We start from the raw sequence: 72,089 nt of genomic DNA on the forward strand, positions 1-72,089 counted from the left end.
TCCCTCCCTTCCTCCCACCTTCCCTTCCTCCCTTTTCCTTCCTCCCTCCCTTCTTTCTTTTTCCTCCCTCTTCCCCTCCCTTCCTTTCCCTCCTTCCCTCCCTCCCTCCCTTTTCCTCCCTTACTCCCTCCCTTTCCCTTCCTCCCTTTCCCTCCCACCTTTCCCTCCCTCCTTTTCCTTCCCTCCTTTTCCCTTCCTTTCCCTACCTCCCTTCCTCCCTCCCTCCCTCCCTTCCTTCCTTTATTTTTTATCATCACATTTTTTGACTCTGGTCCTCATGATTTCTTCTTTCATTTTTTTTTCCTGTTTGTGCTCATGGGTTTCTCCTGGCTCTACGACACAGGAATTACTCCAGGCAGTGCTCAAAGGACCATATGAGATTCTAGGTATTGAACCCTGGTTAGCTGTGTGCAAAGAAAATTATTGTTTATTATTAAACAGTATTATTAAAGCTTATTATTGTTCTGGTTCTTTTTTCATTTTTCTGGATCTGTGATAACCTTGGCTGTACTGAAATCATCTAGGAAAACCTGCCCAGTTCAAAGTTCTCTTTTTTTCCTAATAATTTTTATTGTGACCAATGTGAATTACAAGTATTTCACAGTTATATTAAAGATACATAGTGACAGTGGAATAGGGCATTCCTACCACCAGTGTTGTCTTCCCTCCACCCCTATTCCCAACATGCATCATATACCACCCCCCTTGCCTCCTGGACTGCTAGTGTAATAGGCCCCCTCTGTTTATAGTTTGATGTAGATTGGATTATCTTAATTCTGTTGTCATTGACTTTGGGTTTGGTGTTTAGGTATGATAATTTTTTATTTTTACTCAATGTTCATGTGAATGTTTGCTCCTGGTACCATCCAGTTCCCTCTCCCTTTTGAGGCAGAACGAGATGATTCAAGTTCTGTGGTTCTGTTGGAAAAAGAAAGAATAAAAAGCTGAGAGGAGCCCATCTAGAAATATAGATTTAAAAGAAGAAAGAAAAAGAAAAAAAAAACTAACCAAAACAAGCAATGACAAAAAACACAACAACTGAAAATAAAAGAAATAAAAAAAGGAGAGGGCTGGTGGCAAGTGTGTGTGTGTGTGTGTGTGTGTGTGTGTGTGTGTGTGTGTTTGCATAGGCACAATGATTGTTGGGGGGAAATTAGAAAGGGAATTCCCTCAGCTCAAAGTTCTTTTTTTTGTTTTTGTTTTTGTTTTTGTTTTTGGGCCACACCCAGCGGTGCTCAGGGGTTACTCCTGGCTATCTGCTCAGAAATAGCTCCTGGCAGGCACAGGGGACCACATGGGACACCGGGATTCGAACCAACCACCTTTGGTCCTGGATTGGCTGCTTGCAAGGCAAACACCGCTGTGCTATCTCTCCGGGCCCAGCTCAAAGTTCTTAATCAAGTCTTCAAAATTTCTATTTCCATGTGATTCACATATTCACTGGCTGTAAAGATAAATCAATAGGCATCTTTTGGGAATGGGTGAGTCATTATTCTCTTTACAGCAAATGGTTTCAGAAATATGCTGTCTTTAGTGTCATGGTATAAGAGTTTACACTGTGTATTATTTGTTGGATCAAAGGCAGGATGAACAAGACTAATTATTATAATTTCTATTGTTGCTAAAAATTACAATACACCTCATTGTTATTGCCTTTGAATTCCCAAGCAGAATTGTTACTTCAAGTTAAATGGAAAATTTTTGCCTTACTATAGAAGGACTCATCCTGAATTCAAAAGATAATCATCAAGTAAATCATTAATTGATAAATCAACTGGATTAGACTCTGGAAATACCTATGAATTATAATGAAACACAAAATGTGAAATAACACAAATCTAATCCAGCCACTGTAAAGTTTGCATAAAGTCAAGACCTTCCTCATTGATTTTGTGAGATTTATTTTCTATTTGTATCTTAATAAATTTACTACCATCTTTTAGGTGGAACAAAATCGTAGATGATGGGCAGAGGGATAGGATAGTACAGTGGGTAGGATTCTTGCCTAACCTTGGCTAACATGGTTTCAAACACTGTCACTCCAGATGATTTCCAGGTACCATTGATTTGCCCCATCCACTCCCATCAGAGAGTCAGGAATAAACCCAGGACTAAGTCTGAATACCACTGGGTGTTGCCCTGCTTTCTCCATCCTCCTTTCAATCTGTGACCAGTCCTTATTTTGCTAGTGAGGAAGTAAGGGCCAAATAATCAAGAAACTTCATTGGCCCCTTATTTATAGGATATGATCTAATTGGTCAATCCCACAAACTCTCATTTATACAGGGTATAACTATTCAGAGAAAATAAACAGGCTGATAGAATTACTATAATAAATATAAGTCCAAGTCACTGTATACAGTGGTGTTTGGGTTACTGTCTTCATTATAGAGGCACTGTTGTTGGATTCCTGCTGGACCTATTTCTCCTGCTGGTTCTGATTCCTTTAAGAGTCAACCAGTCTCACTCTTTGCTCAAAAGAGATGTAAACCAAGCCATGAAAAATCATGGGTATATTGGCCACTCAGCCAAAGTTGGCAATCTCAATAGGGGAGGGCAGGCCAAATCCCCACCCTGCTGAAATCACACCTGTTGTATTAATCACCATTGCGTTGTCTATGCCCCTGCCTAACCACTCCACTATAATTTTCTTCAGAGATACCATTCTGCCTAAAGTTAGGTCTGTTGGTATTTGGGCTGATATCACCAGGGCTTTTATTGGAGCAAGTGTGGACATCCTACCTTTGCTGGTCTTTTATATTTCCTTGAAGCTGTTTCATAATTTCCTCTATTTTTTCCTAACATAATTTTCATAATTTCCTGCCACAATGTCCCCAGTCTCTCCTCTGTCCCCTGCTTGCCTCTATCCTTCCTCCCTCCCTCCCTCCCTCCCTCCCTCCCTCCCTCCCTCCCTCCCTCTTTTTCTCCCTCCTTCCTTCCCTCCCTCCCTCTTTTTCTCCCTCCTTCCTTCCCTCCCTCCCTCTTTTTCTCCCTCCTTCCTTCCCTCCCTCCCTCTCTCCTTCCCTCCCTCCTTCTCTCCCTCCCTCTCTCCTTCCCTCCCTCCTTCCCTCTCTCCGTCTCTCCCTCACTTCCTCCCTCCCTCCCTCCCTCCCTTGTTTGTTTGTTTTTGGGCCACACCTGGCAGCACTCAAGGGTTATTCCTGGCTCTGTGCTCAGAAATAACTCCTGGCAAGCTCAGGGGATCATATGAGATGCCAGGTCCATCCTGGGTTGGCTGTGTGCAAGGCAAATGCCCTACCACTTTTCTATCTCTCTGACCTCTATGCTAGGTATTTTTTCTCTCCCCCCTCTCTCTCTCACACTCTCTCGCTCTCTCTCCCTCCCTCATTCCCTCTCTTTTCTCCTTCATTTAGTCACCATGGTTTGCAATATTGTTTCTGAAGGGTTATCAAATAAATAACTCTACCTTCTTATGGCATGAATTGGTTGCTTGTAGGTCAAGTGATTCTCAGTATTTTTCTTCTAATATTAATTTTTATTCACTAAGCTACTTATTACTAAGAGACAGCAAGCACACAGCTTCTATATGCTAGCTGTCTATCTCTTCATTCTTTGCATTGGTACTTTTATTTTGGACAGATCATCCTTTAGCCAGTCTGCTACCATAGTGGCCATTTCTTGATAAAAATTGAGGCTAAAAGCATGAGATACTTTTTTCTTACAGAGATGAATGTCTCCTTCTGGAAAATCTTTATATCTTCATAATAACTTACTGAACACCAATTATCTATAGTTCTATAGTAAAATGTTAGCTTAGATAAATGTTCTTTTATGATTTTGTTGTCCCTTTCTACCACATCCATCATCTCTTGGACCCCGAAATAGGCTACATTGGCAAGGCAAAATGGTTCAAGTAAATATGGACTGGTCTGTTTATTCTCCATATTCATGAACCAAAAGTACATTTTAATTATTAAGGTCTTGATGAATGCAGGACAGGGTTTCAGTATTATGTAGCCAGTAGCATAGAGAGCATAATGAAGCAAACAAAGAAGCAGAGTGTCTATCCTTCCATGGGTGGATTCAGACATGCGCTCAATTGTTGGAAAGTGCAGAAAGGCGTGAATTATTTGGAGCTCAGGAACAACCTTCAAAATCCGAAGGGCCATATAACAGCCTATTGAATGGCCAAATGACCATAAGTTTCATATGTTTTAGCATGTGAACTCCCAGGAAAGTCAGCTTATGTTCTATTTGACCACTGAGTCCATAGATGTCCTTGACTTCTTGAGCATTTGACTCATCTGAGGCTGTAAGAATCTTGTCTTTGGGGGCCATGACATGCTCAGAATGACTGATAATCCAAACTGGAAAACGTTGATAAACAGTGTATAAAAGGAAGTAAAACCTGGATTACCAGTAATAATGAAAATAAGAAGCTTAGGCTGGTTGCCACTTTGATAATTTATGAGGTCAGTACAGGGTCCACATTTTATAACATGGGTTTCAACTCCACAACATAAAATGAATTCCTCTTGCAGAAGAATTTCTTCCTTGTTTTCTGAGACCAATTCTGTTGGCTTAGCAACCTGCGAGCTCTCAGATACAGTCCAGGAAAGGCCTCTTTCTATTATTTTTAAATAACTTTGCTCTCACTTATCTGGAAACAAATGTATTATGCTCAGCTCTGTCCACTATATAATACATTTTCTTTTAGTGAAGTAAAAAAATGACATATTCTCCCAAGAATCACTAACAGTCACTCTTGGTGAGCAAAGAGCCAGCATGGCCTTGAACACTGCTAGGTTTGGTCCAATTTCTCCAAATAAATAAATAAAATATTTAAGTGAAAAAAATGAGCCCAAAGAATGTACTACAATGAGTTATAAATGAAGAGCAGCAATACTGAAGACATCTTGTAGTAGGTTTTGCTATTACTTTTCATTCACAAAAACCTTGTTAGTCAGATTTGCAACAATCTCACCTGCTTTGATGAACATTATAGATAATTGTGGTATCCTAGCTGGAGAAAAAAAATTCCTCTCTGCCCCCTTTAACTTTTTTCTTGATGATTTCAGCATCTTTATCTTTGTTTTTCATCTTATTGGATTCTGGCTAAAAGATGACCTCCTTTCCCCCCATGAATCCTACACCTACCTCTATCTAAATCTATCAAGTATTTTGGGCTTGGTGAATCCTAGCACTCTCAAAATATACTGTATGGCTTGTGTGGTTTTAAACATGCTCTTTCACTTGTGGCAAGGTGAAATTTTGAAACATTTACTAATGAATTTGCTTTTTCCCTCTCCTCCTGGTGACTTTTTGTCCCTTGACTCTTACCCTCTTCTTTAGGCAGCTTCCAGGCCTTTAGGGTTTTTATTAATTTGTTCAGAGGGTTATGTAGTGATATCAACGTGTGTGTATGTGTGTGTGTGTGTGTGTGTGTGTGTGTGTGTGTGTGTGTGTGTTTAATCTCAAAAATTTGGCCTTTGAATTTTGAAGGCAAAAGGACTAGGTCCAGAAGAATTGGAGGCCAATGTTTTTGTTCTGAAGTCAGTGAGCTGTAGACATTTGTACTCTGCTCCTATGCAAAGTTTCTTCTTGTTTTTATTTTTCACACTTTCTCCTTTCCTATTTCTCTTGTTATTCACCCATATTCTTATTAGGATGAAAAAAACTTTTGTGTACCCAGCCAATAAAGGAAGCCACATCTGAGAGAGCTAACTGCTCTGGAAACCTGTAAACATCTTGTTCAACTCACAATATGTCTTCAGCTTTTCTTTCATATGATCCCCATCCATCTCCCAGCCTGCCTCTCTGGCAGACACTTTTCAATTCTCTCTTTATTTCCATTCCCTTTTTATTTTTGATCCAGTGGTTTGCAATACTGTTACATCATTTGAATGCCTATTTTAGTACAGAATGACCATTTCACACATGTTGTCATCATGATCTCTTCTCTGCATTCCCCTGCTGCTTGTGGCAAACTTTCTATCATGAACTGGTCCTCCTCTATCTATCTATCTATCTATCTATCTATCTATCTATCTATCTATCTATCTATCTATCTATCTATCTATCTATCTATCTATCTATCTATCTATCTATCTATCTATCTATCTATCTATCTATCTATCTATCTATCTATCTATCTATCTATCATCTATCTATCATCTATCTATCATCATCATCTATCTTTCATCTATCTATCTATCTATCTGTCTGTCTTTCATCTATCTATTTATTTATCAATCAATCAATCTATCTATCATCTATCACTATCTAATTTAGAAATTAATATATCTATTACACAAATGAATGTGATTATTCTATGTGCTTCCTTCACCTTCAGGGATAAGTTTTTATTATAATTTGAAAATTTACATTTACTTATCTAATATCACCTAATATATTTTTATTTCATAAACCTTATTTACAATATTATTAATGATAGGTTTTCTTGTGTACAACTTCTAACATTATACTCTCCATCATTGTATCAAACCTACCTCAAATACCTTGTCTTTTTTTTTCACTCCCCCCTGAAAAAGTTATATCAGTTTTCTGTAGACCAGTTCTTGGGTTCTGGTGTCTTCAGAAAATTGATATTCTCTTTCTATGCTGCTATATATTTGATATGAGTCATAAAAGAGAGATCTCTCTGTATTTATCTCTCTCCTTTTGACTACATTCAGCATGATAACATCAATTCTATCTTTGTTTTGGCAAGTTGCACAATGTTTTCTTTTATATAGCAGAGTAGTATTCTACTTTATATATACATATGTAATGTTTGGACTATGTATATGTACTTGTCTTATTTCAAGCTTATGACTATTGTGAATAATGTTACAATGAACATAGGATCATAAAAGTCTTTCTCAACCAGAGTTTTTGGGCCCTTAAGTTAGAAATAAGACTCATACCATAAATTAATTTCTTCAAAACAGTAAATTTAATTTTAATTTATTTCTTGTGCATTTAGCTGGTACATGCTAGCTTAATTTTTTTTAATAACTAACAACTCCTTATGATGAGACCTGATATCTATTATCTAAATGGAGTGATGAGAAGTATAAGTCTACTTTCTACTAAGTATATGTAAAGAGATTTGAAAAAAATAAATTTGAATAAAATAATTTTTTTGATGGGGGTGGGGCTTGGGCCAAATTCAGCTGTGCTAAGGTATTTTCTGGTAGAGCTTGGGGGAACCATATATTTAGTGAGATGAAACTGAGGTCAGCCACCTGCAAGACAGACATCTTAACCTCGGCTCTGAACCTCTCAGCTCTGAACTAATTAATCTTAAAAAAAAAAAAGAATGATAAACGTTAGGGAGAAGTAGGTAAGAATCCAGAAAGCAAATATAAAATTAATAAAAATTCAAGTAGCATATCAGGTAAATTATATGTTGGGGTCCTAAGGGTAATCTTGGCACAGATGGTCCCTCAGAGATACCACATGGTCCTGGGTCCCTTGCTATCAAAGGGACACTGAACACTTCAGGGAACCCCAACCCAAAGCAGGGAGTAGCTCCTGAGCACTGCAGGTGTGGCCCATCCTCTCAATTTGCATAGTGAGTGCATTTCTTTAAAATAGCTATAACTTTTCATCAAATATTTTTTTCCCTCTCAGAAAATTTGCTGCAATTCCCTCCTGGCAACCAAGAGCCATAAAAAAACTTTAAGTGTCTGTTTTGAAAACAACAATTAAGCATTATTTGAGAGGGTAAATAAGAATTATGTTCTGTTCTGGAGTTAATAGAATATAATTAAGATTAATGTTTCCCCCCTCCAGTTTTCATGAGGGCTCATGCAAATGCTGGTAATGCAATTATGTAAATACCTAACTGAGGTTTGAAGCTCTTCTCCATTATTTAACTGTAAAGTTTTCAAATGTGTCATTTGCATAACACACTTCTCCTTTTTTGCTGTGGTCTAAAACTTACAAAGAAGCTCTATTTTCCAGAGACAAGCAGTGAGATTATAGTTATTCTAAAGTTTTGGCATTGAGTTTTGAGCAGGGAGGTATGGCTTAAGTGCAATCAGAGAAAACCAAATTTAAAGAGAGATAGTTGTGTTAATAACTTTTATATGTTGGATTTTATGGGTTGGAACAGGGGGATGGAATGTCAAATCTCCCCATGGTTTCTCTAAAGAAGTGACTTGAGAAAAACTGTCCCCATTTTTCATTTCAAAAGATGAAAGTCACTAACTTGGCACCACCATTTTTGGTATCACCATTCAGGGATTACTGTATTCTGACTCCATGTTCCGGAATCATTCTTAGTAGACTCAGAGGTGTCAGAGATGGAACACAAGTCAACTGTGTGCAAAACAAGCACCTTTTCTGCTGTACTATATCACTCCAGCTCCTAACTTGGGACATTTGGAAGCCTCTTCAGGACCCTGGTATTAGCTGGCTTGTTTTCTGTTGCTCAAAATGACCTAACAAGCTTTTCTTCTGTGACATATAGCTCTTTAAAAAGCAGTGGATGTGAATTGGAAGAAAAAGACACACAAAAAAAGCAAGTCAGTGCTTATCTCCATATAAGAAGTTTAGTTATCCTAAACTTCTGTTTAGGACTGCTAAAATATCATTTTGGGACTTTTACTATGTACTGGACACTGCTACAGCCTTTACAAAAATGGCCTTGTTTTATTTATTCTTTTTTGTTTTGGATTGCCCCTGGCAGTACTTGGGGGATACTAGTGGTTCAGTGTTTGGAGCAATAGAAGGAATCACACTGGTAATATTTGGGGGGTCCATGCAGTAAGTACCAGGGCTGTAACTAAAGGCCTCCTGCATGCAGAGCATGTCTTCAGCCCATTGAGCTATCATGCATTTAAATATTATTTAAAGAAAATGCATCATATAGTTGACATAATTTATCATTATATATTTGTGTCCAATAATGAAAGCAGTTATTGAAAAAGTAGAAAGAAAAAATAAAATGAAAGATAGAAAAAGAAATAAAAAGTACAGTATTAAATACATTTGTGAAAATTATTATGTCTTCAGTGAAGACATTAATACAGTGTCAGAAAGTTTAGTAAGCTCTAGTTGTTAGCTGTCCATTTTGTTAAATTGGGGTGTTCCTATAGGGATGACTGCATCAAACAAAGTTGTTCAGAAATTCAAAGCACTATTACAGATACTGTGCCTTTTAGGGGCATGTACTCAGCTGCCAGGCCTCCTGGAAGAGGGAGATGGGAGGAGAGTACCCACACTTGATCCAAATAGCCCTGGTGATTTCAGCCCCCAAATTGGTGTACCTGAAGTTTGGTCAGATTGGTGTCCTCCCCAAAGGGAATCTCAGAGGGGTGAAGAGGTAGGATCATTGGGAATACAGTGAGTGTGGGTGATGAGGGAGTAGTCATGACTTGGCTGGGTGGAATTGCCCTACCCTCACCTGAGATGGCCAGATTTCTAATGTGTGGGCCAGTGTATGTATCATCTTGAACTGATAGGTTTATATCTCATTTGAGAAAAGTTTGAGTCTATGGAGCTGGCCAGCTTTTAACATCATGATGCCATTATTATATCAGTTCTATGAGATGAGTACAATGAGTAAATGAGTACAATGAGTAAATGAGTACATCTTTCAGATGAAGAATAGTCATTCAAATGGCTAAGGACTTCAGCTAGAAGTTGAAGGTTAACAACTTATAACTTAATTTTTAGATGATTTTGTTAATTGATCTAGAGTTATATTGTACATTGCAATATTATTGTGATGAAAACACTTAACATAATATCTGGCTTCTTTCTTTTTAGGGGTACCCAGAGGGTTTTGGAGTCACTCTTGGTGATTTTTCACCAATTGAGCCAGTGTTCAGTGCAAGGCCTGAGATGCAGTGTTGCATGGACCTTGAATTCCAGGGATAATTAGAGCTACTTTAAAGGTGCTCAGAGGCCACAGTGACCACATATTTTCATGCTATAATTTTAGCATAAGAGTGGGTCTCTTACATGCAGGGCATGTGCTATAACTGCTACATTGTCTTCTCGCCCCAAGAGATCTAGCTAATTAAAATGTCATTTGGACAGTGCCTCATTATTACTGATAGGAGATGCTTTATCACAGCTTTCTAGAGATTATTCATTTTGCTTATCTGAACTTTACATCCATAGATTAATATAGTGTTTCATTTTCTTCTTTCTGCAAACAGCCATTCTTGCTTATTTAATTCGAATATGGCTATTTTAGATAGTCTCATCTACTCCCCCCATGATTCTTGGCCAATCAGGCTGATGTTTCTTTTTTTTTAATATAATTTTTATTTTGAACATAGTGGCTTACATATTGTTGACAATAATATTTTAGGTACACATTTACATAAAGTCAGGGGGATTCCCATCACTGATTTGTCCTCCTGACACCTACATATATGTCCTACCTCACATATCCTCCTCCCTCATGCCTGGGGCTGCTAGAAAATGTGGTCCCCTCTGTACCTAGTTTACTACTTAGTAGTCTTGCACCTGTTCGGTCTTGGTGCCTCCCTTATTTCCCCCTCTAACAGGCAGGACTAGATAGTTCAAGTTATGTGGTTTTGTTTGAAGAAGAGAAAAGTAATAAATGGGGGTAAAAGTCTAATACGCCGAAAATGGGTGGAATCCTTCTAGACTCTAGAGACTCTCATCATCGGTTTGAGAGACGAAGGAGAAAAAGAAGGTGAAACACCCCAACAGTATAAAAAGAAGTGTCAAATATCCAGTGAGCACTCCAACAATAACAACGATAAGCACCACAAAAATAGCCATGGTCTTGAGATAAAAAAACATGGCAGGGCACATAAAGAAAGAAAAGAAAAGAAAAAAACATAAATATAAATGGGGACAACAACATCAATAACCAAATTAAAAGAAGGAAATCGACAAGAAGTAGATAGGTAAATAAGAATAAAAAATGAGTATTTAAAAATAATATATATAAAAAAATAAAAAAATGTTTTGTGCTTTTTACCTTTTTTTACTCTCCTGCAATGGCACAGTAAATATTGGGGTCATTCAAAAAGGAATTCACTTGGCCTAAGAGATATGGGATTTCTCCACCCTTGGAGTATATTGTCATGGGATTAACTATAGACTTCGTTCAGGTTTATTTACTCTCCCCTTGGTGCTTTCATGTTGTTTGGAAGGCTTCTGCTCCTTCCTGGGTGATAAAATCAGACCTCTGTATCTAGAGATCTCAGTATCTGCACAGGTCCAGGAGTGGGATTTATGAAGAAGTATTTCTTTGTGGTTCTAGAAGTTCTGTTTCCTTAGTGTCATTTTAATCCATCTTCTGTGGTTGGTGGTCTTGGTCTTTGCACTGATCCTAGGATGGAACCTAGGATAGGTCTTTCGTTGTGTTTCCAGAAGCCCCATTCCATTGCAATTGTCTCAGCCAACTGGGGATTATGGTTGTTGTGCAGGTCGTAATTCAAACCCTAGACTAGGGCTTTTTTATTGGTCCCAAGATATATACATTCCAGTCATAGTTCTAGTAGCCAGTCATCTGTAAATTGCAATCTTGGCTTTTGGACCGACCAAAGGATGACAAGTCTTCTGATTTTGTCTCATCGTTAGCTGGTGAGGTAGGATAACATGCTCTTAGGTCAAGTTGTTCCCATTTTTCTCATTGTCAGCATATCATATTAGAGCTGGCACTTGTTGGTGGCCCAGCAGTATTAAGGATGTCCCGGTTGGAATTTGTTTCCCATAGCTGTTGTAAAGAACTTTGTCGTTTCTATGTCTGAGATCCAGGGTTCAAGGCTGGACGGATGGTGTCTAATCACCTGGAGTCTAAGTTGGGTTTGCATGACATATTTTCAAGGTAGGAGATATCCCTGTATTGTAAACAAGTATGAGTTCTTATCCCTAGTAGACAAGAGCTCGTTTTTATATGTAGGATTTCCCCTTTTATTAGTATGCCTTTGCAAGGAGAAATGGTGCTACATTATATTGTCGGTGCATTCGGGGGTGGACAGAGAAAAAAACAGAAACAGGTCACACACCCAAAAAAGATAAAAATAGGAATAAAATATATGTGCTCACCTATGTATATGTAGAATGAACACTTTAAAAAATAAATTAAGAAAGTAATTAAAGGAACAAAGTGATGCAAGAGACTACTTTACTTTTGGGGAAATGCAAGTAAGGAGGTGGTGTAATACAGGTCTTATACTTATATTGAAAGTTTAGGTTTCCCCATTGTCTTTTGGGATTTTTTGTAGTGTGTGGGTTCCCAGGCACCTTTCCATTACTCCCCCTGACCTTCTTGAGATTGGTAAAGATTTGCAGCAGGGAGGTCTTGGATGAGTTCTTGCATTGGGAATACTTTTAGAGCTAAGTCCGGTTTCAAGTAACAGTCCACGTTAGGGAGAGTTGGTAGGGAGGGCCGTGCAGCATGAGTTCGCAGGGGAGTTGGTTGCCTTTTCTTGCAGGGAACGAGGTGTGGGTTTGACTGGGTGTCCGTTTGCTTGGGTGCTGGGTACTGGTTCATTGGGGTAGGTGGTCAATCTTGATGCCTAATGGATTAAGAACTGAGGGTGAAGAGTTTTAATATGGTGGGAGGTCTGGATGTGATTGAGGGGTGAAGGGATAGTTGGATTTCCAAAGGGGTGAAAGGGGAAAGTATATGGAAGGGGTAGGAAGGAAGAAAAGAGAAAATACATTAGAAAGAAAGGGAGAAGAGGAAAGAAAAAAGGAAAAGAGAAGAAAAGTAAAGAAAAGAAAAAATAAAAAAGAAAGTAGTGAGAGGAGAGGAGAAAATAGCAAGGGAATTCTAGTTTGCTAGAATGTGTTCGATGAGTAGGGCCTGTAGTATAAGTCTGTATGTCGCAGTTGCTGCTTTGATGGTCTGACTGGTCACGTGCTTCAAATCCTAAAACAAGGTATAACCTAGAGATAAAGTGTATGTTAAAGAGTTTTCTCAGGACATTCTCGTAGTGCAAGCTGGGTATGGTATCTCGTGTGACTGAGCCCCGAGATGCCATCTTAGTTTGTCCACCCTTAGTATCCAAGAACGCCTGTGGATAGAAAAGCTGAGAGGTTATTTAAAATATAGTAAGATTAAGGCATTAAAACATAGTGTTATGAGATGTTTCCATTGGAGTCAGTGATTTCCTGTGGTGTTCTTTACCTGTGATTCTGTATAAGATCCCTAAGGGATTATTATGGGCCTTTGTATTAGAAGGCTGATTACATAGCTGTTCTCTGAATGCTGCTGTTTCTGCTGTTGCTGGCTTCTTTGTGGTATAATGTGTTGTCAAGAGTTTGTGTTGCTTCTTTTTCTTGTATTTTGGATCCTACTCCCGAGTATATGTTGACTATTACAGTGTTTGAAGTTTCTACCCTGTTAAACCCTGTTATTTGGTTGTTTGTAACTCCACCCTGGATTTAGGTGTACCTATCTGAGACCCGCCCATTTCTGGGAGGGGTCTTGGGAACCGAATATTAGGTGTAACCTTACCTGCAAGACCCCTCCCATTCCGGGGAGTGGTCTTGGAAGGTTATATAAAGCCTTTGAGCGAGGGGATTGGGGGTCTGCCCTGCGCACTCTGGCTTTTGGGTAGTTGCCTCTTTTGGTCTTTGACCAGGATGGAGGTCAAAGGAAGATGGCTGAAAGGAGTTAAGATGCAGGGCTTGAAATGTTATGAGTAGGCCACACACATGTGGTGAATAGGGCATGAATAAAGTTGATGCTTCCTGATGCCTGCCTGTGAGTGAGTCCTGATTCTGCCATTCACCTGGGCCTGGGACCCGCCGGCTGGATGGGGGTTGCAGAGCCACGTGGCCTGGGATGGCATCCACTTCCATCCAGCCCCATCTTTAATTATTTAATTCAACAACTGGCGCTCCGAACTCTGACCTGAAACCTGGACCCAAGAAAACAGCGATGATGGTGAGATTTCTGCTTTTCAGTTTCATTTTGGCTCTTTTCGGGTCACTGAGCCCAAAACCCTGGGCCACGTGCAACAATTTTCAAAGATGGCCTACACCCCATCTGGGGGCTCAAAGGCCATTGAAACTAAGGTGATGAAAGCTTGCATCACCTCCATCACAGGCCCAGGCCCAGGATTGAAACTTTGTTACAATAAACAAAAACCTCAGCCTCCTCAAAAACTGATTAAAAGTCTAAATTGGAAACGGAGGAGAAAAAAGACTGTATTTAAAGCGGACTGATTTTCTGAGAATAACCTTTGGATTGAATTTGGATTTTGACTTTGGAAATTTCGGACTGGACTTTTAGTTTAAATCACTTTGAACTCTGAACATCCAAAAGCGTCCTGTGAAGCTGTGGCCGAGAAGCTGCAGTGACTGTGGTGCTTCTAAAGTGCCGCCCGGAGGGGAGAAAAGGTAGTGGTGAAGCCCTATCCTGCATCAAAGAAGCGGCGGAAAAACTCCTAAGTGGCAACGCCTGCGGGTTGGCTTGGCTCAGCTCGGCTCAGCTCTGCTCCGGAAAAGCCGCAAACCTGGAATCCACCCTCCAAATCACAAAGGTGAAATGGCGCGAGCAAACTGGCCTGCAGAAAGTTTACAGAAGCCACGTGGTGAGATCAGTGTGGGACAAATTAATCATCTGAACTATAATTTTAGGTGTAAGGACTAAGTGGGTAGTCATATATTTTACTCATAGTTGGTGATGGGATAAGTTTTAGTTAGTGGTTTAAAAAAAAAGGGAGGTAATACAGCTTAGCCCAACTAAAAGATCTAATTTCTAACCGCCTGCATCTTTGTCTTACGTCATTTTCTTTATAATTTAAAAGTGTTTTGTTGTCTTTCATAGTTAATATTTTCAATTGCAAAATGTTTTACTGTGTGTATTTTAATGTACTTAGCCTGTTTTTAAAATGTATGTTATGCATTTATGCTGTAGTACTTGTGTGTAGGGAAGGATAATAGGAACAAAAAGTTCCCCCAATAGAGTTTAAAAGTATAGGAACATGAAAGTTCCGGAATAGTGCTTGGTAAAAAAGCATTAAGACAATATTAAGTTATAGGTGTATAGTATATTTTGCAAAAATGTTATGTTTTTAAAAAGGGCTGGTATGTTAATTTTCACTCTATTACATTGGTGCATGAAAATATTAACCCACCTTTGGCTAAAGTTGGAGTCAGAATTACAAAACGGTCTTTATATTTCAGAAAAGGGGGAAATGCAGGTGTATCTATCTGAGAACCTGGATTTAGGTGTAGCTACCTGAGACCCACCCATTTCTGGGAGGGGTCTTGGGAACCAGATATTATGTGTGATCTTACCTGCAAGACCTTGCCCATTCCTGAGAGGGGTCTTGGAAAAGTTAGATAAGCCTTGGACTGAGGGGATTCGGGCCCCTTTCTGCGCTGCTGGGTGTTCTGGCTTTTGGGTCTCTGCATTCTGGTCTTTGACCAGCATGGAGCCCAAAGGGAAGATGGCTGAAAGGAGTTAAGATGCAGGGCCAAGAATAACTAGTGCTTGAAAGGTTATGAGTAGGCCACACACTTTGAGTGAATAGGGCATGAATAAAGTTGATGCTTCCTGATGCCAGCCTGTGAATGAGTTCAATACCCGTCACTTTCCTGGACCCCAGTCCCTCCGATTGATGGGGGATGAAGCCACGTGGCCAGGGCCTAAGGACCAATGCCTCCTTCACCATCCATCGCCATCCACCATCATTTATTAATTATTTAATTCAACAGTTGTTGAGTATTAGTTGTCTATAAGGTGTATATTCTAGGTGCTTCAGAATAGTGCTATCATTCTGTGTTTATCTTTCATCTTCTGACTTACTTTGTTTAGCATAATATGTTCTAGATCTGTCCTCGTTTCTGCAAAGTCTGTGATTGTATCATTTCTGACTGCATGTAGTATTCCATTGTATATGGATACCACATCTTTTTTTTGTGTGTGTGTGGTTTTTGGGTCATACCCGACAGAGCTCAGGGGTTCTTCCTGGCTCTGTGTTTAGAAATTGCTCCTGGCAGGCACAGGGGACCATATAGGATCCTGAGATTCAAACCGATGACCTTCTGCATGAAGGTAAACGCCTTACTTCCATGCTATCTCTTCAGCCCCTAGATACCACATCTTAATGATCCATTCATCTGTTGTTGGACATCGAGGTTGGTTCCAGGACTTGGCTATTATACTGTGCTGCAATAAATAGTGGGGTGCACACATACTTTGGAATGAATGTCCTTCCAACTTGGGGGTATATACCTAGGAGAGCAATTGCTGGGTCAAATGGCAACTCAATTTTGAGTTCTTTGAGCACTCTCCAGACTGTTCTCCATAGGTGTTGGACTAGGGGGCATTCCCACCAGCAGTGTGTGAGAGTGCCTTTCATACTGCATTCCCACCAACACAGATTGTTCTCATTATTTTTTATGTGACCCATCCTCACTGGTGTAAGGTGTACCTCATTGTTGTCTTGATTTGGATATCCCTGAAGAAGAGTGAAGGTGAGCATGTTTTCATGTGTTTGTGGGCCATCCTTCTGTGTTCCTCAGTGAAGTGTCTATTCATTTTATCTCCCCATTTTTTATGGCTTTATTTGGTGTTTGGGGGCTCAGCTTTCTGAGTGCTTTGTATATTCTAGATATCAGTCCTTTATTTGATATGCCAAGTGAAAAGATTTTTTCCCATTTTGTTAACTGTCTTACTATGTTAAGTAGGGTTTCTTTTGCCATGCAGAAGCTTTTTAATTTGATGTAGTCCCATTTGTTTATGTTTGATGCTAAAGTTCTTGCCATTGGTGCTCTATCCTCAAAGACCTTTTGATATATAGGTCTTCGAATGTTCTGCCTATTTTATTCTTGATAAACTTTATAGATTCGGGTCTGATTTCAAGGTCTTTGATCCACTTTGAGTTGACTTTTGTATAAGGAGTGAGGTATGGGTCAATTTTCACTTTCGTACATGTGGTTTTCCAGTTGTACCAACACCATGTGTGGAATAGACTCTTTGTTCCATTTCAAGTTCTTGCCTCTTTTATAAAATACTAGTTGGCTGCATATCTGGGGGTTTATGTCTGGAAATTCTGTTCTGACTCACTGGTCTGAGGTCCTGTCTCTGTTCCAGTACCATGCTGTTTTGATCACTATGGCTTTATAGTATATTTTCAAGTTAGGTAAGGAGATGCCACCCAGCTTCTTGTTTTTCAGTATGTTTTTTGGCTATCCTGAGTCTTTTGTGGTTCCATATGCATTTTGTGATTGATTGTTCTAATTCTTTAAAGAATGATGTCTGAATTTGGATAGGGAATGCATTAAATCTATACAGTAGTTTGGGTAGGATAGTCATTTTGACTATGTTAATTCTACCTATCCATGAGCATGGGATGTTCTTCCATTTCCATAGATCCTCTGCAATTTCTTTCTGGAGTGTTTTAAAGTTTCCCTGGTATAGGTCTTTCACTTCCCTTGTAAGGTTGATTACTTGGTACTTGATATTTTTTGATACTATTTTACTTGGAATTGTATTTTTAATCTATCTCTCCTTGACTTTGTTGTTTGTATATAGAAACGCTACTGTCTTTTGTGTATTGACTTTGTAGCCAGCCACTTTGCTGTCTTCGTTAGTTGTTTCTAGAGTTTTACTGTGGAATCTTTAGGGTTTTCAATGTATATCATCATATCGTCTGCAAATACAGATAGTTTGAGTTCCTCTTTCCCAATTTGGATTCCTTTGATTTTCTTCTTTTTTCAGATTGCTATTGCTAGGACTTCTAAGGTTATATTGAATAAGAGTGAAGAGAGCGGACAGCCTTGCCTAGTTCCTGACCTTAGTGGGAATGCTTCTAGTTTCTAGCCATTAAGTATAATGTTGGCTGTTGGCTTTTCATAGATAGCTGTAATTGAGGAAGGTTCCTTCTATCCCTATTTTGCTGAGTGTCTTTAACATGAAAGGGTGTTGGATTTTGTCAAATGCCTTCTCTGCATTGATTGATATGATCATGTTTTTTTCTTTCTTGTTGTTGATGTGATGTATAATGTTGATTGATTTGCTAATGTTGAACCAACCTTGCATTCCTGGTATAAAACTCACTTGGTCATGATGTATGATCTTTTTGATGAAGAGCTGGTTTCAGTTTGCTAGAATTTTGTTGCATATCTTTGCATCTATGTTCATTTGTGAGATTGGTCTATAATTTTCTTTCTTGGTGATGTCTTTGCCATCTTTGGGGATGAGTGTGATATTAGCCTCATAAAAGGAGTTTTGGAGGATTCCTGTATTTTCTATGGTTTGGAAGAGCCTATGGAAAAGTGGTAGTAAGTCTTCTTGGAATGTTTGATAGAATTCACCTGTAAATCCATCTGGGCCTGGACTTTTGTTCTTAGGGAATTTCTTAATTACATCTTCAAATTCCTCTGAGGTGATTGGTCTGTTTAGGCTTTCTAGTTCTTCCTTTTCCATTCTGGGAAGATGGTATTTTTCCAAGAATCTGTTGATTTCTACTGGATTTTCTAGCCTAGCTGAGTAGAGTTGTTCATAATATGATCTCATGATATGTTGTATTACTTGGGTTTCTGTTGTAATCTCTCCCCTTTCATTTGTGATCCTACTGATTTGGGTGTTTTCCCTCTTTTTTGGTGAGTTTTGCCAGTGGTTTGTCTATCTTGTTTATTTTTTCAAAAAACCAACTCCTGGTCTTATTGATTTTTTTGTATTGTTTTCTTAGTTTCTATGTTGTTTATTTCTTCTCTGGTTTTTATTATTTTTTGCCTTCTGGCTGTCATTGTATTTCTCTGCTGCTGTTGTTTAATTCCTTGAAATTATCCTTTAAACTGTTGATTTTGTCATTTTCCTGTTTCTTGATATAGGCCTGTATTGCAATGAGTTTCCCCCTAATTACTGCTTTTGCTGTGTCCCACAAATTTTGACAAGTTATCTTTTCCTTATAATTTGTCTCAAGGAATCTTTTTATTTCTTCCTTGAGTTGCTCTTTGATCCAGCTGTTGTTGAGCAGCATGTTGTTTAATCTCCAGGTATTAGTTTTTTCCACTGCTTCTTTTTGAAGTCAATTTTGACCCCTGTTGCATAGTGATCTGATAGGGTGCTTCTAATGATCCTTACATTTGTGGTCTTATATAGTTTGGCTTTGTGTCCTAAGACATGGTTTATTCTGGAGAAGGTTCCATGTGGGCTTGAGAAGAATGTGTATTCTGCTTTCTGGGGATGGAGGGCCCTACATAAGTCTATTAGCCCTAGATCTTCTAATTTTTTATTTAGAGCTCTTATTTCTTTGCTATTTTTCTGTTTGGTGGATCTGTCCAGTGGTGATAGTGGAGTATTGAGGTCCTCTACTATTATCACGTTTCCGTTCATTTGTTTCTCTAGGTTTGTGAGCAGTTGCCTCACATATTTTGCTGGCTCTACATTAGGTGCATAGATATTAACCAGGGCTAGTACTTCTTGATCTAATGTTCCCCTGATCAGTAAGTAGTGACCCTCTTTGTTTCTGACCACTTTCTTGAGGTTGAATGCAATTTGGTCTGATATAAGAATTGCTGTCCCTGCTCTTTTTGTTTTCCATTGGCCTGAATAGTTACTTTCCACTTTTTTATTCTAAGCCTGTGCTTATCCTGTAGTTGTAGGTGTGTTTCTTGCAGACAGCAGAAGTCTGGTTTATTTTTCCTAATCCAGTTCACTACTATGTATGTTTTAATTGGAGAGTTTAGTCCGTTAACATTTAGGGAGATTAATGACAAAGATGAGGGGCCGGGCGGTGGCGCTGGAGCTAAGGTGCCTGCCTTGCCTGCGCACGGACCACGGTTCGATCCCCCGGCGTCCCATATGGTCCCCCAAGAAGCCAGGAGCAACTTCTGAGCGCATAGCCAGGAGTAACCCCTGAGCGTCACAGGGTGTGGCCCAAAAACCAAAAAAAAAAAAAATGACAAAGATGACTGTTGTGTAGTTGTGTTGTGTAGGGTCGTTTTTGTTACAATCGGGGATTTGGATTGTATAATTCGTCTCTGATTATGTCATTTAGGATCGGTTTTGTTTGCACAAATAGTTCATGTTCGTTCTTGTTTGAGAAAATTTTTTGTTTTTCCTCCCATATGAATGATAGTTTTGATGGGTATTGGACCCTAGGTTGGAAATTTCTTTTATTCAGTCGTTTGAATATGTCATTCTGTTACACCCCACTCAGAAAGGGCACACAGATCAAAATTGTTGCACTCCTGAAAAAGAATTATTTGCCACAAAGGCCCGCTTAGAGCAGTCAAATCAGTTGACCCTTTGCGTGGATTGTTTGACTGTAATTCTAAAACGTGGCTGTAACTATCTCTCTCTTTATTTTTGACCATTATTAGAAATCAGGCCTCTATAATTCTTTCTAACAAAGAAGCACAGTACAAATGCCGCCAAAAGTCTCCCACTCACCAGTTCTCTGTGATCTCTGCTACCTTGGCACCAAGATCATGTTTTTCCCAAAACTTAGCTCAAATAAAGCAATTTTCAGTTTTCCCCAAAACTCTAAAACATCTCTCTCTCTTCCCACTTCCCTGAAAATTACCTGATTTCTCCTGCTTACCCAAAACAAAGCAAACCCACAACAAAACTTCTTTTCACCTTCAGTATAGGTTCTTTAATATGCAGTTTTTAGCCCTGACCATCTTCCACTTTCTTTGATCTCCAAAATTACACCCTGCATTCCAAAGCTCAACCCTTAAAAGTTACCCAGCTCAAAAAATAAATTTGTCTTCGTCTTTCTAGACTCAAGTCCCCATGCATTCTGTGTGGTCTCATTTATTTCATATTTCATAATTCATTATTCCATATTCGCCTCTTCATGCTTCCACTTGACTCTCAGTGGGAAAATGAACTCACTAAGGTTATGCTTAGGAACTTTTTATCTCATCAGGATAAATGGTCCGCAGCATCATTCCACTGTCTTCTTGCTTGAATTATTTCACATGGGAGATCTGGTTTGATTCTTATGTCCCTTCCTTTGTACTTGAGGTTTTTTTTTCTCCCTTATAGCTTTAGGAGTTCATCTTTCTCTTTTTTTGCCATTTGGATTACTATATGTCTTGGTGTTGGTTTATTAGGGTCTATTTTATTAGGGACTCTCTTCACTTCCTCAATTTGCGCTGAAGTTTCTTTCCAGAGCGTGGGAAAGTTCTCTGCTATTATTTCCTTGACTACTTGTTCTTCCCCTTTCACTATTTCCTCCCCTTCTGGTATACCCACACTTTTTAGATTGTTTCTTTTGTCCTTGTTCATTAGATATTGGACTTTTCCTTCCATTGCTTTGCCTTTTATTTCTTTATTGGTTTCTTGGTCATTTTTTGTTTGCAGTTTTCCTTCAAGTTCTTCAATGTGCTTCTCCAACTCTGTGTTTCTGCTCGTAAGGCTTGTTACTTTGTCTTTTAATTCCTTCAATTCTTTTTGTATGAAATCTCTCACGTTCTTTAACATTTCTTCTTGAATTTGGCTGATTTGTTCATCCATAGATTTCTTATACTTGGTAGCATTTCTTTCATTTCTTTTTATCAATTCTTGCATTTTCTTCTTCATGGCTGCTTTTAGGTCTCCTTCCCATGAATCCTTGCATTTTGGTGGACTTGGAAACTTGCTAGGGTTTGTCTCTGTATCTCCAGATATTAGGGTTCTCCTTGATTTACCCATATTTCTTTGCTTTTTATTGGTGTGGTTTGGAGTGCTGTGCCTTCTAAATTCAGTTTGCTTCAGTCCCCTGTGGCGTGGGGATGGGTCCCCTCGCTGAGCGTCGTTCTAGAAGGTGTTGTTGGGTGAGCTCACTGATGTTTGGCTTCTCCTGTGTTCTTTATGTGGCCTAATCTTTTGCTTTTCCCTTTTGTTGTCAGCTAGTACAGGTCCTCTCCTGGGCACAATGGTGGATGGCGCTGTTGAACCTAGCTCCTTCGCCCTCCCTCCCCTATCTGGAAGTCAGCCCTCTGTCAATGGGTCTGGTCAATTTCCTTTTTCTTATTCCTGCCAGCTGGTGCAGTTCTGCTCTTGGCCACAATAGTTGAGAGCGCTATTGATCCTAGTTCTCTATCCTCCATCCCATCTCTGGAAGTCAATGAAGCCCCGCCCCCTCCGAGCCTCAGCAGAAGAAATTCCCATAGTCAAACCAACCCAGTAACTGCCCTCAGCCCTTGGGAGTCTCAGCTCCACTCCAGGGCTCAGGGGGGTAGGCTGCTCTAGGTTAGACAATGGTCCAGGTGGCAGGCCCAAGCTCACCCAGTCTATAGGTCCTAGCCCGTCCCAGCAGCGCATAGTGGGTCAGGTGCAGGGTTCTCTTCACCTGGTCTGCACTCAGTTCAGGCTCAGGGGTGTAGGGTGCGGTGGCGAGAAGCCTGTCTCAGGCTCCCACGTGGAGAGTGTGGAGGTGCCAGGGAAAAGCACTCACCTTTGCGCTCTCCGCTTGGACTTGGGGTCCCTAGGAGGGGCGGGGGGTGCGGCAGTGAGAAGCCTGTCTCAGCTCCCATGTGGAGAGTATGGAGGTGCTGGGGAAAAGCACTCACCCGTGTGCTGTTCACTCAGGCTTGGGGTCCCTAGGAGGGGCGCAGGGTGAGGCCCAGGCTGATGTTTCTATGCAAGGGTCTGAGGGTAGATGTTTCTCAGACCCTGTAGCACTAGGGATTACCTTGGCCTTCTCATTGGTGCTTGGAGGTCTCCAAAGTTGCACTCTATGACACTTGAGTTCACATGGTACTGGGACTCAAACCAAGGTTGTGTGCATGCAATGCATACTGTTATAGAACCCCTGTCCCTTAACTACTGTATTATCTCTTGGCTCCTCAAATATGTGTGGCTTTATCTTACCTTTCTCTGCCTCTGTCTTCTTACCTGTAAAATGTGTGGTGGTGGTGGAGAATGAGGATGGGACAGTGACAACCATCTTAGAGGGTTCCCATGAGCAGTAGTCAAGTTAATGTGTAAAAAGTCTTTGGCAAACTGGAGAGATAGCACAGAGGTTTAGGTGCTTGCCTTGTATGTGACCAACCCCAGTTTCATCCTCTTCACCCCATATGGTTCTCTGAGCACTGCCAAGCATGAACCCTGAGCACAGAACTAACAATAAACCCTGAATACAGTTGGGTATGGCACCCAAACTAACAAAAAGTCTTTGAAAAATTCATGGCTCAGACTTGATTGTATGTGTTGGTGATTATATAGTAATATAAATGGTAGCAATTTTAGTTTTGGTTTAGTTAGTATTGTCTACCACAACCATAGTGCAGTCATATATGAAAATAAATTTTTCCAGTAGCCACATTAAAGGGTAAAAAAACTAGATGAAATTCACTTTAAAAGATTAGGGATTTAGTTTTATGAATTTATATTTTTTCTAGCTACTCAAAAGTAACTATAGTAGGAATAATTGCGTAAGATTCCTTTACTTTAAATATTAACTGTTGATTAAGCTGGAAGACTTTGATGCTGGAAACCTAAAGTAGGTGAGAGCAATTGCTAGTGTGGTCACTTTGAACTTAATAAATGTGTCTTAGTTATTACATTTTGAAATTAGTTTTAATAATATAAATGCTACTTTAGGAGCCAGAGCTATAACACATCAGGTAAGGTGTTTGTATTACATGTGTCCAATCTAGGTTCAATCTCCTCTATCCTATATTGTCTTGAGCCTACCAGGAGTAATTTTGAGCTCAAAATTCAATGTGCCCCCCAGAAAAAACCCCAAAATGTTACTTTTCATATAATATATTTATATTTGTGACCAATCAAGCTATTTTATATTAGTTTTTATGATAGTGTGTCATTGAAGTCTGTGTGTGTTATAGCTAAAGGATCTCTTGTTGGTGATTTGTACAGAGTGATTGTACAACAATCTTGCCTTGCACACAGCTGACCAAAATTCCATCACCCTCATCACATATGGTCCCCGGAGCATCTTTAGAAGAGATCCCTGAGTGCTTAGTTAGGAATAAACCCTGAGCACCATTGAATGTGGCACAACTGTACACACACACACACACACACACACACACACACATGCACACACACATGCACACACATACCCACTCTCTCATCAGGACTAGATTATTCATTCAAATTCTCAGTGACCATATTTTGCTAGTGGCTACTGTATAAGACAGTAAATATCGAGATCATGAAATATGAACAATCTGCAACAGGTAGCTTATACATTATTGCTGTTAGGCTGCTTTGCAATGCAAAATAGTAGGAAAAGCAAATGTAGAAAGAGATTTGGCTTCAAGAAATACTGAAACCAGTTGGCAGTTTGTCTGTAAGTTCTGGTGCCTGCCTTCTTCTCACTGGGCACAAACTTCAAAGATCCATTTCTCAAGACTAGGGTACAGTGGCCAAGTGAGTGTGTCCTGGATCCTGGATGCACAATGTCAGTTACAACTGACATTGTTAGGGTTAGAGAGGATGAGCAAGGCTGCACCATAGGAAAGATAAAGGCAAAGGAACTCTGAAGGTAATGGTTCTTAAGTGCAATGTACAGACAGGAGTGGAAGGTAAAGGCAGTAGGTAAAGAACCCATACAAGGTGGCTGAGTGAGCCAAGAATGAAATGAAAAGATCAAGAATTGATTTAAGGGTTTATCTTTATAGGAACCTCTATTCAATTTCTGTCATTACATGTTTCTCAAGCACCATGTAGTGGGGCCTCCATAAAACACAGCAAGGCAAGTTGTCAAGGCTGCCCATCAGAAATTGCCTATTGAAAAAACTATTTGCATAGGGTAAAAGGTTTATTTTTTCATCAAAGGTTTTCTTTTTCATCCCAGGTTTCTCTGGGATGAAGGCACATAGTTGGAGGCAAGGACAATACCCTGACTTATGCCTTCAGCTTGCTGCATATAATCAGTGACAGGCCAGGCAAGAATTGTTGGTATTTTCATTTACTCTTTTGTCTCATCATTAATCAAGTTGACCCAATTTTCTTGATTCACTAGGACCTCACACTCTGCTTCTTTTATTTGTGTGGAAAGCAAAAATAAAATCTATCACAAAAGATTCTAATTTTATTGAGAAGACAGCAACAGGTTTAAAATATGTAACATTCTGCATAAATTATACAAATTTATCACTGCACTGAAAAATTAATTTTCTTTTTTATTTTTAAATAGAAAAATTGTATTTACCCTTCTGGGTATTTCTCAGTATCATGTCATAGCAGACATTCTTTAGCCATATTTGTTCTTTTAAACAAGGATATTAACTGGTTCCATTGCTTTCAAACAGGAACTGATTTTTTGCTAGGTTTTTATTCCATGTATGACTAGCCTCAGGTCCTCTTTTTCTCTTCCTGCCCTCATTTCAAAATGCTCCACACCCCACTGGTGTGGGAAAATGTACTTGTATCTTGAACAAAATGAACAAGTGCTAATGGGTGTATTTTGCAACTTTAAAATAATCAGGGAGAACATAGGCAGAGTTGGAAAAATATATCTGGAATGACAAATTATAAGTACACTGGGAAGCCAAATAATGAAGTTGGAAAATGATGCTGAGAAGCCAATAAATCAGAATCTGAAAGAAATAAAATATTATTCATGATTTCTAAGACCATTTGAATGGAAGAACTGTCTGGAAAATGATATAGTAGAAACTTTGGAGAAATTGAGTCACCTAACTCATAACACTAATACAAAAAGTTGCTGATTCTCCTGCCATACAATATAGGGGTGGCAGTTGAAGCATATGGCAGAGACAACTGGGAATAAGTTCCAGATTCATAATTACAGACCGAACAAAGTATTTAAGAGCCTACAAATCTAAGTTTTCTTAGCTGTAAAAGAGCTTAAATGAATGGTATGTCTAAACTGATTAACAAGATGCCTGAAGGCAAGTTAACTTACTAATAAAGTAAGTTCTTTAATAATTTTCTTTTTATAGGAACAACTTCTGGTGATGTTTGGCCTATGGTGCAGGCCAGATGGTTTGGTGTTTAGGCCAGGAGGTACTTAGGGGCAACCAGGGCCATACTCAGTGGTGACTGGGTGAGGTGACAGGGGAGAGGGTTGCTAAGCATGAGCAATCTAATTTTAGCTATTGAACTAGTCCTTTAATCATTTGTTATGGTCCTCTTATGCATCCATTTTCACAGATGGTTTAGATGCCTGTCTTTTCTATGGTCAAGAGAGTAAGCAGATAATCAAATAAGCACAGTTAGAGGAGAAAGGTAGAAAGTTAGCAACATGTGGGAAAACATTTTTTAACAAAACCCCTAAGGTTGGGATAGTTTCTTGGGCAAAACAGTTTAATTCTTGTAGAATATATGGGGCAAGCAAAAAAGTTTCCAGGAAAGAATAGAATTAAACAGTCTTTTAGATGTACAGGGTAGTATAGGCAAAAATAGAATAGGACATTTTCATGAGTTTATACATTAATGGTTGCCTGCTGATTGGCTCTGTGGAACACCCAGCCTCTGTTCTTTATGTATCTATTATATATAACAAGCTGACTGGTTGTTCTTAATGTCTCTGTCAACTTAATGCTGGGAGTTCAGGTGAAAGAGACATCCTATATGAATAGATGCCCAGTCTATGAGTTCCCTGATGCTGCCCAGGGGACTCTAAAGCTTAGACAGTAGTAAAATTGTTTGCATCTTTCTTAGGTACTGACCCCGATGGTGATCAAAGGTGGTGACTTGATTGGCTTTAGACCGCAGGATATATAATAAAAATTTTTGTCATGGTCTGGAGGCATGGGTAGTTTCTCTGAGAGGGTGATATTGATGAGATATATAAGAAAGGAGTCAGGGTTATACAAGTTAAAAAAATGGAATCCAGGGTGTGTGTGTATATATAGTATATATATATATATATATATATATACATATATATATATGTAAAATGTTAACTTAATGTTTATTTCTTTTTATTTCACTAATTGGACCTTGACAATCATACAAAGACCAAGAGATTTGGAAACACAGACTGGCATGATTGACATCTTGGGCATGGATGAATGAGTTGCCAGTGAGGTGCCTGACTAGATATGAAAAGAGATTATACTGGAAGTTCTCAGGGAAGCAGGCAGTTCCAGGGATAGAGCTGGGGGTGCATGCAAGGAAGATGATGCCTTAACCCCTACATCATTTCTCCAGTCCTCTAAGAGGTGGAGGATGATGCCTTAACCCCTACATCATTTCTCCAGTCCTCTAAGAGGTGGAGGTTTTTGTTTTTTTTGTTGTTGATTCTTCTTTTTGTATCACTGAGCACTATTGATCAGAGTGTCTGGCTAGAGTTGGGTTCCCCCAGAAACAGAGTCTAGGAGGATCACATCTGAGAACAAGGCATGTGTTTCGAGAGGTTTTGAGCATCTCGGAGTGTTGGGAATTGAGACAGGGCAGGAAAAGAAGTCAGCATGAAGGCATGCTTGAGCAGGTTCCTGTTACTGAGGCACAGGAGGAACGTGACATTTGGGTTCTTGATGACTTATGCATAAGTTGTCTTAGCATTATCCCCTACCCCGGCCCCGGGCAAGGACAATGGGGAGATTGTCCTTTAATGTTCATCAGTTGTTGAGGGCTCCTCCAAGGAAACTGGCCTTCCCAGCATTTCTGGCTAGTTGCTTTGCTCTTGAGCCCAAACATTACAGCACAGGAAGGTTGTGTGTTGGATCAAGTGCGTTCTGAGGCAACAGAGTAATTGAAGTTTTCTCTAGGTAGACAATTCTTTGATTTTGTTTTATGAGCCTCAACTGGTAGTACTTTCTGGGCTTCTTTCTGGCACTATGCTCAGGGATCATTACTGGTGGTACTGAGGGAACCATAGAGTTCTCTTTTATTTCTAAATCAGACCCAACAGAACTCCTCTTTTCATTACTCATTTCCTGTGAAATACTTAAGAGGTTGTGGTATTTGGAAAGGCAGAAAGTGACTAGAGAACTATAGGATTTTTTTTTAGTCAATATACCTCAAGTTTTTAGCTAATATATTTTAATGGTGAGCATAATAAAAATCCGGGCTTGGAATTTATAGTGGCTGTTGAAAGAAGGTGAAAAAATAATAAGACCTTGAAGTCTGTTTTTAGTGTGAAAGTGTCACTAGCAGGGGGAAGGGGAATGTAAAATTTATCATGGAATGGGGGAGGCATGAACCCATACTTTTGGAAAAAATAAAAGAATTTTCACTGTCACTGTAACATAAAACCTACTTAATGAAGAGCTTGAATTTAGTTTTGGAAAGATGGAGCCTTCATTATGACTATGTTCACTGAAGTTTTCATTAAACAGCAAAAAGGATCTACTTGAATTAACAGAACTTCTTTTTCAATTAAGGAAAGAGATCTCTGACTCTACTTTCTACCTTTGCAGCACTCCTTTGCATTCTTCCTTTCTTTAGCAGGCAGCTTTTTTTTTTTTTTAATTATGGAACGCTTCACGAATTTGCGTGTCATCCTTGCACAGGGGCCATCCATGATAATCTTCTCTGTATCATTCCAATTTTAGTATATGTGCTGCTGAAGTGAGCATGCAGCTTTTTTTAAAATTTATCTTAATTTATTAAAACCATTATGACTGACAAAGTTCTTCATAGTTGGGTTTCAAACATACAATGAATCAGGGCCAATCCCACCACCATTGTCCACCTCCCTCCACCAATTGTCCCCAAGTGCATCCCATATCACCCTCCCTGCCTCCCAACCTACCAGTATAACAGGCACATTTTAAGTTTAGATTATTAAAGTGTGGGTCCCTTGAGTCCATTGTTGCTGCCTTTGGCTTAGGTATTTAGTTCTGTCCCCTTTTAATACCACAAATGCACCTGAGACCACTTGACCCCTGGTCCCCATCATCTCATATCTGTTTCTCCTCCTCCTCCACTAAATTTCTTTCCTTCTCTTTGCTATACCCCAGGGTCAAGGGTGTTTGAGACAACAACTCCCATTTAGACCATTGTATTTTTTCATACAGTTATTCTCAATACCACAGATAACTGATATCATTCTACATTCTTTTGACTTATTTCATTTAACATAATAGTCAACTTTTTAAGGTGCTCTCATTTCTGGATTTGAGGACACCATCAAGTTTTCAGGAAAGGGACTAGTGCAGTACTATAGACACAGGGCCTGGATTATAAAGTGCTTTAAAAAGTTAGAGGAAATAGCTGAAGTTGGGATGGCAGAGATAGAGGCTTGGATTTGTCTGCATAGTTTCTATCACAAACCACATTTTAACAATCAGAGAAAGGAAAAAGAGTCTTGGTGGGCTTGTGTTACTTTAAATGACTTTCCAGCACAAAATCAGACCCCTCATTGGCTGGTTTTTCTGTTTCCAAATCATGTTCCCAGCAGAGCCCCAGCGAGTCCAGCAGTTTAATTCATTATTACACTAAGTCCAAGTGAGTGAAATTTTAACCTCTGCTTCTAACCACTTTATTTAGGTTTATCTGTAATTAACTTAGTGAAAGGCACCTGATGACAGATTCTTCTTGTGCTCCAGTGATCTAACTTATGATGTCCTCCAAGAAGCTTAATTGAACCACTTCTGACTGTACTGCAAAGCAGGAATATTAACTCAGAATTTTAGGTGTTTTAACAAGAAATCCCAAGGGAGATTGTTGGATGAGCCCACATACGGAATGTTTATTAAGCTTTGACTGGTGTGGTTAGGTCTGGGGCACATTGTGGTCAAAAGAATATAGCACCAAAACCAAAATTAGATTTAGTGTAACTTAAATCCTTTACATCTCTCCAAAGCAAGGTTTTAAAAAAATTCCTCTTCTCACCCATCTTCCAGCCATTTTGTATATTCTCCACAGGTGTATCTGGGCTTATTTCAGTGTCTTTTACCTGGGAAAATGCCAATCCTTACCCAAGTTCTCCAGTCTCTAAACATTGACTCCTCCCATCTGATTCTAAAAACTTGGTGAATAATGAAGTTGAAAAAGTGATGAATGACAAAAAGGAAAAAAGAATGTTTATGGAAAGTGACCCTTTTTTTTTTATAAGGAAAGAGTATGAGAGAGGCAATCTTGGTAGCATAATCTTGGTACTAAAATATTGGAATATGATTTTATCTGAAAAGTGTGAAGGAGCGTTTTATTATGATTACCCCAAGACATTGGAAAAGAGGCATATTTTAAAGTCTTCCTCAGCACTGATGATGTTCTTCTTTCCACACCTGGTAATGCTCGGGGCTTATTTCTGACTCTGCACCCAGGCATCACTCCTAGGAAGGTTCTGTTAACCATATGGGGTATCAGAGATTAAAACCTCGGGTCAACTGCATACAAGGCAAGCATCCTACCCACTGTACTATCTCTCCAGCCTTTTAATTCTTTCAGAGGCATTTTAGGAAAATATAGTTGCAAATTGTGCCACTCATGAGTTCCACATTCTAAACATGTTAGAAACAAAGAGAAGACACACTTTTAGGCCAAATTAGTGGTTACTAGAAAGGAAGGGGGCTGGGAAAACAAGATGAATGGAGTGAATTGTATTGTGAAGGACAGAACTCAACTTTTAGTGTTGAACTTGTAGCAAATACATTAATCGACAATGATGCAAATCTAAAACTTATATTGTTATAATGCAATGTTACCTAAAATTATTAATAAACCAAATTAAATTTGTGAGAAAAATAAATATATTGAAAATTCTCAGCTTTTGTGAATAAAAATGCTCTTTAGAGTTTTTTCTGATTTTTGAAGATTTTATATACTCTGCTTAACACATTCCTTCTTTGAATCTCTTTTTTTGAGCCACAGGTAGCAGAGCTCAGAACAACTCCTTATTCTGTGCTCAGGGATCACTTCTGGTGGTGCTAGGGGACATTATGTGCAAGGCAAGAGCCTTATCCCCTGTACTTTAACTCCAGGCTTTAATTTATTATTTTTGAGAATTTTTTTTCTTTGGGGGGGCACACTTGTTGGCATTCAGGGGTTACTCTTGGTTCTGAACTCAGAAAGAGCTCCAGGCAGGCTTCGAGGGCATATGGGATGCTGAAGATCAAAACCAGGTTTGTTTGGTCAGCCATGTGCAAGACAAATGCCCTACCACTGTGCTATTGCTTGGCCTGAAATGTTTCATTTTCTTGAGCATTTTACTTTCTTGGACTTCTCAAGTTTGATTATATTTTCCTTGAGGTATGGGGGTTAGAGTTGTTTAGTATTTTAGGTATGTGATCCATTTTTGTACAATAAAGGACAGATTTACTAGCTTCCATAAACTTCCAAGGTTTTATATTTTCAGTTTTTATGTCAGCAGAGTGGGTAAAAGGTATGGAGAGATAAAGTGAGCAGTCAACATATCCATATTAGAGACCTTTGTATTTAAATTTGTGTCACCGCTGATATCCTTCCTCTCTGGGAAACTGGATCTGAGCCTTAAAAGTCTCTCAAATGTCAGTGGCCTTCACAAAAAAGAATACCTTTTCCAAATATATGAGGAACAGTATTATACTGAGCACTTTCTCAACTATTCTCTTTGTTGGGATCCACCAAATGTGGATTATCAATATGATCTTCATCTTGTTTTCTCTTTTCCCCATGACCCCTAACTGGGCCATTTGCCACACAGTCCACAATTCTCTGTATCTGCACTCTCTGTCCAAGAAATCACAAATCTTCTCTGAATTCTCTTTATTCCAGCCTTTTTTAGTCTATGAGGTATAGTGAGTGGACACCTGATTTATACCTCAATTTATAGGTCTCTCAGTATCCACTTTTTTCTGACCATTTGTTCTTCTAAGAAACAAAGCCAGGAACCTTTCTTATAGTCATTTTTTTAAATTCAGAACTCACTAAATGTGCTTTCAAGTAGGATGATAATATGATGCAACAGATTAAATGTGGTTGCCATTTTAAATTACTGCTTTGAATACTCAAAAAAAGATAAGGAACACTTCTAGATGAAAATGGGTGGACTGGTGGTCTATTTCTCCTTGGACTCTAGGCCTGGCCTGAGTGTCACCTCAGGTGGCCTGCTGTGGGTTCCAGGTGGACTCTATTAGGGGTCCCCAGGCTTCCCCCCTTTCCTACTCTAGGGAGGAGGAGCAAAGAAAGGGGCCGTGCAGATAGCTGGCTTCTGGGGCCTTGATCCTGGAGGCCAGCTCTTCCCATGTTTTGGAGTTAGGGGACACCCCATGCTGATGGCATTCTCCCTCGGTTGGGGGGTGCTGGGAGGCTTGGCAGGCCTCCAGCCACTCCCCTATTTCCCCCTGGACTCTAGGCCTGGCCTGAGTGCCACCTCAGGTGGCCTGCTGTGGGTTCCAGGTGGACTTTATTAGGGGTTCCCAAGCTTCCCCCCTTCCCTACTTTAGGGAGGAATAGCAAAGGGAGGGGCCAGGCAGATAGCTGGCTTCTGATGCCTTGATCCTGAAGGCCAGCTCTTCCCATGCATTGGGGTTAGGGGACACCCCATGCCAGATGGCATTCTCCCTAGCTTGGGGGGTGCTGGGAAGCCTGGCAGGCCTCCAGACATTCCCTTATTTTCCTCTGGACTCTAGGCCTGGCCTGAGTGCCATCTCAGGTGGCCTGCTGTGGGTTCCAGGTGGACTCTATTAGGAGTCCCCAGGCTTCCCCCTCTTCCCTACTCTAGAGAGGAGGAGCAAAGGGAGGGGCTGTGCAGATAGCTGGCTTCTGATGCCTTGATCCTGGAGGCCAGCTCTTCCCATGCATTGGGGTTAGGGGACACCCCATGCCAGATGGCATTCTCCCTAGCTTGGGGGGTGCTGGGAGGCTTGGCAGGCCTCCAGCCTTTCCCCTATTTCCCCCTGGACTCTAGGCCTGGCCTGAGTGCCACCTCAGGTGGCCTGCTGTAGGTTCCAGGTGGACTCTATTAGGGGTCCCCAGGCTTCCCCCTCTTCCCTACTCTAGGGAGGAGGAGCAAAGGGAGGGGCCAGGCAGATAGCTGACTTCAGGTGCCTTGATCTTGGAGGCCAGCTCTTCCCAGGCATTGGTGATATTGTATACCCCATGCCGAATGGCATTCTCTCTAGCTATCTCCCCTTTATTCCAGGTATTCCCTGGTTGCTGGCCTAGGTGGACTCTATTGTGGTCCTCAGTCTTTCTGCCTTTGTCTCCCTACACTAAGAGGGAGTACGCATGAGGTGGAGCGCAGGCCGATGCAGCACTGGTGTATGTCTTGACATTACTGGTATTTTTTTCCTCATTGGTCTCAATTTTAAAAACCACTTTGTGTGTGGGTACCATATATATTCAAAATAAAAATTGGAGGATGGACTCTCAGTCTGGGAGGAAACCACTTTTTGTGGGGGTACCATATATATTCAAATTAAAAATGGGAGGATCGACTCTCAGTCTGGGAGGAGACCCCTTTGTGTGGGGGTACCATATATATTCAAAATAAAAATGGGAGGATGGACTCTCAGTCTGGGAGGAGACCACTTTGTGTGGGGTACCGAATATATTCAAAATAAAAATGAGAGGATGGACTCTCGGGCTGGGAAGAGGCCAGTACTCTTTTTCTACTTTGTTCATTCTCAGTGGCTTCTTGGCCTCTTCCTTTCTTCACTGTGTATCTGTGTTTGCTACCATAATAGGTTTCTGATTAGTTCCCACATACGGTGACTATTGAGTCCACTGTCTTAAGTTAGATTGTTTATTTTCCTCACTTTTTATCCCTTTGTTATTTGTTAAATAAGGAAGTTAGTAGATGTGTCCCTCCATTTAAAGTTTATATAAGAACCAAGTCAATTTGATTGTTGGACTTGTTTTAATATCCCCATAGGCACCAATTTCGCCATGTGATACTGTTCTTCCTTTGCATAGATAGGCACATTAAAATGGGAAATTATATTCAAACACGTTCTTATACAGATGGAAACATACAAATCTTGTAATGCAGTAGGACCTTACACCCTGAAGATTGTCTTAAAGACCTGGCTCATTGTTAAATACGGAAGTTTGTAGAAGTGTCCCTCCATTTAACGTATACATAAAAACCAAGTCAATTAGATTATTAGACTTGTTCTAGCATCCCCATAGGCACCAATCTTGCTGGAAACTGTTCAATAAAAAATTTTGGTGAAAGAGTCCCTCAGTTTAATGCTTATGTTTGAACCAGGTCACGGGGATTGTTGGACTTGTTCTTGCAGCCCCCTTATGTGCTGATAACGCCAGGTGGCATTATTTCTTGTTTGCATGGGCACATTAAAATAAAAAATACTATACATACAAATAAGTTCTTATCTAATAGAGAAGGGAACACACTAATCTTGTGGTGCAATGGAAACTTACAAGCCCTGAACATTGACATGATGACCTGGCACAGGCCTCAGAGGTTTGGGCATTTTCCAGTCATCCCTGAACTTGGGAAGCCATCTATAAAATATTCAACACTATTTAATCACCTGGAAGCAATCCTCGTCTGGGGAAGACCCTACTGCTGCTCTGACATTGATTTACTCAAAAGAGTCTTCCCTTAACACAGAAGATTAAAACAACAACAACGACTTGTATACTGGACAGGGCTTTCTGCATTGCTCGTTAATTGTGAAATGAAATTAGACGCCGCTCCGCACCTGACTTCAATGTGGGATGTACAGATTCCAGGACCTTTAATGCAGAGGCATGAGATCAACAACAGAGACTGTGAAAGATATAACTGTATGGGTACTGCAGACAATGACCAGGATTGGACAAACTGGTTTGCCTGGAGCCTAGAAATGGTCTTCTGTCAGGAAACTTCAGGGGTAGGGTCTCATTGTACTTAGGCCAAAGTTTTTTCTTTCCACAACCCCCATACTTTGGTGGGCCCATGCAAACAATAATTGCCACACTAACATCGTTTTTACAGTGCTCCTTTGACTCCAAACCTTAAAAAAAGTTGATGGTCACTATCACTCACAGGTGTAAATAGCACAAACCTGAGAACAATAATCCATGTTAATTTATAAGAATTGTGTCCTTGTGGTATCTTATAAATAATGCACTGTATGCAATACTGAATAGTTGCATCATGCTGATATATTTAATTTTGTGTGTATCCTGTAATTATGTTATGTTTTCAGAGAACTTACTGTAAAGAACAAGATACAGCTTTGATGTACTATACTAAGCATTGAATGTGTTTGAGTTTAGAATGGTAATACTTCCTTATTAAAAAAAGAAAAAAAAAAGAAAATGGGTGGACTGTTGTAGTTATTTAAGAGAACCATGTGTTAGTTTTTATAATTTTTTTTCTTGAGAATATTGTGACATACAAATTCTTCATAGTTGTATTTCATGTATATAGTTACAGTGAATTAGGGCCATTCTCACCACCAGTGTTGACCTCCCTCCACCAAAATTCCAAGCATGCATATCATAGCTCCACCTTTAGCTCCCTGGTCTACCATTGTAAAAGGTCCATTCTGTGATTATGTTATTTTTTTAAATAAAAAGTTGGATTTATTTGCAAGGATAACACCTGATCTATGAGATTTACAGAAGAGAATGAATCACTGGTCACTAATGATTCAATTATTTTCTAAACTTAACTCTGTATCCAGAGTTTTTAAATATGACTCAAAGTCCTGTGCAGATGTGTTATCTAGGGGCTTTGAAATAGAGAGATTATCACCAACTATCCAAGAGGGCTCATACCATTGAAAACACTTGTAAAGGCCAAAATTGTTTCCAGGTGCTGGTTAGAGAAAAGCAAATTGACTCTAGAAGACTGGGGAGAGAGGAAAAACATTGCTGGCTTGGGAGATAGAGGGAAGGATCATGAGCCACAGAATGTGGGTGGCCTCCAGAAGCTGGAAAAGGCAAGAAAAGCAGATTTTAGCCTGAAGAGTGTCTTGAAAACAATGTAGCCCAGTAAACATCTTAATTTTGCCCTACTGTATTTTTTAGTCTGAATAAATACAAGACAAAATTCCTGCTGATTTAAATGTCCAAATTTATGGATATTTGCTATGGTTGAAAATGAGTACAACTAGGCAGAAATTGTTATACTTATCTTTAGTTCTTTATTACTTTTTAAGTGCATTGCTTTTTTATAATATGGAATTCAAATACAATGGTGAAACATACAATAATATAAACATGCTACTTTTCTCTTTCAAAATATATTGGGAACCCATTGCTAAGTCTTTGATTTTGTGAATGAACTAGTAAAGCAAAGTCTCCCACTTAGAAGAATTGAAAATCTTGCCCTCTACCCTTTCTTAAATTATACTTTTAGTTCAGGGGTTAAGGCACATACACTGCTTTGATTTCTCTTTTGTTGGATGAAGAGGAGTAGAAAAGAGAAGTCTAAAAACTGCTTAAATCAGTGAGATCAATTTATTGTGGTTATTTAAGATCATTGCTATATACACTTTACTTGATAGAGATAACAAATATGTAAATATTCTTAAATTATTTCTTTAGGCCTTGGTTCCCTATAGAGTAAAGGTCAAAGTAGAACAAGAAGAAAGAAAATAAACAGAAATTTATGAAGTTATGTGGAGAGAGTAAAGCAGCTTCTGGTTCTTCAACTTTACTTAGTTTTGTTGACTTGGGACCAAAAATGTCTAAGGGAAGGTCAGAATGTATAGATGATAATTGGTACCAAAAAGGGTATTGAGTCTCTTAATGTAGATGTAGAAAGTAAAGTGCCAAAGTAGACTGAATCTAGTCAGGAAGTTTGCCAAAATATGAAACCATCAAGTGCACCTTATGGGGACTAGGACAAACTTTGTTATGCATGCATTTATACTTTGGAACTATGTATACATTTTATTGATTTTTGACTCAAGTAAATAACTTACTTTAAATGATTGACTTTACATTGCTTAAAGGTAGTTTTGTTTGTTTTTGAGCTCTACCTGATGGTGGCATTAGGGGTTACTTACTCGTGGCTCTGGGCTCAGACATTATTTGTGGCAAGCTCAGGAGATCATGTGGGATACTGGGGATCATGTAGGATGCCGGATAAAACCCAGATTGGCTGGGTACAAGAAAAAAAAATCTACACTCTTTACCCCTGGCTTTTCATTAAGAAATCATGCCAGGCAGTTTTCAGAAGACCATATAGCATGATGGGGATCAAACCTGAGTCTAGCACATGCAAGGCAGTCACCCTACCCACTATCATGATGGCCCCACATTTTATTTTATTTTTTTAAGTCTCAAAGTACCTAGAAAATGCTTTAAGCGTCTGGGACTACAGCAATAGTACAATGGTAGGGTATTTTCTTGTCACATGGCTGAAACCAGTTTGATCACCAGCATCTTATAGGCCTCCTGGGACCACCAGGAGTGATCCCCTGAGCTTGAACCATGAGTAATCCCTGAGCACTGCTGTGCGTTGCCTCCCCAAATAAAAAAAAATTTATTATGAGTATAAAGACACTTACTTATATATGCAAGACATTTGGAGAGCAGAAAAGAAACCAGATTAACAAAAAGAGATTTTTAAGTGCACATTCAACAATTTAATGTTATTTTAGTCACCACAATTTATAATTTTACAATAAATTTAATGATAGGGTTTCAACATTTCTTTCTTTCTTTTTTTCTTTATTTATTTTTTATTTTTATTTTTATTTAAACACCTTGATTACATATATGATAGTGTTTGGGTTTCAGTCATGTAAAGAACACCACTCATCACCAGTGCAACATTCCCATCACCAATGTCCCAAATCTCCCTCCTCCCCACCTAACCCCCGCCTGTAATCTAGACAGGCTTTCCATTTCCCTCATACATTCTCATTATTAGGACAGTTCAAAATGTAGTTATTTCTCTAACTAAACTCATCACTCTTTGTGGTGAGTTTCCTGAGGTGAGCTGGAACTTCCAGCTCCTTTCACTTTTGTGTCTGAAAATTATAATTGCAAGAATATATTTCATTTTCCTTTATACCATAGATGAGTGAGACCATTCTGCATTTTTTCTCTCTCTCTCTGACTTACTTCACTCAGCATAATAGATTCCGTGTACATCCATGTATAGGAAAATTTCATGACTTCATCTCTCCTTACAGCTGCATAATATTCCATTGTGTATATGTACCACAATTTCTTTAGCCATTCATCTGTTGAAGGGCATCTTGGTTGTTTCCAGAGTCTTGCTACGGTAAATAGTGCTGAAATGATTATAGGTGTAAGGAAGGGGTTTTTGTATTGTAATTTTGTGTTCCTAGGGTATATTCCTAGGAGTGGTATAGCTGGATCGTATGGGAGCTCGATTTCCAGTTTTTGGAGGAGTCTCCATATCGCTTTCCATAAAAGTTGGACTAGACGGCATTCCCACCAGCAGTGGATAAGAATTCCTTTCTCTCCACAACCCCGCCAACACTGTTTATTCTCAATCTTTGTGATGTGTGGTGTGAGGTGGTATCTCATTGTTCTTTTGATTTGCATCTCCCTGATGATTAGTGATGTGGAGCACTTTTTCATGTGTCTTTTGGCCATTTGTATTGCTTCTTTGTCAAGGTGTCTGTTCATTTTTTCTCCCCATTTTTTGATGGGATTCGTTGTTTTTTTCTTGTAAAGTTCTGTCAGTGCCTTGTATATTTTGGAGATTAGCCCCTTATCTGATGGGTATTGGGTGAATAGTTGCTCCCACTCAGTGGGTGGCTCTTATATCTTGGGCACTATTTCCTTTGAGGTGCAGAAGCTTCTCAGCTTAATATATTCCCATCTGTTAATCTCTGCTTTCACTTGCTTGGAGAGTGCATTTTCCTCCTTGAAGATGCCTTTAGTCTGAATGTCCTGGAGTGTTTTGCCTATGTGTTGTTCTATATATCTTATGGTTTTGTGTCTGATATAGAGGTCTTTAATCGTAGATAATGTTAGCTGGGGTGTAAGTTCAATTTTTTGCAAGTGGCTAGCCAGTTGTGCCAATACCAATTTTTGAAGAGGCTTTCCCTGCTCCATTTAGGATTTCCTGCTCCTTTATTGAAAATTAGGTGATTGTATGTCTGAGGAACATTTTCTGAGTATTCAAGCCTATTCCACTGATCTGAGAGCCTGTCCTTATTCCAATATCATGCTGTTTTGATAACTATTGCTTTGTAGTACAATTTAAAGTTGGGGAAAGTAATTCCTCCCATATTCTTTTTCCCAATGATTGATTTAGCTATTCTAGGTGTTTATTGATCCAAACAAATTTCAAAAGTGCCTGATGCACTTCTTTGAAGAATGTCATGGGTATCTTTAGAGGGATCACATTAAATCTGTATAATGCCTTGGGGAGTATTGCCATTTGATGATGTTAATCCTGCCAATCCATGAGCAGGGTATGTGTTTCCATTTTCGCGTGTCCACTATTATTTCTTGGAGCAGAGTTTTATAGTTTTCTTTGTATAGGTCCTTCACATTTTTAGTCAAGTTGATTCCAAGATATTTGAGTTTGTGTGGCACTACTGTGAATGGGGTTGTTTTCTTAACGTCCATTTCTTCCTTATTACTATTGGTGTATAGAAAGGCCATTGATTTTTGTGTGTTAATTTTGTAGCCTGCCACCTTGCTATATGAGTCTATTGTTTCTAGAAGCTTTTTGGTAGAGTCTTTAGGATTTTCTAAGTAGAGTATCATGCCATCTGCAAACAATGATAGCTTGACTTATTCCTTTCCTATCTGAATTCCCTTGATATCTTTTTCTTGCCTAATCGCTATAGTGAGTATTTCCAGTGCTATGTTGAATAGGAGTGGTGAGAGAGGACAGCCTTATCTTGTGCCAGAATTTAGAGAGAAGGCATTTAGTTTTTCTCCATTGAAGATAATATTTGTCACTGGCTTGTGGTAGATGGCCTTAATTATATTGAGAAAGGTTCCTTCCATTCCCATCTTGCTGAGAGTTCTGATCAAAAATGGGTGTTGGACCTTATCAAATGCTTTCTCTGCATCTATTGATATGATCATGTGGTTTTTATTTTTCTATTTGTTGATGTTTTGTATTTTGCTGATAGATTTACGGATGTTAAACCATCCTTGCATTCCTTGGATGAAACCCACTTGATCTTAGTGGATGATCTTCTTAATGAGGCATTGAATCCTATTTGCCAGGATTTTGTTGAGGATCTTTGCATCTGCATTCATCAGCGATATTGATCTGTAATTTTCTTTTTCGGTAGCATCTCTGTCTGGTTTAGGTATCAAGGTAATGTTGGCTTCATAAAAGCTATTTGGAAGTGTTTCCGTTTGTTCAATTTCATGAAAGAGTCTTGCCACGATTGGTAGTAGTTCCTCTTGGAAAGTTTGAAAGAATTCATTAGTGTATCCATCTGGGCCTGGGCTTTTGTTTTTGGGCAGACATTTGATTACCCTTTTAATTTCATCAATGGTGATGGGGGTGTTTAGATATGCTACATCCTCTTCCTTCAACCGTGGAAGATTATAAGAGTCCAAGAATTAATTAATTTCTTCCAGGTTCTCATTTTTAGTGGCATAGAGTTTCTCAAAGTAGTTTCTAATTACCCTTTGAATCTCTGTCATATCAGTAGTGATCTCTCCTTTTTCATTCCTAATACGAGTTATCAAGTTTTTCTCTCTCTCTTTCTTTGTTAGTTTTGCCAGTGGTCTATCAATCTTGTTTATTTTTTCAAAGAACCAACTTCTGCTCTTGTTTATGGCCTTCCAGGGACCCCGACCAGTGGGTAAAGCTGGAGACCACGTCAGTAATTCGCGGTTCTCGAAGAAGAATCCGGCCTGGAATAGAAGAGGGGCTGGGAAAATGAGACTCGAGACGAGGGTCCGATCAGGAAACCGTTTAATAAAAGAAAAATTAGACCTTTTATAGACAATGCAAAACAGAGAGAGAGTAGGGGCGGGGAACAGTAGGAATTGCTGTAATTTTCCACGGGAACATCTTGATTTTACAAGGTTAATAAGATTATCATCAGTCAAGAGATTTACATTATTTTTGAGCAACAAAGTACAAAATCTAATCTCAGCTTGGGCCTTTTGACCCCTGTCTTTACAAGGACATCTTGGAGCCTAGTAACTCCCTAGCTCTAGGCTATTTCTATTTCTTTGGATCCAAGGGCAAGGAAGGCCACATGCAGTTTGTAAAAGCACTTTGGCCAAGATTTTCAGAAACTTCATTTTGATTATTGAGAGGGCTTTTTAATTATTCCAAACAGTCTCCAACACTTGTTGATCTTTTGGATTGTTTTTTTTGGTTTCCATTTCATTGATTTCTGCTCTCAGCTTTGTTATTTCCTTCTGTCTCCCTATTTTTGTTTTTTTTTGTTGAGCACTTTCTAGTTCTACTAGCTGTGTGATTAAGCTACTCAGGTAAGCTCCTTCTTTCTTCCTGATCTGTGATTGCAAAACCATAAATTTTCCTCTCAGTAGTGCTTTTGCTGTGTCCAATAAGTTCTGATAGTTTGTGTCTTTATTGTCATTTGTTTCCAAGAACCTTTTGATTTCCTCCTTGATTTCATCTCGGACCCACTGGTTATTGAGTATGAGGCTGTTTAACTTCCAAGTGTTAAAGTTTTTCTTCTGTGTCCCTTTGGAATTCACAAATAATTTCAGAGCCTTGTGGTCAGCGAAGGTAGTTTGCAAAATATCTATCCGCTTAATATTATGGAGGTGTGTTTTATGTGCCAGCATGTACTCTATCCTGGAGAATGTCCTATGTACATTGGAGAAGAATGTGTATCCAGGTTTCTGGGGATAGAGTGTCCTATATATATCCATTAGGCCTCTTTCTTCCATTTTTCTTTTCAGGTCTAGTATATTCTTGTTGGGTTTCAGTCTGGTTGACCTATCCAGTGTTGATAAAGCCGTGTTGAGGTCCCCCATAATTATTGTGTTGTTATTGATATTATTTTCCAGATTTGTCAACAGTTGTATTAAATATTTTGCTGGCCCCTCATTCGGTGCATATATGTTTAGGAGAGTTATTTTTTCGTGCTCTACATACACCTTGATTAATATAAGATGTCTATCTTTGTCCCTTACAACCTCCTGAGTATAATGTTTGCATTATCTGATATTAGTATGGCCACTCCAGCTTTTGTATGGGTGTTGTTTGCTTGGATAATTTTTCTCCAGCCTTTTATTTTGAGTCTATGTTTGTTCTGAATATTCAAGGGTGTTTCTTGTAGGCAGCAGAAGGTTGGATTGAGATTTTTGATCCATTTAGCCACTCTGTGTCTCTTAACTGGTGCATTTAGTCTACTGACGTTGAGAGAAAGAATTATCCTGGGATTTAATGCCATCTTTTTATCAAAATTTGTTGTGTCTTTTGGTTAGTCTTGTCTTAAATTAGGTCTTTCAGTTTTTCTCTTTAGACTGGTTTTGAGTCTGTAAAGTTTCTGAGCTGTTGTTTGTCTGTGAAACCATGTATTCTTCCGTCAAACCCGAAAGTGAGTTTTGCTGGATACAGAATTCTAGGTGAAGCATTCATTTCATTCAGTCTGTCACAATATCCCACCACTGCTTTCTGGTCTTGAGTGTTTCTGGTGACAGGTCTGCTGTAAATTTCAAAGATGCTCGCTTGAATGTAATTTTCCCTTTTGATCTTGCTGTTTTCAGAATTCTGTGTCTATCTGTGGGATTCGTCATTGTGACTAGGTTGTGCCTTGGGGTATTTTTTCTGGGGTCTCTTTTGATTGGTACTCTTCAAGCATGCAGGATTTGATCACATATATTTTTTAGCTCTGAAAGTTTCTCTTTAATGATGTTCTTGACCATTGATTCTTCCTGGAAATTTTCTTCCTGGGTCTCTGGGACTCCAATGATTTTTAAGTTGTTTCTGTTGATCTTATCATAGACTTCTATTTTCATCTGTTCCCATTGTTTGACTAATTTTTCCATTGTCTGTTCATTTACTTTAAGTTTTTTTCCTATCTCTCCTGCTGTATGGAATTGTTATGTATCTCATTTTCCACAGCACCAAGTCTAATCTCAGCTTCTGATACCCTGTCCCAGAGCTTATCCATTTTGTCATTCACTTCATTTACTGAAATTTTCAGGCCTGTTAGTTGACATGTTATTTCAGTTTGGGGTTTTGTGATTTCTGTCTTCATATTTTCTTGGTTCTTATTAGTGTTCTGTTCAACTCGATCCATAGTTTCCTTGAGTTCGTTGAGCATATTCCATATTGCTAGTCTAAAGTCTTTATCTGAGAGATTGATTAGTTGGTTGGTCATTATCTGGTTATCAGAATTGTCATCTTCATTCTCTATGTCTGATGCTGGCCTGTGCTGTTTCCCCATTGTCACACTTGTATTGTGAATTTTTCTGAGTGTTGTAGTGGTATTCATTGGCTAAATTATGCAGGCAGAACACTCCTCTGGCCCCGTCCTTTCTAGATGGGTCGACTTGCCTCCAAGGGAGGGGAGTTCTCCGTGGATGAAGCCTCACACAGGATCAAATCTTAGGATCGAGCATGCAGTAGAGAAGACAGTCTGGAGAGAATTGCTGGGCTTTATTTATGTAGCAAAGTTCTTAGTGTGATTTTTTTTCTTGTTGCAATGCTCTTCTTTTCTTAGAAAGAGCACATGGCCGCGTAGTGAAGCGGAGCCAAAGTGCTCTGCTGGAGCCTCTTTTTGGCCCACTCCCAAGAGGTTCACGCAACAGGATAGTAGAAAGACACACACAGGCAGCACTCACAATTTTTCACAGTCGGGCCCCACTGGGCAGGTGTAGTTTCGTAGATTTTCCTAGCCTGACTTCACAAACAGGGGACCTGGCTTTTGCAAAGCATAGCAGGTTTTCATGTTCTGAAGAAGTTCCTTGGTGTTTCTGCCCTGAAATTTGCCTCTGGGAGAGCAAGTTTTCTGGAGCCTCTTTTCAGCCCACTCCCAAGAGGTTCATGCAAGAGGATAGTAGACAGACATGCACAGGCAGCACTGACAATTTTTCACAGTCAGGCCCCACTGGGCTGGCATAGTTTCATGGATTTTCCCAGCCTGATGTCACAAACAGGGGACCACAAAAAGAGATTTTGTGTGGCCTGAATTAGTTCTCCAACTAGGTATCACTTCAGCATGGTAGGCTAGTTCTGATTTCTCTCTCCTATTCTAGGAGTATTTACTAAGCTAATTTTTAAGTTATAAGGAATTTCTATGAACTTGATCTTCCAACTAAAGTATGTTCATGAGAAGTTCTATTTCTATTGCCCCTTAAGATGCCCAACAATGCTTTTAATTGTATTATAATTATAAAGTAACATTGGAAGACAAAGATAATAGGCACAGAGTGTCAATCTGTATTGACTATGAAAAATTAAATTGCAAACTCGTGAACAAGTGTAAAACACTGGAGTTCTGACCTAGGAGAATAATGTCTAAAATACAAAGAGAAGGGTGAAAACATGTAACATTATTACATGGTGATATTTTTCCTGTTACTAATTTTGAACATGAACATCCAATAAGGATTTTTCACAGGATGGATGTACTATTCAAAGCATATTCTTTCCTGTGGTTGAGGAGGATGTTAAAATGCAGAAGGTGGGGCACCTAATCAAGATATTGGGAGCAGCCATGGGGAGAGGCTACATTTGAGTGGGATCCATTGATAAAATGCTGGAAAGAAATTAGAAGACCTGCATTGTAGTTTTTTTTTTCATTTGTAGTTGAACGATAAATTTTTGCAAGCACACATCAAGAAAGAAGAGGCATACCTGAATAGCTTAATGAAGCAACTCATAGAATTAGAAAGTTCTCAACAAAAGGAACCTAAAATAGGGAGATAGAAGGAAATAACAAAGCTGACAGCAGAAATCAGAGAAGTGGAAACCCAAAAAACTATCCGAAAGATCAACAAAAGCTGAAGTTTGTTCTTCAAAAAAATAAGCAAGATTGATTGACCATTAGGAAAAACAACAAAGAGAGAGAGAAAAACTTGATTACTCATATTAGAAATGAAAAAGTGGAGATCACTACAGATATTGCAGAGATTCAAAGGGTAATCAGAAACTAGTTTGAGAAACTCTATGCCACTTAAAATGAGAACCTGGAAGAAATAAATAAATTCCTGGACTCATATAACCTTCCACGATTGAATAAAATGGATGTAGCATAGATAAACAACCCCATCATTATTGATGAAATTAAAAGGGTAATCAAATGTCTGCCCAAAATCAAAATCCCAGGCCTAGATGGATTTACTAATGAATTCTTTCAAACTTTCCAAGAGGAACTACTACCAATCCTGGCAAGACTCTTTTATGAATTCGAAGAAACAGGAACAATTCCAAATAGCTTCTATGAAGCTAACATCACCTTGATACCTAAACCAGACAGAGATGCTACCAAAAAAGAAAATTACAGATCAATATCGCTGATGAATGCAGATGCAAAGATCCTCAACAAAATCCTGGCAAATAGGATTCAATGCCTCATTAAGAAGATCATCCACTACGATCAAGTAGGTTTCATCCAAGGAATGCAAGGCTGGTTTAACATCCGTAAATCTATCAGCAAAATACAAAACATCAACAACAAGAAAAATAAAAATCACATGATCATATCAATAGACGCAGAGAAAGCATAAGATAAGGTCCAACACTCATTCTTGATCAAAACTCAGCAAGATGGAAATGAAAGGAACCTTTCTGAGTATAGTTAAGGCCATCTACCACAAGCTAGTGGTAAATTTTGTCCTCAATGAAGAAAAACTAAAAGCCTTCTCTCTAAATTCTGGCACAAGACAAGGCTGTTCTCTCTCACCACTCCTATTCAAAATAGCACTGGAAATCCTTGCTATAGCTATGAGACAAGAAAAATATATCAATGGAATCCAGATAGGAAAGGAAGAAGTCAAGCTCTTGCTGTTTGTAGGTGACATGATACTCAGAAAACTCTAAAGACTACCAAAAAGCTTCTAGAAACAATAGACTCATATAGCAAGGTGGCAGGCTACAAAATTAACACACAAAAATCAATGGTCTTTCTGTACACTGATAATAATAGGGAAAAATGGACATTAAGAAAACAATCCTATTTACAGTAGTGCCACACAAACTCAAATATCTTGGAGTCAACTTAACTTAAGATGTGAAGGACCTATACTATAAAACTCTAAGAAATAAGAGAGGACTCTAAGAAATAAGAGAGGACACACGGAAATTGAAACACATACCCTGCTCAGGGATTGGCAGGATTAACATAATTAAAATGGCAATACTTCCCAAAGCATTGTACAGATTTAATGCAATCCCTCTAAATATACCCATGACATTCCTCAAAGAAGTGGATCAGGCACTTTTGAAACTTATTTGGAACAATATACACCCTCGAATATCCAAAGTAATTATTGGAAAAAAGAATATGGGAAGCATTACTTTCCTCAACTTTAAACTGTATCACAAAGCGATAATTATCAAAACAGCTTAGTATTTGAATAAAGAAAAACCTCAGATCAGTGGAATAGACGAGTCCTCAGAGAATGTTCTCCCGACATACAATCATCCAACCTTTGATAAAGGAACAAGAAGTCCTAAATGGAGCAAAGAAAGCCTCTAGAACAAATGGTTTTGGCACAACTGGCTACCCACTTGCAAAAAAATGAACTTAGACCCCCAGCTAAGATCATGTATGAAGGTAAAATCCAAATGGATTAAAAACCTTGATATCAGATCTGAAACCATAGGTATATAGAACAACATGTAGGCAAAACACTCCAGGACATTGAGATTAAAGGCATATTCAAGGAGGAAACTGCACTCTCCAAGCAAGTGAATGCAGAGATTAACAGATGGGAATATATTAAGCTGAGAAGCTTCTGCACCTTGAAGAAATATTGCCCAGGATAAAAGTGCCACCCACTAATTGGCAGAAAGTATTCACCCAATACCCATCAGATAAGGAGCTAATATCCAAAAGATACAGGGCACTGACAGAACTTTACAAGAAAAAAACATCTAATCCCATCAGAAAATGGGGAGAAGAAATGGACAGACACTTTGATAAAGAAGAAATACAAATGGCCAAAAGGCACATGAAAAAATGCTCAACATCACTAATCATCAGGGAGATGCAATCAAAACAACTATGAGGTACCACCTCACACCACAGAGACTGGCACACATCACAAAGAATGAGAACAAGCAGTGTGGTGGGGATGCGGTGAAACAGGAACTCTTATCCACTGTTGGTGGGAATGCCAACTAGTTCAACCTTTCTGGAGAGCGATATGTAAATTCCTCCAAAAACTGGAAATTAAGCTCCCATATGATCCAGCTATACCACTCCTAGAAATATACCCTAGAAACTCAAAAATACAATACAAAAACCCCTCCCTTACACCTACATTTATTACAGCACTATTTACCATAGCAAGACTCTGGAAACAACCAAGATTCCCTTCAACAGATGAATGGCTAAAGAAACTGTGGTACATATACACGATGGAATATTATGCAGCCATCAGGAGAGATGAAGTCATGAAATTTTCCTATACATGGATGTACGTGGAATCTATTATGCTGAGTGAAATATGTCAGAGAGAGAGAAAGACGGAGAATGGTCTCACTCACTCATCTATGGATTTTAAGAAAAATGAAAGACATTTCTCAACAATTTTCAGAGATAAAAGAGAGGAGGGCTGGACTTACAGCCAACCTCATGAATCTCACTACAAAGAGTGATGAGTTTAGTTCGAGAAATAGCCACATTTTAAACTATCCTAACAATGAGAATATATGAGGGAAATGGAAAGCCTGTCTAGAGTACAGGTAAAGGCGGGGATGGGAGGTGGGATATTTGGTCATTGGTGATGTGAATGTTGCACTGGTGATGGTTGTTGCCATCTGATATGACTGAAACCCAACCACAATCATGTTTGTAACCAAGGTGTTTAAATAAAAAATATTAAAAAAAAGAAAGCATCCAACACGGTCTAGCACACTGCTGCTTTTTAACAAGTTGACCTTTATATATTCCTTAACCTTGATATTAATGCTCATCCAATACCTTCCTCTAAAGTGTCCATCTCTAGATTTATTTTTTGGCAACACCTGGCATTGTTCAGGGGTTACTTTTGGCTTTACACTCAAGGGTCATTCATAGCAGTGCTTGGGGGACCAAATGGAATATCAGAGATTGAACACTGGTTCAGCTGCATGCAAGGCATGTGTTATCACTTCAGCCCCTGTAGATTCTTTAGGTAATAGTCCTTCCTCTGCATTCTATCCCTTTCATTTATTCAGTAATAACAATCCAATTAACATATGTAATAATGAGGACCGCTATTTAACAGGCATAGTTCTGATTACAAAGTTGTGGGAAGAAAAGAGGGGAAGAAATATACCAATAAAAACCTTGTGGTGGAGTTATCCAGGGGGAAGGAAGTGAGAATGGGTCACTCTGTGAGATTAAAATGGGTTATAGACAGCATTTGGGCAATCTTTTCCTCCTCAATGCTTTTCACACTGCTTTTGCTTATAGGCTTTTACATGCTAACACACTCTTCTGCTTCTTTCTCACCTAAAGTTTTAGTTGCTGGTTTATTTAGCATTTAAATGTTTCAGAGGAAAGCTTATTAAAATTGATTAAATCAATCCAAGTAATATGAAGAACATATTCAGTATGTTAGAGATGTGATAGTACAAGTTTATGAAATTAATTTGAGAGTGGATCCTTGGCGCACATTCATGGTGTTTACAGTTTCTATTTCACTGAGCATGACTGGCCCTATCTGAACATCTGTTCCTGCAGTGTTCGTATCTCACACTTGACAGAGGACACATGTTCGTGCTTGCAAAAGTTTTTCTTCAGGACCTTTGAAAAAAAATGAGTGTAACTGCCTTGAATTTTATTTATATACCCATCAACTTATTATTGACAAACACAGATCTCTTGAGTTTGTTAAGATCCTAAACAGGACTGAAGTTCAGAGTCTGAGATTTTATTTTTACCTTTAATTAATATAATAAAATAATAAAACGATGCATTTAATAAAATCATGTATTATTTCATTGATTTGATTTGGCTCATTTAAATCTACTTAAAATATTCAAACTCAACAGGCTGGTCCACCAAGCTATAAATTCAACCTTAGTTTATTACTTCAGGAATTTCCTTGGATAATTCCAATTTATTTGATGATTTTTATGAAATGCGGTTACAAGGTCCTTCACAGAAATTTTCAGTCTTTATACTCTGTGTTTCAAGATGCTCTGTGTGAATGTATAATAGTTTTGACCTTCTAAGTTTATTTGAGCTTTACAATGAAAGAACATTTCTAGTTATGAGAGTAAGCTTGTTCTTGTTTATATAGTTTCCCAAAATTTATCTGAGTGCCCTTAAATGTATCTGTTTTATTTAAATACAAAAAGTTTCACAGTACAATTGTGTCTCTGATCCAAATATATCCAGTGCTGTCATATGGTGATGAGATGTTTTGTTTAAATTATCATAAACATTATTGCCCAGATATCAGAATAGAGAATCCTAAATATTAAAACACTAATATAAATGACAGTTGAGCTTTTAAATTATCCATTTCTTTTTTTTTTTTTTTTTTTGGTTTTGGTTTTGGTGTCACACCCAGCAGTGCTCAGGGGTTACTCCTGGATCTGTGCTCAGAAATTGTTCCTGATAGGCTCGGGGGACCATATGAGATGCCAAGATTCAAATCACTGTCTTCTGCATGCAAACCAAACACCTTACCTCCATGCTATCTCTCCGGCCCCTAAAGTACCAATTTCTATTAGCTCTCTCCCATAACTTTCACCCCCAATTACTGATTTTATTGGTACATTTAAAATTTTTTGTTTTGGGGTAACACCTGTAGTTGGTCAGTGGTTACTCCTTGCTTTCTCAGAAATTACTCCTCTCAGGCTCAGGGGACCATATGGGATTCTGGCGATCAAACCTGGGTTGGCCGCATGCAAAGCAAATGCACTCCCACTGTGCTATCACTCCAGTACCTTCTTTGAATATTCTTAAGCCATTGTGCTTGTTTTGAAATTTGAAAATTGCTAGTACTGATTTGTGTTAAAAAATGAAAATGAATAGCATAAATAAATCATATGTAATTTTATCTGTGACCAAGATTTTTTATTTATTTAACATGAATTATACATCCTTTTTTCCAGCACTTGAGAGATTCTATTTTAATTAAAAAAGAGAAGATAAATATTGAGTAGAATAAGTCCTGCAATTCCAGATCAATTATCAAGCACACAGTCATGAAGCTGTGGTCTAAAAAGGGAAGTGTGTGACAATTCTGCCTTCATCAGGCCACTTTGCTTTTCATGTGCTGCTTTCTTTCTTCCTCTGAAATTTTATTTTAGAAAATTCTAATTTACAAAACTGTGAATGGTAGGGTCCACACATAAAACATTCCAGTGCTGCACCCTCTCCAGAGTGGCCATGTTTCTCCACTATTGTCTCAATGTTCCCAAACCTCTCCTTCCCTGAGGTGATAAATTTCCTAAAGAACCAGTTCTCAGTTTCTGTTGCTTTTGGACATTTGCTATTCTCCCACTCTATTTCTTTATATTTTGCATATAGACAAGACTAATCTGTGTCTGTTCCTCTTCTTCTGACCAAATCACTCAGCCTGATGCCTTTATGGTGCAGAAAATTGCACAATTTTATCTTTTCTTCGAGTCCAGTATTTCATTATGTATATGTGCCATAGATTTTTTTACCTTATCTAGTCCTTTATTTATTTATTTATTTATTTATTTATTTATTTATTTATTTATTTATTTATTTATTTATTTATCTTTTCTTGGAATCCAGTATTTCATTATGTATATGTACCATAGGTTTTTTTTTTACCTTATCTAGTCCTCTGTTTTTTTATTATTTATTTATTTATTTTTGGGTCACATCCAGTGGCACTTAAGGTTACTCCTCACTTTGTACTCAGAAATCATTCCTAACAGACTCTGGGGACCATACGAGATGCCAGGAATTGAATCTGGGTCAGTTGTGTGCAAGGCAAATGCCCTAGCTGCTGTGCTATCACTTCACCTCTTACCTAGTCCTCTGTTCGACATTTGAATTATTTCCAGATTTTGGCTATTGTGAGTAATGCTACAATGATTAGAGGTGTGTAAATAGGGATTTTTAGCTCAAAAATATAAGAACTCTTTCTAAGATCTTTGAGATGATACCTAGATTTACAAGATGAACTTCCAAGGACTAGAGGAATAGAACAGTGGATAATGCTTATCTAACATGCAGCTGACTAGAGTTTGATCCTGAACCTCACCAGGAGTGATCCCTGAGCACAGATCCAGGAATAATTCCTGAGTACCATGGGCTGTGGCTCAAATTCTACCCTCAAAAATCAAAGGGGGGGGGCAGAGCAATGATCTATACAGCCAACCCCAGTTTAATCCCTAGAACACCATATGGTCCTTGAGCTCCCAAGAGTAACCTCTGAGTGCATAGCCAGGAGTAAAATTAAAGCCAAAAATAAAAGAAAGAAAAGAAAGAAAAACTTTAACAATATTTTGAAATACAGCTGTGTATCAAAATACATGCATAATATTAGGAAGTTAATACTTTTAGGAGAAAAAAACACAGGTATGAGACATATCTAACCATCTCTTAGTTAATTTTATAAATAATACTACAAAACCATAAAATAATGTGAGTTATGGAAAGTTTTTACTATGAGCTCTTGTTCTTTATCCAAGATACTGCTCTTGGTTAGGGAAGACATTTAAGATTAGAGTACATGTTGAAAACAATTTATGGTACAGATTTTGCTATAAGGTATAGATTATTTATATTGTATATATAAATTACATATATATAACATAATTACACCTGTATAAATTACTGTATATATAAATTATGGTATAGATTATATATGCTATAGAGATAGTACAGGGATTAAAGTTTTGTCTTGCATATGACTGACCCTAGTTTGATCTCTGGAACCACATATGCACCTCTGAGCAATGCCAGGAGCACTGCCTGAGTACAGAGCTAGAAGGAAGCCCTAAGAATTGCAGGGTATGGTCCAAAACCTAAAAAAATTATTTGGAACATCTAATAAGTGAAATATTTTTGTTCCAATAGAAACTAGAAGATTGAGTGGAAATATTTTTATTATTAACCTGGCAATCGTTCAATCTTTGCTTTTGCAAACTTGAGATTTTAGATTCTATTTACAGTTTTTTTTAATTTCATTTCCTGTATGAGTTAAAAGATTTTATAGTCATTCCTTACTTTTCATTAAAAGATTACTTAAAGTGCCGTGAGGCAAAAAAATCAAATCTTTATATTTTTGGCAGGCATCCTTAAATACAAGTAATTGTAATTAAAATAACAGCAAGAAGTTACATACATAAATTATTTATAATGTGTTCTGAACAATTTTAAGCATTTACAATTTTTATTTAAATTTGTGAGATAATCAATTTATATTATGTTCAGTTTATAATGAGAAAACTTGAAGCAAAGAAATTTAAGAAGCTATCCTAACAGTACATAGCAGCTGGTTCAATATTGTAGTTGATTTTAGTTGGCACAAGAACCATGATCTTGCTAAAACTATCTATTCTACTGAACATATGTTTGTACATCATTATTTATTTACTTAGATAAAATATAGGACAAACTGTATCAGGGAGTGTCTTGAACACAGAGATAAGATGAAAAGATCAGTTTTGGGACCAAAGACAGAGTACAGTGGGTAGGGCACTTGGATTGCTTGGGTTCAATCTCTGGCATGTGGTCCCCTGAGCCTTGCCAGGAGTGCTCCCTGAGCACACATTAAAGATCACAGTACTGGCTTTTATTCCTGACTCAGCTCAGCTAGTTAGAGATTTAAAGCTTTCCAGTGAGGCATTTAGAGGTAGGAATTACTCAGAGAACTGAGTGTGGCCTCTCTAAATAAACCAGAAGAGAAAAATGCCCCAACAGAAAGAACACACACACACACACACACACACACACACACACACACACACACACACACTAGTTGTGAGTTGCAAGATTCAATGTAGAAATGCAAATACAGCTACAGTCTTTATTGTCTTAAGTAAAGTCCCAGAAGAGAGGTTTAGGAAACTCAGTAGTTCTGTAGACCAGGATTTAAGATAAAATCAAAATGAAGGAGGGACACTTTGGAGAATTTGAAGAAGAGCTTGTAATGTTGGTGACTTATCCTGAAACATTTCCAGAATCTTCTATCTTTTGGTTGTTTCATAGTACTTAAATTATGTAAAGATAATGTGTTGTTAAATGAGAGAGTAACAAATAATTCTGTAAAGCATTCTTGACAATTAGATCCAAGCAAATTCTGAACAGTGGACATATTCAAGGCAAGGATATCCATTAACTATTAAACACTTGGAAGGAAAATAGAAATTGAACTGTGGTGTGTAACTGAAATGCCCAATATGATTGACGAATGTACCTATTTCAGAAATTGCTTGCCACCCTAAGATTATAAAAAATGAATTCTTCCTTTTAAATTCTACCTTTGCAGAGGCTGGAGTGATAACACAATGGTGAGGGAGTTTTCCTTGCATGTGGCTGACTCAGGTTATATACCCAGCATTCCATATGATTCCCCAAGCTTCTCAGGAGTACTTTCTGAGCACAGAGCCAAGAGTACCCCCTGAGTAGCACCAGGTGTAGCCCAAAACCAACCATAACAACAACAACAACAACAAAACTACCTTTGCAAGTGCATTTATATTTACATGGTAATATATTATGACAACAATTCATGCTTTATTTATACCTCTAGATTTGTAAGTAAATATTTAAATGGGTGAAGTTGTTAAAGAATCTTTTGAAAAACAACTCTTTAAAGTGTGTGAAAAAAGATATAAAATAATTCTTGAATCTTAATTTAACTAAAAAGGAATTAAAACAGAGGAACTTTAAATCCCATGTAATAGGGAAATTGTGAATAAAGCTCAAGAGCAGCAGAAACTGAGTAGTGTAGGTGCTACAATGGGGCGGACAATGCACATGCAAGGCTAGTGTCCTACCCACTGTACTATCACTTTGGCTTCATTTACAGAATCATAATCATGGCACATAAAGAACATAAAGTAACATCAAAGTAACATCAAAGGCATTGAAGTGATTTTAGATGCTTTTATAAACAAAAGTTAAAATATTATATAAAAATAAAAAATTAAACCAGATCAACTTAGAGTTTCTCTTCACTCTTTCGAACAATATATAAGAAGTGATTACTATCTGCATCTCTTATGGCTGATATTGCAAACACATAGCTGCAGTGCTTAGGGCAAGTTATGTTATGCATTATGCAAACCAGCAAAACTGAGTAGAGTTCACTGTGTTGAATAAGATAAAGCAGAAGGAGTGATGCTCTGCACGCTCTGTTGATACAAAATCATGTGATTTCCAAAAGATAAAAATGTATTTATCCGGGGCCGGGAAGGTGGCGCTAGAGGTAAGGTGTCTGCCTTACAAGCGCTAGCCAAGGAACGGACCGCAGTTCGATCCCCCGGCGTCCCATATGGTCCCCCCAAGCCAGGGGCGATTTCTGAGCACATAGCCAGGAGTAACCCCTGAGCGTCAAACGGGTGTGGCCCAAAAAACCAAAAAAAAAAAATGTATTTATCCTTGGCAGGCCATGGCATGCTCATGGTATTATTTTAACAGTACTGCTGCTGAAATGGAGTTAAGAGTAAGAGCCAGTAATAAGCCCTGAGAATTTCTGGGTACTGTCCCCAACAAAATTTTACCAAAAGCATTTTGGTAGACTTCTAGACTTCTCCTGACTTCTTCTAGAATTCTCTAATTGTTCCCTAATGCTTTCTTTAGGTAAAGGAATTTTACTATATTCTAATAGTTTTGTTAACTTTTTCTTTTGTTTTTGACTTTTTCTTTGGTTTTGGTATTGGCTGGTATTTAGGAAATAGAAAGTGTAGAAATGGTGAGGCTAAAACCAGTATGGATAATAAGGAAATCTTTCCAATGAAAATTCAGATCAAGGTAAGGGCTGATGAATCCAGCCCCACCATCAACAATATAGAAATTTTTGCTGGAAGAAAAACAACTCGGAAAGTTAAGCCTGATTTAGCGAATTGCATGACACTAGTAACTCAGACAATGATCAACCTCTGGTGCTAACTCCACAAGTGAGGCCCGATTCTAATCACAAAATTGAATCGCACAACAGTGCAGATTCAGACGATGAACCACATGTACAGCCTCAGAGCTCTATTAAGAGTAATTTTGCTAATCTGGCCTCATCCCCTTTACACAGGGTAAATGTTTCTAACTATGTACCCTATTAGATGGAAGAATTAGATTGGTTTAAAAAAGCATGTAAAGAGTATGGTCCAAAATCACCATACAGTGTGGAGTTACTAAGACTTTGGAGTCATAACTCATCTTGGACTTTGTATGATTTTAAAAGAATCGCAAAAATATATCTGTCATCTAAACAGCAAACTGAATGGGAAATGTACTATTCAGAAGGCGTAAAAGCCAAATTATAAAGCCCGAATGGTATGAAAAAACAAGTGGCAGGTGTTACTCTATTGTATGAATTATTGATGGCAGAAAATCAATTTTCAAATATTCAGACACATGCAGCTTTACCTAAAGAAATCTTAAATTTAATTAGGGATATTGCATTGTCATCATGGGAAAAATGGATTCTAACAGCATTGGTAGAGGAAACTTTTTAAAAATTACCCAAGGCCCTTATGAGCCATATGCAGAGTTTGTAGGTAAGATTAAAGATGCTCTGAAGTTACAAGTCGAAGATGAGGAGATGAGAAACTTTCTAGTAAAATCTTTGGCTTATTATAATGCAAATTTGGCCTGTAGATTAGTATTGAATACATTAAATGAAAAGGCAGATGTGAATGATTTACTTTATGCCTGTCGGAATGTCTATGGGTAACCCCACCCCACCCCACTTAAACTCAGTACAAACCTTCCCAGTTACCAAGGGAATGATGCCTTATTCCCCTCGGGGACAGGGCACTTTCCATAAACCAGGTCTTTGCCCAAAATGCAAAAAGGGTCACCACTGGCCGAAAGATTGCAGATCTGGAAACTTCATTGATAATAACCTAAGAAGAGGTTTCAACACAATTTCCAGGAGGCAAATCGTCTGCTACCATTGTGGAAAACAGGGGCATATAAAAAGGAATTGTCCTCTTCTTATAAAATCAGCTCCTCAAGGGCACACATACAAGATGCAGGGAAACACCCACAGGGCTTCCCCCAAGGCCCTTCCAAATCAGGGGCAAAGTTCACAGACAATAATCCTTCCAAGCTCAGCCCAAGAAAATTCATCACTATAGGGAAATTAATTCATGCCACATCAGGGAGCACCGGATTAGACATATTATGCCCAGAGGACATTACAGTTACCCAGGAGCATGCCCTTACATGTTAGAAACTGGCATTGTGGGCCCGCCACCCCCAGATACTATGGGTTTGATTCTTGGCAGAAGTTCCCTCAACATAAAGGGTATATCAGTAACCACTGGTGTCATTGACTTAGATTCTATGGGAAAAATCATTGTAGTTATTACCATACCAGTTACATGGACCTTTAAAAAAGGAGAAGCAATTGCCCAGATAGTAATAGTGCCTTATGTCAAATTTGGGACTTCAGATAGGACCAGAATTGGAGGTTTTGGAAGCACAAATCTTGGTGCTGCTCAAAACCCAATTGTGGCTCTGGTTACTAAATTTAAAGATGAACACCCAATGATCAAACTTCACTTGGAAGGGCAACACTTTGATGGCATGATAGATAAGGGTGCTCAGGTTACCATAATTTCTGATAAAAAATGGCCAGAAAATTGGCCTCTTCAGGAAATCCCGTATTTGCTAGGAGGAGTAGGAGGCCTGAGCTCCTGTCTATTGAGTACGAGGACTATGGTATTTTACAGCCCAGGAAATAAAAAAAAAGCGACAATCAGACCTCACGTGGGCCCATTTTCACCATCCCTGTGGGGCTGTGACCTACACAAACAGTGGAAAGCAGAATTCCACATCCCATTAGCTCCAGAAGAGCCCGAACCTTTAAAAACCCAAAATTTTTAGTAGGGGCCACTACTATAAAAACACCAGCACCAATAAAAATAAAATGAAAATATGACGAACCAATTTGGACAGGTCAGTGGCCCCTTAAAACTGATAAATTAAAGGTGCTGACAGAATTAGAAGAGCTAGCAGAACAGCTAAGTTTAGGACATATTGAACCATCTTTTTCTCACTACAAAAAATAAATCTGGTAAATGGAAACTTTTTATGTATCTTAGAGCTGTAAATTTATCCATGATATCTATGGGCATATTGCAGACTGGTTTACCAGCAACTGTAGTTATTCCAAAAAAAATGGCCACTAATTATAATTGATCTGAAAGACTGCTTCTACCATATTCCTATTCACCCAGATGAAAAAAAACGTTTTGCATTCTCAGTTGCTTCTCTCAATGAACCATATGGGATGCCTGGTATTGAACCCAGGTAGGCTGCATTCAAGGTAAACACCCTACCCACTATGCTATCATTCTGGCCCCATGTTTATTTTTTCAATATAACATATTATAGTACATATTTTAAAATAATTGTACACATCATCATTTTTCATTTTAAATATTGGACTGTATTTTTGCACAGTATGGTTCAATATTTTAGTTTTTTATTTTTTTTAATTTTTTATTTTTAATTATGAGAACAAAGATGCAAAGAAAGAGGACAAGGTAAAGTTACAGTGGAAGGACAATCACCCATAACATAATTCTCAGAAGTCCCCTTGCTGATATCTTAACTTTGAAATTTCAGCCAAAGAACATTAAGATAAATAAGACAGAATCCATGTACAATTACTTTGTCCCTCAAGTTCTCAGATTGTAACACATTATGATATTTCTTAACAGCACACAAGGCAATCTAAAGCCATAAAACTTACGTAATTCCTTAAACATTACAGGCATAGTATTTTTTACATTTCCATGTACATGCATATTAGCTTAAGTTAACCTCAAACTTTAAGTGGGTTCTTTTTAAGGATTAGAGTCAAAGGAGCACAGTAAAAATGGTGTTAGAGTGGCAATTGTTGTTTGCATAGGCCCACCAAAATATGAGGGACATGGAAAGGAATAACCTTGGCCTAAATACAAAGAGACCCAACCCCTGAAGTTTCCTGGCACAAGACCAACTCTAGGCTCCAGGCAAGCTAGATCGTCCAATCCAAGACATTGTCTGTAGTGCCAACACACTTTTATTTTTCACACAGTCTCTGTTGTTGGTATCATGTTTTTGTATTAAAGATCCTGGAATCTGCATATCCTACATTGAAGTCAGGATGTGGAGTGTCCTCTCGTTTCACCTCACAATCAAAGAGCAATGCAGGGAGCACTGTCCTGTAAGCAGGTCGTTGTTGTTGTTAAGTCTTCTCAGTGTTAAGGGAAGTCTCTTTTGAGCAAGTCGATGTCTGAGCAGTGTAGGGTCTTCTGTGGTAGAGGATTGCTTCCAGGTGATGTTATAGACAAGCCTGGATGTTTCGTGGATGGCTTCCCTGGTTCAGGGGTGAATGGAAAATGCCCTTTCTTCTGAGGTCTGTGCCAGGTTATTATGTCAATGTTTTAGTTTTTACTTTATCCCTAAGAGCTAACAAGTAGTTGGAGTGGTCTAGTCTTAACAAACATTTTCTGAAATGAATTTGTAATATCTATATTTTAGATACATAGGTATACATATACATATATATATATTTAAAATTTTAGTCCTGAAAAGAATGTTAGGCATCAATTAGTACTACATATAATAGGGGTGATGCAGTATTTTAAATAAAAATGAGTTTAGCTAGTGACTAAAGTTTTAACTCAAACTAACAAACTGTACTCTTTTTATTTTTTGCTTTTGGGGCCACACCAGCAGTGCTCAGGGGCTACTCAGAAATCACTCCTGGCAGGCTCACGGGACCATATAGGATGCTGGGTCTGCCCTTTTTGTGCAAGGCAAATTCCCCACCTACTGTGCTATTACTCAGGCCCCAAAGGTAGTATGTTATGTAATTTAATCATTAAGAAAGATTAAAAAATTGGGGGCCTGAGCTAATGCCCACCATGGTGAAGGCCATAGGGCTTCCCCTCCCTGAGCTGGACCAGTGAGATGACAGTCTCACACAACAGGAAGATGCTGGCTGTCATTAGTGTAGAATCAAATAATTAATATAGGAGAAGGATGGCGATGGATAGATGAATCTTTCTCTGCCATCCCATGCCACGTGGCTCCGCAACCCCCATTCAGCCTGGCGGATCCCAGGTTAGGTGAATCAAATGCCAGGCCACACCCTAGGGTAGGGCACAATCACCAATCAGTTTAGGGTGAGTAACATAGTAATCCCCCAAAATATTTACATACACAACAATTAGTATGAAGACATAGTGAAGAAAAGAGTGATACACATTGCTCACGCTGCCCTTGAAGTTGCACACATGGTGCAGGATGATGTCCTGCAGAGTAGATACTGGGTTCTCATAGATGAAGATGTAAGCCTGTGACCTGCCAGTTGCAGAGTTTTGTTCTTGAATGAGAGGTTGGAGAACACCAGAGGCCACAAGTTTTATTAAGTTAATATCACTGAATCATACTTGGTATGTGGAGGTAGCTGGGGGTCGAATTTGTAGTGTCACTTCTACATGATAAGCTATTTATTATTAAACCATCATCAGTAGCTCAACAAATACTGGGTCCTTAAAATGTGCCAGTCATTGATTTAGGTGCTGGAGATGAGCAGGTGACCGAAGTCCCTGTTATCACAAATCTAGTTGACATGCTATTGATAGTGAGAGTCCAGGTTATAAGCAATTTCTCATCCATTATTCTTGGCCTGAAATAGAGCAACACAGAAATATATTCATTTTTAAAATATTGTAATATATATTTTCCTATAAGTTGTTCAGAAATGATTAAAAAATGTCTGAGTCTGTTATATGCTCACTGTTTTATTTTTGGTTTTTGTTTCATAGTTCTATAAGAATATGCTAGGAACCAAAATAATTTCGTAAGATTATATTTTATTATTTATTTTGTTTTGGGGACCACACTTGGTGATGTTCAGGGCTTACTCCTGGCTCTGTGCTTAGGAATCACTACTGAGGTGTGCTCAGGCAGCTTGGAGCCCAAATGGAGTGCCAGGGATTGATTCTGGGAAAGTTCCTTGCAAGGCAAATGCTCCACTATCTCTCTAGCCTCATATTCTGCAAAATTTTAGTGTGTAATAAACCCAGTGAAGACATGGGTAATGGAGCATCATAATTAATTTTCTTAAAAGTGGCATTGTGCCATTGTGAGGTGACAGATGTAGAGTGATGGCACTTATCTGTGGATAAAAAATTAACGAAAAAACCCAAACCCCATAGAGTAGTTAATATTAAACACACATTCTATTTCAACAAAAAAAGAAGCATACACCTTGTCTTCCCTAAACACTGAAGCACACACACTTTGTTTTAATCCCCTCTCACATCCTACCTGATTGGCTGTCACAGAGTCCACACCCTACTCTCTCCTAATATAAATATCCATTACCCCACCTACAATAAACTGAGTTACTCTCCCAAAGTGGCTGGTAAATGCTTCTTTGTGAGTACTCTACTTGCCCGTGATCTGACCTCACCAGTGACTTCTACATCTTGCAATCTGACTTCACCAGTGTCATTTACACCATAGTATGAGAATAATACTCAATGACAATAGAAATGAGATTGGGGAGTGCATTTAAGATTGAGAAAGGCCCACTGTGACAATACTTCAGTATTTGTTAGAAATGATCACTCTGGACAAGAACTGGGAGTTGAATAATACTCAATGACAATAGAAATGAGATTGGGGAGTGCATTTAAGATTGAGAAAGGCCCACTGTGACAATACTTCAGTATTTGTTAGAAATGATCACTCTGGACAAGAACTGGGAGTTGAATAAAAAAAAAAAGAACTGGGTGAATTGTACCCCTTTAGTAACAATATAGCAGGCAATGATGACTAAAAAGGAGCAAGCAAGTGAGCAAGGGAGAGAGAGAGGGAGTGAGAGAGGGAGAGAGAAAGAGAAAAAAGTGTCTTCCATAGAAGGAGTGGGGGTGGGATAACAGGATCACTGGGGAAATTGGCAGTGGGAAATGAAGACTGGCGAAGAGATGAGTGTTCGAACACACATAATTGAAACTCCACTATCAAAAAATTTTAAACTCTGTATATATTGGTAGTTCAATGTTTGTAATCATGGTGCTTAAATAAATATATTACTAAAATAAGTAATAATTAAAAATATGGAAAAGATTGCATTCTGTGAATTTCAGAGATATCACTTTTATTGGGGAACTGAAAAAGTTTAGATCAAAAAACAAAGGCATTTTAGTTACAAATCACTTCATAATTAATATGAAAAACCCCACGACTTTAGTCAGCTTAAAATAAACTAGAAAAAGTGTTAAGCATTCACTTTTTTATTGCATAAGACATAGCTTTGCTATGATGAGAACATTCCTCTTTAAGCCTGTTCTGGCATCAAATTGTCTTGGCATACTACATGTCTTGTGGTCATGTCCTTCCTCACGTACTAGTGCATGAGTTGACATGCATAGGCCTAAATTCAAAAACAGGTGAACCCTATAACTCACTTCTTCAGACACATGTTTACAATTTATTTATACATCCCTTACAGATATGGCAGGGGAACTCTATTCCAAGGCCTCAATAGAAACAAGCTATTCTGGTAGTACCAGTCCGTCTTTAACCTGTAATTTTGGTGGTTGTGTGCCTGCTAAAAGATATATTTGAAATATGAAGTAGAATAAAAAATGTGACTCACAACTTTGTAGAGATCCTAGGGCTTTTCCATAGAATTCTAAGATTCTGCAGAACATTTCTGGGACAGACACTCATAGACACTCAGTCTTGGACTTATTAGATGAAGAAAAGAAGACCCAGAGAGAGGTGTGTTTTATCTGGGAGTTTTTGAATAAAAACCTAGGAAACCTAACTGTGATGTGGTGTCATTTGCATGGCTTTGGTTTACCTTTGTAAGAAATTGGGGTTGCAGTCTCCAATTCACTTTAATGTACACTGAAATCTTGTGATATTTAGCTTATGTCCATAAGCTAGGTTCCATCTTTCCACTTCACTCCAGAACCAGCCACTATCTTTCTTATCTACATTCTCGTTGGCTACATTCTGAATAAGCCAATAAGTACATTGACTCATTTTGAATTTCCGTTGTCGAACTTTGTTTATAATCAGTAACATGATGAAAGAAGAGACTCTAGCTCTAAAAATGAAACAGGACATACTTTTGACTATGTGAATTTACTGAACATAATTGAGTAACATGATTGTTTCAAGAATCTACAAGTCTACTGGTAATAACTGGTCTTTTAAGGAATGGCAGTCATGGTGTGAGTCTCAAATTGTTTTTCCATCTCGATATTGATTTAAAAGAACTTTTGATTTCATGGTGCCTCCTAGGCATAGAATTGTGACTCAAAAATTTTGCTGAGGGGAACCTGCGAGGTGACTATCTCAGTGGTGGAACATCTGCTTTGCTAGCATGAGGTCACGAGTGCACTAGATCTTGGCCACAACCCATATGTTTGTGTTCCTGACAGCAGTTCTGGTTGGGATCTCTGGTGCAACAACAAAGTATGCATGAGCACTGCGATTGAAGTGTGCAATCCGCTATGAGGGGTGTAGGCATGCAAGTGCTACAACCAAGCACGTAATTCAGTCAAGAACTGCAGCCAAGTATGTGAGTGTCACAACTAAAGCACGCAACCCCAAATGAGCGCTTTTGCAAGCATCACAACCAGAGCATTTAACTCTCTATCTCTCCAATGGAAAAAGAAATCTAAAAATCTAAATCTAGAAATCTAAATCTAGAAATCTAGAAATCTAAATCTAGAAATCTAAAAGAGAACAATAAACATATTTTTTGCAAGGGTCTCCCACACATGATCATGCTTAGGAACCATGTGGTACTAGGGATTGAACATTGGTCTCCTGCATACTCAGTATGAATTTAGTCATTAAAACTATTTCTCCAGCCTCAAAAGGAGGAGGGGAATAAATAAAGTTAATTAAAAATGTCTTTTTAAAAAAGTTAGAAAAATTTTTTGAATATTTTTAAATTTAAATACCATGGTTACCAGCTTACTACAGTTTGTTTTCCACAGATAAAGTTGTTTATGATTGAGTTACAGTCACACAATGTACAACTTTCACCAGTGAGCATTTCCCACAATCAGTGTCAGTACTTTTTTTTTTACCCTGCCTGATGCCCTGTTCCCTCCCACCTATCCTCCCCACATGCTCCTGGGGCAGGCATTTTACTTTCTCTCTCTCTCTCTCTCTCTCTCTCTCTCTCTCTCTCTCTCTCTCTCTCTCTCTCTCTCTCTCTGTCTCTCTCTCTCTCTGTCTCTCTCTCTCTGCCTCTCTCTCTTTCCTATACAAACTTAAGAATTCTGTTTTAGGTGAACTTTATATACCCCAACTCTCTGAACAATATAGTAGAGCAAATTATAAAACATGTAGAGCAAAGTATAAAAGATATTTTATGCTTTCTTAATAAGTATTTGCTAATAAATTATAAAACATTATAGAAAACTATAAAACATATAGAGCAAATTATAAAAGATCTTTTATGCTTTCTTAATAAGTATTTGCTAATAAATGTCCATGAAGGAATTTGAACTCCTTCCCCCTCTGTTTAAAATCTAGAAGCCAGAAGGTAGGAAAGTTGTCATCTTTTTCTGTTCAACTTTATCTATGGGCATTAAAAAAATTAAACATTGGAGCTGGAATTATAGTACAGCAGGTAGGGTGTTTGCCTTGTACATGGCAGACCTGATGCAAGTTAGATACCCTGTAGCCTATATAGTCTCTTAACCCTGCCAGGAGTAACTCTTGAATGTAGAGCCAGGTGTTAACATCCCTGAGCATTGCTGGGTGTGGCCTGAAAATAAAAACAACAACAACAAAAATATGCATGGATATTGGATTAACCAGGTCCCTCCCTATTCTCCACCATAGTTCTCTCCCTATTATGCACCCCAGGGTGTGGTCTGGATTCTTAACGATTTAATTAAATAACATACTACATTTGGGGCCTGAACGATAGCACAGCAGAATGAGTGCTTGCCTTACACTTGGCTGACCTGGGTTCAATCCCTGGCATGCAAGAAGTGATTTCTGAGCACAGAGCCAGGATTAACCCCTGAGAACTGCTGAGTGTGGCCCCCAAAACAAACAAACAAAAATAACAAAATACTACAGTAAAGTCAAAACTTCAGTCACTAGTTAAATCTTTTTTATTTAAAATATTGTATCACCCCTATTATGTGTAGTCCTAATTGATGCCTAACATTCTTTTCAGGCCTGAAATTCTTAACTATGTATGTACATGTATACATATATATCTACTATATATACTACATATGTACATGTATACACATATATAAAATATATGTATTACAAGTTTACTTTAGAAAAAGTTTGTTAAGACTAGGCCATTCCAGCTACTTGTTAGCTCTTTGGGATACAGTAAAAACTAAAATATTGAATCATACTGTGCAGAAGTACAGCCCAATATTTAAAATGAAATTGGCTTTGGACCTAGATGATTGCAATTCTGGTGAATTAGTGCTTAACCAGAGAAACTAGGTATGCATATTGATAGACTAAATGTACTTACCCTACTGGAGAGAGTGTATTTAAATGGAGTCATTAAGTTTAAATGAGTTTAGTTAGAGGGTCTTTGTCTAGTATAGCTGTTGTCCTTGTAAGAAGAGATGAGGACCAAATCCAACAGAAAGACCATCTGAATCAAGAAGGTTCTATGCCAAGAAGAACCAACACTGTTGACTTCTTAATTATGGATTTTTGGCCTCCAGTCTTATGAAACAGTCAATGTTATTGTTGAAATTCCCAGGGTGTCAAATAAAACTTTAGCAGCCATGACAAACACATAGGGTCAATTTGTATCAGCTTCTGCCTCCCTGACCTTCTTTTTTTCTGGGACTGCTACGTTAGCACTGATTCTGAAGATCCACCCTCTGTATTGAGGTGAAGCCTGAAGGTACCTTCAAATGTTCAGTACATTGCTGTAGTTAGTTCCAGGAGACATCAGAGCTCCCAGAAAGTTCAGATGTCTGAAACGAAGGGTCCTTAGACTCAAAATGAAGAAACTTTTAGAGCTGGTTGCTCCAGATTCTTACAGAAAGAAAAACTAAGAGAGTTGCAGCATTCTGTTTTATTTTTTATTACTTTTATTCTCCTTTCTGCAGGTGAGAAAAATTTCCTTTGTCTCCAAGTTAACTGTACACATTTCAGTATTGCAGAAACCAGGATGAGCTCTGAGTTTTCTGACCTCAATTCCCAAGTAATGAACCAGGTTCAACCTTTTTGTCTTTTTCAGCTCCCAGCTTGTTGATTGCTCATCCCTGAAAAATCTGTTCTATGAGTTAGAAGGCAAGTCATGGAGAAACCTCCAAATGAACCTCAAGACCAGGAGGAGGGCATTATACTTCTTTCCTTTGAAATGCATCATGACTACTTCAAGTCTGAAAGTCAAGCCCAGAGTAGGTTTGAATGAGCCGTGTCTTTGGCTTGTATTATTCATGCTCTACTTGCCCTCTGTCTATTGCCAATGATGGATACCCTGCCCTCAGCAAGGGATTTCTTTTGGCAGTCAACTTGCATTTTCAAAGTAGTTAAAAACACTTATTTAAGGCATGGGTTTCCCAAAGATGGATACTGGGGTGGTATGAATCAGACTGTGGTCTGCCTGACATAACTCATAGACTTACCAACTGAGACAACAATTTTTCATTTTCATTTTTGCATTTGGTCCATCTTTTATTTGGAACATCACATTGAAAAAAAATCTTTGTTCACAGTAGTAAAAGGTTATTATTCGGCTTCTGTCAGCCTGGTCACTTAAATGGGAATAACTCTACCTGATCTAACTTCTGATATGTGGTTAACATATTATCAAGAAACAAGTCAGTTTTTCTTAGCATTTGGTAAATATGTTAGAAGGGAATGCAAGTTTAGAATAAATTGCTGCTGTTTCACTTCAGTTACCTAACTTTGCTCTAGACATAACCACAGCCAGTTCCAGAACTTCAAGGACATGTATCAGGACAGTTAGATAAGCTAGCAACACTTAGCAGCTGCAAGCAATCACTCTTATGTAACTGCATGCCAAGGTCACCAGCTTCCAATCACCTGAGCCCCTTCTTTACTACTTCAGCCAACCAGTTTAAACCTGGCTGATGCAACAGATGCAACATGTACTAAGAACCTATAGTTTTACCCCTAGCTTGAAGCCCCAGTTGCCCTATAAAAAGGGCTTGCAAGTCCAATTTGGGTTGTCACCACCTGGCGACATGAGACCCCAGCATGTTGGTAACTGAATAAACTCCAGTTCTCATTGCTTTACTGACACCACCCTTGGTCTTTGTGGGTCAGATATTGAGTCTAGAGCTAACAAATATGTTAAATTCATATACAAAATTCAATTATCCTATAATTTGTCAGTGTATCATATTCATTATTATAATTAGAGGAATCATTTAGTTACTGGGCCAAGCAAAAAATTCTCAAAAATTTTTCAAAAAATCTGAGGTTAAACATGACAGATATGCAGGTGGATTAGCAAGAAGTTAGATGTTTGATTCTCTCATTCATTTCTAGGGACCAGACATGATTCTACTCTACCCATGAATGAATTAGTTTTCTGTGAATCTTGCATATCTGAGGTGTTTGAATGTAACTAAGAATCAAGTTATCTAAAAAGTTGAGTCTAATGAATATTTTCTGTCCAAGTCTTTGAAGACATTAGCAAGCATCATGCAAGAGAAGCATTATTTTTGTATTTTATTCTAGCTTAGTCCACTACTTTAAAGTAAAATTGCCTTCTCTGTTTTGGAGCTAAGTGTGTGAGCTCAGATTGTTTGGATGGGTTCAAATATATCTTATACTCATAATAAAGTGGATTCAAGTTTTCAAGAATTCAGGAGTCATAGTACTGATACATTTATTATTAGAGAAAACAGTTATGAAGGATATTACTTAAATGATTGATGAAAAAGATGATTTCTTTTCTTTTTATTATTCTTGAAAGCTTATTTTATTTTATTTTTTGTTTTTAAGTAACACCCGGCAGCACTTAGGGGTTACTCCTGGTTCTATACTCAGAAATTGCTCCTGGAAGCTCGGAGGACCATAAGGGATGCCAGGATTCAAACCACCATCCTTCTGCATGCAAAGCAAATGCCTTACCTCCATGGTATCTCTCCGGCCCCCACTTTATTTTTTATTTTTATTTATTTATTTATTTATTTTGTATTTTGGGGCCATATCCAGTGATGCATAGGGGTTACTCCTGGCTATGTGCTCAGAAATCGCTCCTGGATTGGGGGACATATGAGATGTCACAGGATCGAATTGGGGTCTGTCCTGTTTGCTGTGCGCAAGGCAAATGCTCTACCACTGAGCCATCACACTGGCCCCTGAACATTGTTTTTTAATAATATTTTAATTTAAGCACCATTATCTTCTTTTTCTTATTTTACTTCATCACATGGAAGGAAGAATAATAAAGTCAGTTTAAACTAGTTACACTCAGCTAAATTAGGAAATGGGAAATCAAAGAAATATTCAAGACAGCCTAAATGAGTGAGGAAAGCTTTTTGGTTTCTAATGTATTTAAATAAAAAAAAACACAGCAAAATAGAAGGAGAGAGTGAGAATAAACAGGAAAACAGTGTCGGGGAGCCTTGAGACATAGGGCCCCTGGTAGTTGAATAATATGTTGTCCACAATTTCCAAGAAAGGTTGAGTGAAGCTTAGAGAAGAAGGATTATCATGTGGCAGACCCTCTTCTCATCCCTGTTAGGGTGATTCACTTCTGTTCTGAACTTGCATGTCCTCTTTCACCAAGTAATAACACCCTTGGTGGGGATGTATAAGAATTCTAGTGAGGTTATATTCAAACAGCAGGTCCTATGCTCAATTTTAAGATTCATCTACAAGATCATCCACAGCATTTATCTGATTGCAGATGGCTTGTAACATTCTCTAAAAGACATATACTTCTCTCTCTGGACAAATTTATGGTACACTCTGTTTTTTCCATAGTCTTAAAGTTTTGGTGGAAAATTAGCTTTTTTCTGGTATAAAACCATTCAGGAGACAGGTGAATGGTTAATTCTCTATAAAGGAGAAGGTGGGAGCTAAACAGAGGAAGAAATTTCGGGGAGGTCATCATTCAACAAAGAAAATTCAAAATGATCTCAGATTTTTTAACTTGTTTTTGGGCCACACCCAGTGGCTTTCAGGGATTATTCCTGGCTCTGTGCTTAGGAATTGCTCCTGGCAGGCTCAAGAGACCATATAGAATGCCAGGGATCAAACCTGGGTCTGTTTTGGGTTGGCAGTGTGCAAGGCAAACACCCTACTGCTGTGCCATCACTCTGATCCCTCATATTTATTTCAAAGCATGAAAAAATTAGAGAAATGCAGAACATAATGATGATGGTAACAATTTTAACATGCTTTTATCTTGGGAGTTGACTTTGCGAGAAGGATGTTTGAGAACTACTATTTGAAAAATCATATGCACTGTAGAAAAATGACTATTACAGAATGCCTGACAGATGAATCCTAGAATTGTTGCAGTCCACTGTAGAATGAGTAAGCCACAGATGTAAGATTATGTGCTTTTCAATAAAAGGAGAGCATCATATGTTGGAATAAATTTTTCAAATTAATTTATGAATATTAGTGCTGGAATAGAATTTATGTGTGTCACTGAAGCCAATATTTCCGAAAAGTGGGAAAGAGTCAAATGTAATTAAAAAAGCCAAATGTCCTAGAGACTCAGAACATAAGTGAGATTTATGGAATGATGATATTTCTGGTGGTGTTGTAACCAAATGCAGCCTTTTGAGACATAGTATTAAGCATTCTGAGTTGTCTAACATGTTATACTCAGTAGGTAATTTACCTTACAATCCCACTGCCAGTCATCTAGATTGTGTTTATCCCCACAGCCTTCCAGACTGGAAAATCATTTCACCTAATGCCATAAATTATTGATTTTATGTGGAATCTATAAATAGCCTTGGTCTTTGTTTAAGTTCAGGGCTGAGGATCATCAGTTTTCTAGTTACCAGGGAAGAGCTTGTCTGCATAGTACAGAGGGAGCAATAATTGGAAGTGTTTTATAATTAGGGCAAACTTTTAATTTTTTAATTTAAAATAGATTTAACAATCTTTTTGAATTATGCCCATCAGTTGCCAGGACTTCTTTCTCTGTTCTCAAGGATTATTCCTAAAAATAATACCTGGGGGGCCATGATTGGTACTGGGGATTAAACTGAATTTGGCCATGTCCAAGGAAAATACCTTAATCAGGACTAATTTTTACCTAGAATTTTCAGGTAAGATGGATTTTTCCTCTTCCTTTCTCCAACCTTAAATTTTCCTTCCAGTAATAGTTTTTCTTTTCAAAATAGAACGAATAGATTGCATTTTATGTTGGACTTCCAGAAGGAAAAGGTGAAGCAAAGAAGAAAAGTCAAACTGAATGGTGAGACCCTGAAAGGTTGTGTGTCTCTGTCTCTCTATATTACTTGGACTGTGCCTCTCGCTCCTTCTTGGCAAAGTGCTTTAACTAGTACCAAATCCAAATGCAACTCAGGCGCAAACTATAACTTGTCCTGCTATTTTTAACAAGACAGCTCTTCTACACTGGTTAAGCTCATGATTGAGTAGAGGTTCACTGCTACACAGTGAATGCAGCCAGGAGTCTTGGGATAACGTGAACTTGGCTCTGTTTGAGAAGACTTTCTCTTGTATTTTTACTGATGGCCGAAAGGCATATTCTTAAGACCCTCAAGACAGTACATGAGAGTGACAAAGTAAAATATAGCTGGGAGTTTTAAAAGATAAACCACACAGCTTAAATGCTTGGTTAGATGAAGTAAAAAATATGCTGTCTTAGATTTTTATTTTTCTTTAAGAAAAATAATACTAGATGATTATTACTTTTTTAACTCACACAGGCCAAAGTCATTTACATTAGATCTTTTGTACAGTTAGATTGGAGGCTTTGTTTCTCTCAAGACTATAAATTCTTTATTCAAGTTTAAGAAAGTGTATTTTTGATTGAGGTTAACACAGTATTTAAGTTAATGGAAAACATGCTTTCATTGCAGAGTATTTCCAACCAGAATTGCTGGATCCTATACAACAATCTGTTTCTGCTTTTTCTTTTTTTTTTTTATGGTGGTGCTGTTGTATGACTTAAATAGCCCCCTGCCCCACCTCTTATTTCACTTTTCTATGTGTATGTGCTTTCAATTTTGGGGTCTATTCAAGTAAATGATATATTGTAAATGTAAATTAAAATATTTTATAGTGACATTATATATCCATTATGTTTCAGAAAAATAATAAAATTATTTTAAAATCTAAGCTTCATTTTAATGTTGGATTATGAATTTCCACAATTGCTTCCCAAGTGATATTGAGCTCAAGAAAAGAGAAGCAGGTATTCTTAGAAAATGACTATGAAAATGAACTATTTCTAAGGAACAAACAAATCTAACAGTTATTAACTCAAAATAGCTACCATTTTACTTGAATATATACTATTTTTAGGTGCAGATTTGTTGATCTATCTGGTATTGACAAGACAGCTCCACTTCAAGTTGGGTCTAGCTAGCTAATGCTTTGCTTGGGTGTATACATGTCAAGGAGTATTACTTCTGGAATCCCATTTGGGCAGCATCAGAACAAGGAATGATGAATTCAAGGTAAAGTTCAGGTCAGCAAATAAGAATGTTAATGCTAAACATTAAGTTAAATAGCTTTAACTTGGACGTGGCTCTTTATCATCCTATACAACACAGATCAAAGAACTAAGTCACAGGACTATATCTAATATCCACAAAGTGGAGGAAATTTAGGAGAAATCGAAGCCTTCAATGACCAAAGTATAGAAGCATGCAATGACGAACTTAGAGTCAACAATTCAGTCCACCACAAATTTTAGTTATGCATTTTGCTTGCATGAAAGAATATTGTCATTGTCCCTTCACCATAAGGCAGCAAGAAGTGAGAGGAAGTAGCTGCTCTCAGAAGTCACTTGCTTGGATCTCTTGACTGATTGTTCCAATAAGTCTCAGACTTTGATATATTCTAATATGTACTTCTTGTGGAGTCTTGGTAACAATATAGAACTAGGGTGCCATTCTAAATATAAATCTGAATCACTTTGGCAGAGTCAAGGCATTTGCATTTTAATGTTTCTCAGATGATTTTTGGTGTGTTTTTAATAGATGAGACTCACGTTACTCAAAAAGATTCATAAAGTGCTCAGCCTGTGTTTTGGTCATGATAAAACCATGGAAACTTGATTGCTTGATGTTCAGGACATATAACACCTGCAATGTCCTCAGAGAAAGTGTTTGCTTCTCTTTTCCATGGTTACTGAATCAAGTAATGAGATTGAATAAAATGTTCAATGAAATGTGAGCAGATATGACATATTTTATGTTCATGTGTTGAACATTGTTTCTGCATTCTTATTCCCTCTCAATTGCCAAAGACTTAATTAACTAGGATGACTCCAGGTGCATCAGCATTGAGGTATGTTCTTTATTCCAAATGAACTAGACTACACACAGTGTGTTGCTGCCTTGCAGATTCCTGAATGACAAATGAATTTTAATTATTAAAGTCAATGAGACATTGGAGTTGTTTACTGTACAGCATGACTGCAGCCAACACTGACACATACAGCCAATAACTAGACAGCAAGGAGTTAAATAACAACTTGATATAAAAATAAGTTTGAATTTCTTTTTGACAGAATTCTCTTAGTTTTTTTTCAAATGCCTATAATGACTTACTTGAGTTATTTTTGGGGTTTTCATTTTGAATTAAGCTATATGAAAATACTGGCGAAGGGGGAAATTGAAGTAATCTGGTCAGGACCAAAACCACTATCTGGATTAGTTTTGATTATAAATTTCTTCTCTTTAGGACACGGTGTTTTTCTCAAATAGAGTGGGATATTTTGTTCTTTTTGGTATTTGGTTGACAAACAAGAATATTTAGTGAAAATATTAGTATATTTAAGTATTAGTGCATAATATTTGCTGAGGGTAAGGTAATATATGGCAGATAACATTATAAAAGATTTCCATAAATAAATTTATTTAATTATGCCTTGGAGTGATGAGCTAGGTATTATTATTATCCTCACTTCATGAATAAGGATCTGGGAAACAAATACAAGGGCACACAAGGAGAAACTCACAGCCCTGGGAAATTTCTCTCTGCAGAAACTCTTCTCTTACCAC

General features: G+C 38.3%; 1 protein-coding gene and 1 non-coding gene across 2 annotated transcripts; both read right to left on the bottom strand.

Moving 5' to 3' along the window:
- Positions 1-3,501: 3,501 nt before the first annotated feature.
- On the bottom strand, positions 3,502-22,389 carry LOC126025822 (lipid droplet-associated hydrolase-like). Its single transcript, XM_049785582.1, is given in 5 exon segments — positions 3,502-3,716; positions 3,719-4,151; positions 4,153-4,343; positions 4,346-4,588; positions 22,311-22,389. Coding segments are annotated over 5 exon segments (1,104 nt in total). The 3' UTR covers positions 3,502-3,558.
- Positions 22,390-28,260: 5,871 nt separating this feature from the next.
- LOC126026837 (U6 spliceosomal RNA) lies at positions 28,261-28,371 on the bottom strand. Its single transcript, XR_007502049.1, has one exon. It is a non-coding gene; the product is annotated as a U6 spliceosomal RNA (small nuclear RNA).
- Positions 28,372-72,089: the final 43,718 nt, after the last annotated feature.

This window comes from Suncus etruscus, chromosome 13 (genome assembly GCF_024139225.1).
Source record: "Suncus etruscus isolate mSunEtr1 chromosome 13, mSunEtr1.pri.cur, whole genome shotgun sequence".
In the NCBI taxonomy this organism is placed as follows: domain Eukaryota; kingdom Metazoa; phylum Chordata; class Mammalia; order Eulipotyphla; family Soricidae; genus Suncus; species Suncus etruscus.